Raw genomic sequence first — 72,089 nt, 5'->3', positions numbered from 1 at the left:
TAAAAACACAATTTTTTAACCTTTAAAAAAAGCCCAAGTACCCCGGGAAAATGGAAATTTTCCAACTTTTCCCCCTAAATTTTAAAATTTTACTAAAAAAAGTTTTAAAAAACCCAAAATTTTAAATTTTAAAAAAAATTTTTTCCCCCTTTTTTATTCATGTCTTTATAGTTTAACCCAATCAATAATAGAGGTTAAAGTAATAGTGATTGAAAAATTTTTCCCATGACTTTCCCCCCGTTTTTGTTTGCCAAAGTTTTTAAAAAAAATTTGTTTTAAAAAAAAACCCAAAATTTCTACCTAATGTTTCCCCTTCCTCCCATCAAAAATTTTTCCCAAAAATGTTATGTCTTGAAATTTATAGAAAAGTTAAAAAAAATGGTAGTAACTTTGTCTTTTAAATATGCACTAAAAGTACTGAAAAAATATTGCATATTAAAATTTACAAAAATTTTTCAGTTAAAAGTGCTTTTTTTTTACTAAAAACATAATTTTCTTTCTGGATTTTTTCCCTTAAAATATGTGTTCAGCATGGGTTTTGCAAAAAAATTTGGGAAAATAGGAATTTGGACGTTTTCTCCCCAAGCTTACTCTAGGTTTTCAGTATATAAATGTAATAAAATTTGAAAATTTTTTCTTAAAAAATTAAACATATGGTTTTTGTTTTATAATTTTTTGGGACCAAAACATTTGATTCCTTTTAAACAGGCCCCTTTTAAAATGTTTTTAATTTTTTTTTGCTATAATGAAACTTGAACCCAAAGTGGGGCATAGACATAAAAATTTCTGACAAACTGAATTTTTTAAACCCACATTCAATTTTATTTTCGGTATATGTTGAAACTGGAGATTGTTTTGGGGCTACTTTTTAACTTAATCACTATTTTTTTAAGAACACATTAACCAATATTTTATTTTTTGGGGGGCCTTTTGATAATGTTAAAAAAAATTTACTTTTTGGGTTTTTACTTTTGTGTTTGAATCTGAGAAGATGGGCCTTGCTATGGGAAAGGTCTCCCCCAAAAATTTAAATAGTTTTAAGTTTTGGGAAATAAAGTGTTCTAAATGTAGTGATTAAGTTTTTGGATATGTTTTGTCTTTTTGCCTTTTGTTTCTTCTAAAAAGTCTGTAATTGATTTTCACTTAAAAAAAAAGCAATATAGGCTACCAAACGGTTAAAAAATTATGACTGTGTTATACAGTTTTTTTTCAAACTAACTTCACAATTTATGTTCTGCTTAAATGTTCAAAAATGTATTAGGGTATAAAAAAAGACAAAAAAAAAACCCCAGATATGGGTTTTTAAAAAACAATAACCCTTTTCGTTTCAAATTTGTAAAAAGGGCACCCTTACTAAAAAACAAGAATAAAATTTGTACAGAAATTTGTCTCAACAAAAATTTTGTATTTTTTTGTAAATAATACACCTAAAAACCAAATAGTACATTTTTTAAAACAATTTTTTTTTTCAACACCCCAAAGGAAAATAAAAAAAAAATTTTTTTAGAAAAGATTTTAAAGTATATTGTTGAAAAGTATTATATTCCTTAAAGGAATTTTTGCTGTAAGTAGTATTTTAGGTCCCTTTGGGATTAAACGACCACCCCCAGACGGGAATCTTTATTTGACTTTTCCCTTTATGATTAAAAAGTTTAAGCTTTGGAAAAAAAAATTTCGTCAATATAAAAAGGGAATTGTCTTTTTCGAAAACCCCCCCCCCCTACCCTCAACAGGGGTCAAAGTCGAGCTGTCTTTAAAATAGCTGATTGCAGGTCTCGCCGCCCTTTTCAGCGGGGGCCGCGCTTTTTTTATACTTTGTGTTTTCCCCTTCTACATTTTCCCCAAACACAAAATTTCAAAAAAAAAAACAAAAAATTACCGAACAAAAAATTTAAATTTTTTATTAAAAAAAAACACTCCAAAACTTTTTTTTAATTCTTGATCACACTCCGCCCCCCCCAAAATGCGGGGTCCCTCCGGCCATCTGGGGTGCTGCCGCGCTAAAGTCGCCCGAAAAAAAAACATCCCTGGGAATATTTCCCTATCAGTAAAATATAAAAATTCGAGGGGGGCTTATCAAAAAATATAAATTAAAAGGAAATTGGAAAAGGCAATTAGGAAAGGGTGCAAACCCTTTGGAGGGCCGCGCCCTCCCCTTTTAAATGGGGATTCTCGGGGGAAAGATAAGATAACAGCGAAACAAAAAACCCGATCACAATCCCTGGAAATTTTTTGAAATTTTTGTAATTAAACCAGTTTTTTTTTCGTTCAAATCATGTTTGTTTTCTAAAAATTTTATATTTTTTGTTCTTAATACTGGTGTGGTCAGTAAAATTTCCTTTAAAAAAAACCGTTTTTTTAATATGTTGCCCTTTTTTTTTAATTTACTTTTAAAACTATTTTCAAAAGTAAATTTAAATTGGGGTCAAATTTTAAAAAAGATGAAAAAATTGGGGGAAATTTAAAAAATTTTAACACAAATCTTAAATTTCATTTTACTGTAGCTAAAAATTTTTGATTTTTTCTCTAAAAAGATTTATGCCTACAAAATAAATCAGTATAAAGCTGTTTTTGCCCATTTGCATTTTAAGGTTGTCATAAATCTATTAATTGTATAACACCAAAACTTTTAACATGGATTTTAGTACTCTTCTGCCTTTTTTAAAATTCAGAGGACAATTTTTTTGGGGGGTTTTACCATGGTGGCAAATAAAAAAAATCACATTTAAACAAATTTTTCCTAAAAAAAAACTGAGTAAAAACATAGGGGTATCCAGGGGGGGTTTTGGGGGGTTGTAATTTCCCCTCGTTGATATAAATTTTTCTAGGTATTTTTTAAAACCTGTTTTAAACTAAAATTAACTCATAATCATAGTTCATTTCGTTTTTAATTTTTTTTTTGATTTTTTTACTATAACAGTAAAGGGACATTTCCAACACAAAACTTGGCTTATTTATTTTTTTGGGAGTAAAGAATCCATGGTGGCCCTTAGGCTTGAGAAAGACAATAAAGCCACCCTCTTTTTGCCCCACTTCCCATGTTTTCGAGTGAGAACCCCCGGGGGGCAAAATGATAAAAGGGTTGAGTCGTTGTGCTACAACTAGTTTTTTAAAGCAAAGTTTAGTGAAACCAAATTTTAAAGTCCCCCCCAGGGCGAATCGTTTTTTATTTCCGGATAAAAAATGTACAGATCCCCGGGGTTTGAACTCATTGAAATTTTAAAAAAGTCCTAAAAGGATCTTTGCCCCTTTTTTCTGTAGTGACGGGAATTTGGGAGGGGGTAAGTTGAGGTCAATTGTACCAGCCTTTTTACGGGAAAATTTGGACAAAAGGGAAAGCACCCCCTTTTTATGCCCAAAGGTGGGGGGCGGGTAAATTTCCCCTTTAAACACTCGGGGAACCCTACAGTCATCCCCCGGCATTGGGATAAAAATCGTCGATCTTCTCTTGCTCCCCCAATATGTTGACATTTAGGGTTTTAATGATGACCCCGTTTCCTGGACATCCAGTTGTCCTTATTTTTGTGAAAACAAATTTGGTTGCCCCCAGGGGGTTTTACATTAAAAAGTATAACCAAACCCCATAAGTGAACCCTTCTGGGGGACTGTACTTTTGAATATATTGTATATTTTTTATTGCAGCAAAATATTTGGGTTGGGGGCCCCCCAAAAACACTCGGGGGCGGGAAAAATTTTGTAATTTATTTTTTTTTCCTGTCTGTCTATTGTCCCCCACAATGTTTTGGGAAAACAAAACTTACCTAAAATACTTGAAATATTACTTTAAGTATAAATTTTTAATTTAGAACATGGGCAACCATTAGGGCCCAAACAAAAAAATAAAAGAACAAAAAAAATTTGAAAACAAAAAGTGTAAAATGATATTTTGAAAAAAAAAAGAAAATAGCCCTGGGTCAAATATAAAAAAAATAAGGGGACAATATTCAAAGCAAAAAAAATTTAGGATCAAATTTTTTAAATAGAAATTATCCCCCCAGTGCCCAAAATTTTAAACTATCTAGAGTATACAAAAACTTTTTAAAACACTATTATAAAAACTCACGAAAATTGAACAAGGTTTAACGAATGTTTGCATGTTAGGTACACAAAACGGTTTTTCCCTTTGACAGTGTATGACTTTTTTTATGGGGCATAAAGGAAAAAATTGGGGGAAAATGGCAAAATAAAGCCTACTTAAAACGACCCTTTCTTTTTCTAGGGGTATAGCCCAAAAAAAACAAGAAAAACCGAAAAAATGAACTTTAAATGATTATTTAAAATTTTTTGGAATGGACATAATTACAATAATTTTGAACTCTAATCCTTATACGGGAAGAAAAAACCCACAAATGACCAAAGTAGTTTTTTTTAAGCTTTGGTATGCAATTTTTTTCTTGTTTGGGGGAAAAAAATTCAAAACAAGTACCCATTTATCTTCAAAAATATGAAGATCAAAAATAAACGCTTTCACATATAAGTTAGATTCCGAAACCTTCATATTTATACTTTTCCCCTTGATGGGTTGCAGCAAATAAATCTCACTGTAAAAACCCATAAAAAAAAAAACTAGACAAAAGTAAAAAAAAAAAAAAACAGTTTAAAATAAAATTTTCCAGAACAGTAACTTTTCACCCCTTCCCGAAGTATTTTATATTTTCTTCATTTTTAATAAAAAGGAAAAACCCAACTAGGCAGTTGAAGTTTTTTAGCCCGAAGTACAAGGGCTGGTCGGTATTAGACTTTTTGGTGACAAAGTGGGGTTTAAAAACCCCCCAACCCAACCCTCCAAATAGTCAGATCTCGCAGAAGACTAGATTATCGACTACACGGGCATCCCCAATTTTACAACAGTTGCTGTTGAATGTACTGCCCTGGATATCTTTTTGGGTTGCAAGTGACACATCGTTTTTTGTTTGAAAACCCGTGAAAGTTTTTAAAATTTTGGGATTGTTTTTAAAACCGGGTCCGAAGTGTACCTTACTGGGGGTTTTTTTTAGCTACCAATAATCCCTTTACACAAAAGGGAAAAATTAAAAAATTTATACTACTTACTTTTTGTTATTAAACTTTATTTTAATTTTTATTATTGATTATGTTTTAAAAAAACCTTCAATATATATATGCCTATTTTTGTTTTAAAAAAGGAATAAGATTCCATCTTTTTACATCAAAAATGTTTTTAACTAAGAAGGACCCCCTCTTAAAATCTGGAAAATGTTTGTGAAGATGTAGATGCTAGTAAGAATAAAATTTAATAATTAAAAAAAACAAAATTTTTTTTACATGCGGATTTAGAAGCAGCATATAAGTAAATTTGCTACGGGTGAGAAATTGAAAAAAGGTGGAAAATTTTGGGGCTGGAAAACAAAAGTAGTTCGGCTTGGTAATGAATGTCTACTGATCATAAACTGAAAGGTATTTGTAATAGTTTTAAAAACCATTCTTATCTCAATTGTTGTTGAAAATTTAGTTTTTATATTAGGGGACTTTTTTTTATTAAAAAGTGCAAACATTTATTAGTAGCAAATAAATAAAAGTACTCGTACAAGTTTTTTAAATTTTTGGTGATTGTACTTTTTAAAAAATTTTTTTAATTTTATTCCTGTTTTTGTTTATACTTCTCGAATAAGTTTGTATTTAAATTTTTAAATTCGGGGCAAAAATCTAAAGTAAGACATAAAAAATTATAAAAAACGTTTTTTTTGTAATTACCTCCCATAAAATTTTAAATTAAATTTTGATAGTGGGAAAGTTATGAAAATTTTATTTTGGGAATTTAATTTCATATAGAATGATAATAAAAACGTTCCCCAAAAACCCTTTATGTCCCCAACCAAAGGAAAGGGAAATATCGTGGTTTTTTTAAATAAAAAATGACTTGAGGTTGTACTTTTAAAAAAACCCTTTTTTATATTACACAAGAGAATATTAATTTTTTATTTTATTTTAAATTTTCCAAAAATTAAAAAAGTTATTATTTTTTAAGTTTTATTAATACAAAAAAAATATTAATTAAAAAAAAAACCTTCTATTAGCAAGTAAATGTCAAGCTCATATTAAAAATAATCTCAAGAAATCATAAAATTTGTAAATACCTGTCCCTACCTACAGATAACGCCCAAAAATGATGTGAGGGATAAATAATATTAAACTTGAAGCTTTTTTTAATTTTGAGGCAGATTTGGGAAAATTTTTAGGACTAAAGAAAGGGGAAAAAGGGAAGGGGGCCCCCACTGTGTTTTAGCGAATAGACTTTGCAAGGGGGCCCAAGGGCAAGTTTTTCAAGTCTTTAGCTCATTTTCGTTATTGAAAAAATTAATTTGAACGACAGTAAAATTCATACGGAAAATTTTTTTTTTAAATTTACCCCCGGCACACAAAGAAAAAATTGGTGGTACAATGCTCAGAAAAATTTCATGATTGGACAGCCCCATCTTTCAAACTCATTTTTTGTCTTTGTGGGAAATTTAAAGTTTTAAAAATTTTAAAAGGGTCTATAGTACAGTTTTAAACCTTTCTAAAGAATCGTGCCAATGATTTTATTCCTTTTTTTTGTTCTTTCCCAATTGAATTTATTTCATGAAAAAAATTAATAAAAGTCTACATCCCAAAAGCCACCAAAAAAAAGATTTTTTTTGGGGTGTAAAATGTAATAATAGGGTACTTTTTAAAAAAATAAATTTGGATTTTTTTAAAATTCAAATGGTGTATTAAAATTTTTTTTATAAATTTATTCGGGAAATTTTTTCCCCGGGGTTTTGGAGATTGTAGTTCCCCCAAAAAGGCAAATGAAAAATAGACTCGGTTTTAATGCTCAACCAAACCCAAGGGAAAAGGGACCATTATAAAAATCAGGGGTTTAAATCAAATAGAAATACAAAAATCATGCACTTTTGCAAGTCTTTTGGGTTTTGGGGGTTTCCTTTAAGAGAATCGTGCAGAAGACAGAAGACAGAAAAAAAATTTTGGGGTCCAGCCCCTCGAGTGATAGGTTTTTTGCTAAGCTCAGAACTAGAAAATTTTGCATTGTGCAGGGATTTTAATTTTTGGGAAAAAAAAAGAAAAAGGGCTTCCCATGATTTTTTTCCCCCCCCAAAAATTTTCCAAACCGAAATTTACAATTATTTTTAAATTTGGACTAGGGTGTTAATGTGACGAGGGGGTTTCAAGGGGGAAATTTAGATAACTAACTTGGGAAAAAAGGGTTGAGCATTGAAATAGACTCACTTTTATTTAAGAAAAATTAACATATATTTTCCCAAAAATTAAAAATTGTTTTTTTAAAAGGTTTTTCAATTATTCCTCTTTTAATTTGTTTTATATTGTATGGCCCAAAATTTACTTTTAAAGACAGTATTTTTTTTCATTTTAAAAGTTCCCCCCCTGAGATAACCCCAAAATTTCAAAAAATGTTTGGGAAATTTTAATTTTTGACCCTTGTTAACGGTTAGGGGGGGGGGTGGGGGGTAAACAAAGGGCATTTTTTTTAGAAATTTTCCCAAATGAACTTAAAAAAGTATCACACTTGGGTTTCCCCCAAAAAAACATAAAAATTTAAAAATTTTAAACCTATTTAGTTTGATTTGCACTCAATATCTTAAGAAACCACCTCCCCTTTTAAAAATATGCTACAAAGATTTTTGTGTAACATTTTGATTTAAAAAAAGTTGAAATAGGGTTTACATGATGAATATTCTTGAAGGTTTTTTTCCCCCAGCATGTTTACATTTACCTTTTTTTAAATTTTTTAAAGGGAAAAAAAAAACTCAACATAATTGATTTTCTATTTTTCTAAAAAAACACTGTATATGGTTTAAAAACTAACCCAATTTTTTATTTTTTTCACTTTGTTTTTATACAAATTTGGGAAAAAAATAATAGATGCCTCTTTAAGAAATTTTTTTTTTTTTTTTAGTTGGGTTTCCATACTGGAAAAAAGGCGGGAAAAAAGTTTGAAATTTTTTGAATCATTTTGTTTAATTTTTTACTAAAGTAGGTTGTCCCCCCATTTAAAAATTCCTGTAAATTTTTTTTGGTGTTTTTTTTTTAAAAAAAAAAAAATTTTCCCAAAGATTTGTAAAGATAATTTTGGGGGCACATTTATGCAAAAAGAAATTGCATGCTTTTTAAATTTAAATTTTTTCTTTTATACTAAATTAAAATTTTATATAAACGTCTTTTCAAAACGGCAGGCACGGGGGGCTAGGCTACAAAACCTCTGATATTGGAAAGAACCCTGCCAACCCAACAGTTTTATTTTACCGCAGTAGGCAAGGGCCTATAAATTACCCTTACCCCCACAATATCAAACTCGGGCGGTTTTGATGTCGCTCCTGGACATCCAAAGGTTGCCCCGTTTTTAAGGGGAGACATGGTTTTTGCTGTAAAACCCGTGGTAGGTTAAAATGGGAAAGGTATTAAACCATAAGTGATCCCTGCTTGGTGTCCCCTAATGCTTTGGTATAAGGCTGCGCTAAAGGGGGTTCTAAACCGGAAAATTTAAAGATAATCAAACGGATAGTTCAGGACAGTGGGAAAATAATAAGTATTTTAATTTTTTCTGGTTCGGCACGAGGGGTTATTGTTTTTTTTTATACCCCTTTTTAAGGGCATGTTACAGATTCCCGTGACAAGAGATTCTTGGGGGTTTTTCCCCTAGATCAAAATTTCTTTCTTTTACTTATTTAAATTCTTTGTTTTTTTTCTTAATTTAGTAATTTTAAGAAAAAGGGTTAAAATATCTTGTTTCGGGGTCAAAAAGTACACAAAAAAAAAAACAAAATGTAAAATTAAAACTGTTTTTTGATGGGGAAATGGGTCGTAGAGGGAACTAATAGAACTAATTCTTTTTTAAACTCAAACAAATTTAAGTGAAAATGATCAATTTTATTTACTTCAAGGCGAATTTTTTAAAATCCCTTTGGGGAGGTTCTTGCTTTTTTTTTGAGAACCAAACAAAAAATTAATAAACCTGATGTTCACTTTTTTATTTAAATTTTTAAACGAATTGGGTACTTGTGAATTGGAAACGTTTTTTAAAAACAAGGGTTTTACTTTCCCCTTAAAATAACAATGTTTTTTTCATAATTCAAATTATAGTCTTTAAAAACTGTGTGAGCTTTTATATCACAGCCCAAGGGAAAAATGAGATTTGTTTTTTATAAGGGGATAAAAAAAAAAATTAAAAAGAACCCCGTTGTTTTTTTTTATAGTTTCATTTTCATTCAGGCTTTCTTGATATTAAACTTTTTGGGCCCCGTCGAAAGTCTTCCCCTCTGAAAGGGGACAAAATTCCCGCAGGCTTATGTCAGGCCCTTTAGTGATACGTGAAAGAAAGTTTTTGAATTTAGTTGAAGTTAATAGCCTTAAATTAGAGTTTTTTTGTTTATTTGAGGAAATCTAAACATTGTAAGTACTTATATTTAAAAATTAAAATAGGGTTGATGTTTAACTTAATTTTTCGAAAACTAATCGTTAAAATTATAGGATGTGCCTGTCAGTGCGAATTTTTACTAAGCCAAATTTCCCTTTAAATTGGAAAAACTTTGTTTTTTAGAAGTTGTTCCATTTTTGATTAGATAATGTGTTCTTTTTAACCCAATCACCTGTAATTTTTTTGTACCCTCCTTTAAAGCTGTTTTCAAAATTTTGTTAAAAACCCGAAAAATTAAACTAGGTCAAAAACTAGGGCTAGGTCGCCTTGATAGAAATTTTAATTTTGGATGTCAGCCATTCAAAAAGTTGGCTTTAAACAGCTAGCCCTTTGGGGTAATCTAATAAATTTGGACAAAATATATATTGAAAAGGGATTAGGGGATATTTTTTTAAAATGTATAATTTTTTTATTTTATGTGACATTTATCATATCTTGTTTTTGGGTTTTGTGCCAAAATTCTAAATATCTCAGTTTTAGAAAAATTATTTCCTTAATTAGTTAGGCCTTTGCCCTTAATTAGTGAATTTAGATCCAAAAGATTTTTTTTTAGATGATTCAAAAAACTGGTTTTTTTTTTAAAGAGTTTAAAAAAAGGGCCCCTAAAAATTTTTTCAGTTTTTTGTAATTTGAGGGGAGTAGACTAGGAATTTAAAAAGACCCCCCTATTAAACAAAAAGGAAAAAACTGGTTTAAAAAGACCTACTTAAAATAAAATTTTAAAAAAAAATTTTATTAGTCCTAATTTAAATTATCTTTAAAAATATACCTTGGCACCTTTGCAAAGTAATCTAGAAAAAAAGTCTGGGGAAAAAAAAAGGGGTTTAGGGGGTAAAGAAATAAGGGGACTTTTGTATTGTGTTAAGGGAATTTTTCTCCCCAAAAAATATCCTTACAAACTTGGGTGAAGGGAAAGAGGGGTTTTTTTTGGGGGGAGAACCAATTAGGTAAACCCAAATTTTTTTCTGCGTGTTTTTGGGAAGGTTTTTTTCAGTTTATTTTTTTGTATTAAAAAAAAAACAAAATTTAATTTTGATTCTCTTATAGGTGGGTATGGAAATTTCAAAATGTAAATTTAAAATTGCACCCTGTGTATTTTCTTTTTTTTAACTTTTTTTATTAATTGATGTAAATTTATTTTTGGGGGGGCCGTGAGTTCAAACGTTTGTTTCTGTGCAACCTAATTTTTCAAATACAATTTTTCTATTGGTTCATTAGATTTATTTTTTTTCCCTTTTTTCCCCAAAAAGAAACCGTTTTTTTGGGGTTAGGAGATGAAGGGAAAGTAGTCGGTTTGTTTATTTTTTTTATTAGGGTTTTCATAGTTTTTCGTTAGTATTAAAGAATTTTTTTAGAACGGAAAATATTGGGAAAATCGTTGTTTTCAGTTTTTTAAAAAGGGGCTTTTACGCCCCAAAAGGTTTCTATTTGCAACAAATGTGCAGGTTGAGTATGATAAGTGAACCCGATTTTTAATATAAAAAATTTTCAAAAATATAATTTTTATTTAAAATTGACATAATAACCCATAAATAAATTTAAACCCGAACAATTAAAAGGGTAGGTTTCGTAAGGGAAAACCCTTTTTTTTTTTTATCGAAATTGGGAAAAGATATTACTTAATCTAACCCAATCGATACTGATTAAATTTTTTTTGAGCAATTAACTAAATCTGTATCAAAAACTGTAAAAAACTTTCCAAAAAATACCCGGGAAATTTTATTATTAATTTTAATATACGATTTTTGTGTATATATAACAATTAAAATTTTAAAAAGTTCAAAAATTAAAGACATAAACCCCCTAAAGAGTTGTGACCCCATAATTAATTTTTGAGTTTTTCCTGTTTGATCGATCTAGTTCTGGTTTGTTTAATTTTTTTTATTAAATTTCTTAATTGTTTAGAGTTTTTTTTTCCCCTAAAAACCCATTTTAAAATCAAAATTTTTTAAATTTTAAAAAATATGGGTTGGGTTCTTTGGGGTTATACCCCCCAAACCACCCCCCGTAGGAAGAACACAAAAAAAATAAATTTAAAAGAAAAAAAAACATGAAAAAACCCAAAAAACAACTCTTTAATTACAAAAATTACAACGATTATCTATTGTTAATGGGGTCAGAAATTTTTAAACTTTTTTCAATGAAAATTAGAAGTTATAAAACGTAGTTGGAGTAACAGAACTTAAAAATTCTAACAACCAAAAAACATTTCCAGGTTTTGTGATCGGTATGTTGCCCCTGTTATTTATCTTTCTTGAGAATCCCCCAAATTTCGGCAGGGCCGCGCGGCATCACCTGATTTTTTAAGTTTTTTTTCACGGTACATAATTTGCCTTTCCCCTTACAATTCAAATTTTTATTTCTGATTTTGCCTCTCTAGAATTTTTATATTTTACTGATAGGTACTATCTCGAGGGGTGGTTTTTTTTTTCGGGTTTACCCTCACCCCGGGGCAGCCGGGAAACCCGCGCTGGGTGGCCCCAGGGACTCGCAAAATTTGGGGTGGCGGAGTGTGAAAAGAAAAAAAAACAAAGTTTTTTGGTTTTTTTTTTTCAATAAAGAGTTTAGTTTTTGGGTTGGTAATGTTTTTTTTTTGTTAAAATTTTTGTGTTTGGAGACATGTGGGGTTTTTTAAAAAACGGAAGTACAACAAAGCGGTACCCGTGAACGGGGGGCGGGGCACTGCAATCACGTTATCTTTCTAGACGGGTCGAAATTTGGGAAAATTGTCTGAGGATGGGGAGGGGTTTTCGGAAAAAGATAATTCCTGTTTTATTTTGACGAAATATTTTTCTACGCTAATTAGTAATCAGTAGAAAACAAAAAATTTAAATAACGATTCATGATGGGGGGTTTTGGTCGGTATAATCCCAAAGTACCTTGATTGTTAAATTTAGAAATATAATAATTTTTATCAAATTTATATCTAGGGTTCGAGATGCGAAATTAGGTATCGATGTTTTATTTTTTTGATATAAAAAAAAAAAAGGGGCCGCTTATTGTTTCCCTTTAACCCCAAAAAATAAATTATTTGTAACTTTTTTATATTTTAAAAACACAAAAATTTTTTTTTTAAAAAACTTCTTTTAAATGAAAAAAGATTTTTAAAATTTAGAAAACTAAACAAAATTTCCCTTAAAAAATAATTTACGTGGGCTTTCTCAGTTTCAAGGGGGTGTTTGTTTTCCCTTGGGTTTTTTTTTTTTATTTTTTTAAATGTTTTTTTTTTCCTGTACCTGTCTTTAAATTTTTTTCGTTTAATTTTAAAGGTTTCTTTATTTTTTATGAGAAATTTCGTAATTTTTTTAAAAATTTAAAATTACCCCCCCCCCCCCCCCCCCCCATACTTGAAACCCCCTGGAAATTTAAAAGTTTTTGTTTTTAAAATACCCTTGGGTTTTTTTTTGATAGATTTTGTTTATTGATTTTAGAAAAGTATTGATGATTGTAAAAGCAAGATAAAAAAACCCGGTCGCTTTTTCGTTTCTTTTTTTCCCCCCGGTTCCCCCCTTGTTTCTGGGGGAGAAAACCCTTTTGGTGTTATAATAATTTTCTAAGAGGAAAAATAAAAGTGCCCGGGCCTTTTTTTAAAATTCGGGCGTGGGGGGCTCTTTTTATGTAACAACACCTTATAACTTGTATGATGTATTTATTTTTAATGTTTGTTTTTTTTGTTTTGTTAGCCACCAAAAACAGGGGGTTTCATTTTCAGTTTGAAATTTAAAACCCACCCGCCCCTTTAAATTTCTTTATTCCTAATTAATCAAATTGGGTAATGCATTTATTTACCAAAATAATTTTTATTGGTTTAAAATTAATTTAATTTGGGTAAAATAAAAATTTTTTACCCTACGGGGTAGGCTCGGACCTCAGCAAAAACCCAAAGGTGTTTAATATTTCCCCATTTTGTTTCAAAATTTTTATGTTTAAAACATTTTAAAATGTTTAAATTGGTTTACAAGGGTAAGGCCCTTTAAGGGAAGATCCATTGAAGCCCTTTTAGACAATGCTGCCTTTTACATGCTTACCCTGTAAAAATAATCTTGAGTAATGCACCCCCGCTCCAAATAAAGTTTTGTCTATATAATTTTAAAAAAGAAAATGGTTTTGGTGTAACAGCCAATTCCCCTCCAACCCCCCCCCCCGGGTGGACGGGTTTTTCCTAATTTTTTTTTTTAAATTTTTTCGTCTTGATCTGTTGAAGGTTATAGGATAAATTTTTTAACCCCTTTCTTTCCCATTTCAGGATTCCCGCCCCACCCGGTTTAAAAGAAATACCCGTAAGAAATGCCCTTGCAAAACAAACATATGTTTTTTTAATTTAAATGAAAAAGGCCTTTTTTAAATTTTTAATCAGCCCGTTCTTTGTTTAAAAAATATATAATGCGACAAAAAATATATTTAAATTAAAAATTTTTTTACACTTTTTTATTTTTTAAAACCAAAAGAGTTTTGGCTTTTAAGGGGAAACAAAAAATTTTGTTTAAAAAAATTTTTTGCAATCCCCAAATATAAAAAATGAATGTTTGGGTGTTTTGTCCTTTATAGCCCCCAGAAACTATTGGACCCCCCACCCCCCCCCATAGGAAATTTTATTTTTTTATGTAGAAGGTTTATACGCAAATTTCCCCCTTGAGTAAACTAACCCACCAGGCTTTTACCCGCAAAAAAATAAAAGTTAAACAAAGCGCCCCTTTCCCATTATTTAACTTGCCAATTTCAACCTTTGTTTTTATCTTTTAAAAATCCCAAAAACTATTTGAAAGGGAAAGAAATTACCCGGGCCAAAAACCCAAGAGACGCCCTGCGAACCGCGGGAAACAGTAGTTATTTTATATTTTTTAATTAAAAATTTCCTTTTTTTCTTTTACAAACAAAAATATTAGCCTTTACTATGAATAATTTTTAAAAGCCCTTTTGGGTTTAATTTAATTCCGTTCAAACAAATTTTTCTTCCAAATTAAATTTTTAAAAGGGGGGGTTTAAAGAACCCGGGGGGGTACCCAAAAAAAAAAAAACCCGGAATTAGTTTTTAAAAATTATTTTTTGATCAATTTTTTAAATACGGGAAATTATCTCCTTTAAAAATTTAAACCCCCCCCATTACAAAATAATTTTTCCAATTGTCCCCAACCCCGGTTTTTTTCCATTGATCCAAAAATTTTTTGTAGTCCATTTTAGAAAGGGGTGCAAGCCCGGGCTTTGTTTTTTTCTTCCCCTTTTCTTAAAAACAAAATTCAAAAAACCCGGGGTTCCAAAAAAAACCGTTCCCCTTTTGGACCTTTCCAAGCCCCCTTTTCATGTGTGGGAAAAAAAAAAAAAGCCAAGGAGCGAAGGTCCCCGGGGCGGTTTTTAAAGGTGCGTTTTGGGGCCCGGGAACCAGCCCGTTTTTGGCCTTAAAAAAAACCCCCTTTTGGGATGGCTGTGTGTGCCCCGGGTGTTGTCGTTGGGGGAAGAAAAACCCCGGGCTCCAGTCTGGGAAAAAATGGGGCTTTTTCTGGCCCCAAAAAACCGTTGCCCCCAAACTTTCTAAAATTTACCAAATAAAAAAGTTTGGTTTACAGTTGAAAACCCGGGGAACAAATCAGAATGAACAATGCCTTTAACATCAAAAAAGCAAATCCAAAAATGGTTTTTGATGTTTTGATTTTTATTTGCCGACTTTTTTTGGACGAGGTGAAGATGGGGCCTTCCCCCTTGGCTTTTACTGGTTTCTTCTTTTTTTCTGGGGTCAAAAACCAATTTGCCCCAAAACCCCCCTTTTTCCCATCACCCGAAATTACCTTTTCCCCGAAAAAGGGGATCATTTTTCCCCAGAAAGTTTTTCAGAAGGCCGCCCAAATTTTAAAATCCCATGTGCCTTTTGATGGGGCAGTCAGAAGTTGAGGAAAAAAAAATTTGGCAAACAACCCTTTTTTAGTCCTTTAATATTTTCCCCGTTAAAAATTTGCCCGAAAACCCCACTCCCCAATTTAACCAATTAAATCTCTGATAGTTCCTCAAATTTTGTCTGGGCGACCCCCCGGTCTGGTGAGGCCCCCCAAGTTCCGAATTTTCTCCAACTTTTTTCGTCCCCCTTTGAGAAGGGTTGATGGACGTCCCAGAAAAGAGGGTTTTTCCTTTAATCGGGCAGGGGCCTTTTTTAAATCGGCGAACCACTCGTAGACCTAGGGTTTTCCCCATAGCCCTCATCCCCTTTGGGAACGTATTTTAAAATTTAAAATAGTTTAGGGGGATTTTACCAAGTAAAAAACAAAAATTTTTCAGCTGCCGTTGTTCACTTAAAATTGCCCCTGACAAAAAAAGAAACAAGAAAAAAAACGGGGTTTGCGAAAACAGTCCACCCTAACGAAAAGAATGCACTAGGACAACGGAACTGGGGTTTTAAATGAGGCCCCAATGGTTTGCCCCCCAAACCCCCACGCCTAGCGGCCGGAATGTGTACTTCACCGGGCCCCCCTGCCAAACAATACAATTCCGGTTTTTCTTTTGGGTACCCCCCCCGCTAATCCGGGGGTTTGGGTTTTTGAGTAATGGTTTCAAGTACAAAGGCGAAGGGTTTTTTTGAAATACCTTATTAACCGGGAATTTTTGGTTCAACATTTGTGGGTTTTTATTTTCTTTATAAGTTAAGGGAAAAAGAGGGCCCCCCGGGGAACAATTTGTGTTAGGTAAGTTTTTTTTAGCTACTCCGTTTAATTAAAAATTTAAAAAACTTGGGGATGCCCTCTTTTAGTGAGTGTGTAGGTCCATTGAGTTTGGTTTAGTTGGCCCCAATGATTTTCAAATTTTTAACAATATTCCTTTACCCTCTAAAAAAATTTCTGTAAACAAAAAACAAGATGTCCGGGCCAAAATTTTAAAATTTTAAAATATTTCAAAACCAAATGTAGTTTTGCTGGTTTCTTTAAAATTTTAAAAAATTAATATATTAAAACCCCTATATGAAAAAAACTGCTATCTTTGCTTTCAATATTTATATAAATTAAATGACAAACAATACCCAATTTAAAAAAATTTTAAATTACCCTTTAACCAATTTTTAAAAGGTTTAAAAATTTTCTGCCCCCTTGTGAAAACAAAGAAAAACCCCCGTACATTTTTTACTGTTCTTTCCCCCCAATTAAATTAATAACCAAAGTAAAGATTTCACCCTTGAATTTATTTCAAAATACCCCATTGTTCTTAAATTAAATTTTTTAAAATTTTAAATTTTCAAAGTGAATTAAATTTTCTTTTAAAAATTTGGAAAAAGCTTTAAAATTTTTATAATATAAAAGAAATGTAAATTTTTTTTTAAATTATTTTAGAATAACTAAACTTTATTTAAATGCTTGGGGGCCAAACCCAGTACTTTCGATTACCCTTTAAAAAGGTAAACATTAGGTGATTGCAATTTAACAAATGCCCCGAAAGGGGCACCACCCAATTTAACCCTTTTTTTCTCATTTGATTCCCCTATAAATTTTGCCAAAAAGAACAGCAATGCAGTCACTCCCGAGGGCAAGTTTTTAAGGATTTTTTTGTAGCTTAAAAAGGATTATTGTTTGGGTTTAAATAATTGTGGATGACAAGTTTTGTACTTTGGTTTAAAATTAAAAATTGGGGATAACCTTTTTGGGTTTTTGGCCAAAAAATTTTACTTTCCAAAAAACCCGTAATATGTTTCCCTTTATTTCCCCGTTTCACAATTAATGGGATAAGTGAATCGGGATTTAGTTTTTTTCCCGGACAAATTAACCCCCTGAAACCCACCACCCCCTTCCTCCAAATTTTTTAATTTGTTACAAATTTTGTTTTTTTCCTATGTAGCCCAAACTTTTTTTGTCTTTCAACCCTTTAAAAAAATTTCTCAGTGTCTAAAAAAAACATTTGAGCCAATATGGGGCATGCAGCATTTTATTTCTACTGTAATTAGCTGCGATTAAGATAATGTAAGCATCAAACCCTGGTGAATGTGCATCTTATTATGTCAGAACTATTTACTTTCTGAAGATAGCTTTTTGTCTCGAAGTATAGCCATTGTATGTGCATTTAATGCGCCTTTTTAGATTGACCGAAAAATTGTTATGATCAGCTGAAATTTGTACAGAGCAGAGATTTGTCTTGTTATCAGATAAGGCTAGTTCTACTTGAATTTCTGTCAGAGGAAAGGGTTTGTCAAATGCAGTGAATAGACCTGTCTTGTATCCTCGAAGGGCCCTGGTTACAGGTTTATGGACAAGCCATTAAAATATCATGTAGAGCCAAGAATGTCTTCTAGTCTGTTCGTCTGTCATTTTCAATAGATTTGTTCTTATAATATCAGTTTAATGTCACCAAAAAGAAGGATCTTATCAGTTAATGTCACCAATAAGAAGGATCTTGCTTCTATGAAGCTTTGAATATTTTTCCATATACCACAGATGATTTGTATAACCATCATGTAAATAGTTCCTGTGGTGTCAATTATACACCTACTATGTAATGCTGGGACTTATTGATTTTGAACTTGCCCTTTAGAGCTACCACGAGCAGTTCTTCAAATTTTTTCTAAAGGATTTGTAGGTCACTAATCTAGAACTAGCTCTTCTTTCAGAAAATACAGCAACAACCCACACCCCCCCATAGTAATTTGGGTTTTCTCTATGGGTTTCTTCTACAGAAATCCAGCCAACGAGATTGTATCCCCAGGAAAAGAATGGTGTCTTTGAAACTTCGCTTTTTTAGACCATGTTCCTGTTAACAATTAGGAACTTAGAGAAATTGTGATTTCAGAAAGGTAATTTAGTCCTGTCTCACTTCTTATCTGATATTTTAGTGAAGTGAGGTGGGTTAATTTTGAAGATTTTAATAACGGGTACTTTGGGATTATACCGACCCACACCCAGACATGAATCGTTATTTCACAGTTCGATTATCCAAACTTGATTACTAGATTCCGCGTATGAACAATATTTTCGTCAATATAAAACAGGAATTGTCTTATCCGCCAACCCCTCCCCAATCCTCAGAACAGAGTCAGAAGTCGAGCGTCTATAGATAACGTGATTGCAGAGTCTCGTCCGCCGCCCGGTCAGCTGGTGCATTCGCTTTGTTGTACTTCCAGTGTTCTTACCTCTACAATTCTCCAAACCACAAAAATTCAACAAAAACAGAACATTTACCCAAACTAAACCTCTTTATTAAAAAAACACTAAAAACTTGTTTTAATTCTTGATCACCTTACGCCACCCAAAATGCGAGTGCCTCCGCCCATCAGGTTGCTCGCCCCGCGCTATCGTTCGACGAAAGAAAAACATCCCTCAAAAGTTGAATAGTAAACCTATCAGTAAAAATATCAAATTCTAGAGGGGCTAATAATCAAAATATAAATTGAATTGTAATGGAAAGGCAATTATGTACCGTGCAAATCACGTGATTCCAGCGCGTCTGGCCGTAGATCAGGATTCTCGAGACAGATAAGATAACACGACACAATAACGAATCACAATACCTGGAAATGCTGTGTAAGTTTGTAATTTTTGTAATTGAAAGAGTTGTTTTTCGTTCTATCAGTTTGTTTTCTATAAATTTCTTTTCTATTTTTGTTGTTCTTCATACTAGTGGTGGTCGGTATAATCCCAAAAGTACCCGATTTTAACGTTATAAATTTATTTTACAAATAAAAACTAGAATTAACAAAAATATCTTGTTATACCATTACCTTGGTTTCAAGAAATTTAAAGTGAAAATATATATTGTAAATTGCTGTTTAATGCATTATAAAATCAAAAAATCTATTTTCCTGGGAAAATTTTAACAAAAACACCATTGACTACCAATTAAAATACAAATATTTAACCCGCAGGTATCAAATTAATTTTTCATTTGCAATGAAAATCATTGACTGGGGTGCTGAAGGTAAACTACTTATATGTTCGCCAAAAAGTACTAAAACTCTCAGAAAAGAACACGTTCTTGCAGAGCAACAAAATCAAAACAAACAATCAACACAACAGATGAATCAGTAAACACAATTAATGATTAAAGAGAGTCGACCAGTTCAAAATCGATCATGTTATATTAAAACAGACCATTTAATTAATAATAGTACTCGAAAAATGTCAAACAGTATATCAGTCGAATATTTTATTGAGACTCCAAAATTACAAACTATATGTGTAATGTCTGTGCCCATCCATTGTTGTTATGCTGATGCTAGCGATGACTGGTCAATAATGACATTAGTAGTCAATAGTTTTCTCTTCCCAATATGGTCTGTTATACTTCTTTAGCGTTAAGAGCTTCCTTGCTTGGGTAAATTAAACCCTGTACAGGTTTCAAATTAACACCTGCCCTAAAACAACCACCATCAAATTGGATTCTAGAAGAAATTAAGTTGAGCATATCACGCATTTCGTCTTTCACACTCAGTGTCCATCTGTAGTATTTGGACTTATCTTGTTTTTTATTGTTTCGTCATAAAGAAACTCATTTCTCCAGTCATCCAATGTTCAGGTGACCTCTACTTGCAAAAACCTTAGGCCGAGCTACCCGAGTTCCCTGTTAGCATGATCCTGTCACGGTATGTCTGCTTCGTAAATTAGACTTCCCGAAATGCCTTTGTAAAATGGTTTCATTTGAAACCTGCATAGTTCATACACTTGCTTATATAAACTTTGCACCTCAATTGCTGATCTCTCCTCCTGAGAGATATACGATCAGTATAAAAAAAAATGGAAAAAAAACATTCCTCTGACGTTACTCCCCTCCAACCAAATCTAGCCTTCTTCTATCATCACCACCCACCATTTTTTTTTTCCAAGAATCGCTTAATCACAAATCAAGAATAATAAGGTTTGTGGAACTTTGACTGAACCTTTCCAAAATAAGAAGAGAAGAAGTGAAAATAATTAGATCAAACATGATTATAACCTCTCAAATTGTTTAGTATAATGCTGTTTTTTTATAGAACAATATAACTTTCAACTTCAAACAGCGAATATAAAAACAAAATATTTCAAATTAATATAAGTGGTTGTGGACTTTTATTTTGTTCAGGAATATATTATGAAAAATATGAAGTGCTGTTTCAATGTTAGCTGTTAATGTTATACCATTCTAAAACAAAAAATAAACTTTTGATTAACTTTTGAATAGAATAATTTGGTGAATAAGATTTGTTAAATTTTAGATCTGGTTGAACAAAGTTCTGTATGGTAATAAAAAAAAAGAACTATTACACTGATGAATGAATACAGAAACTTTTCAATAATTGTATTCAGTCACTTTAATTTTTTAACTGTCTATCACATAGTTAATGAAGTGTTCTTGAAACACAACAATTACATTGTTACAAATTTAAATTTGAAATTTTCTATATGAACAACATTGAATGGTCTACAGCTAAAAACGAATTCTATAAATTCACTAATGGGACCCCTTCAAGTAGTTATCCTGGTAAGTAATCTATAGATCTTAACTTTTTAAATCAATCGTACTTAATACTTGAGCACTATAACAATCCATTATGGCTAGATAAAAACATTAACATTTTATTTATTTTACATGTAAGATTTAAATTAAGATTGATATAATTAGCTTATATAACATTAATGCGACAATGTGCATTTGTAAATGTCCCCAAGATATATATTAAACTTATATATTCCTATATTATATTGAATCTTTTCAATAGCGTCCTATTTAACCCAAAAATAATAGAAAAATAGATTTGGGGTTTTAGAAAAATTTTTTTTATTTTAAAAGATTACAAAAAGGTAGGCCAAATATTTGTTTTTCGTGGTACTTCAACTCTTTAAGAACTAAAGGAAAATCTGTCATCTTAGCATATTTCTCTCATCCCGAAAAATTGTTGGACCGATCAGTTGGCCTTGAAGATTTTTGCAATTATACCATGTCAAACCGCCAGCATTTTTCATGAGTCCTGTGATCCTTAAATTTCTAGAAAATATTTTACAAAATAATGAATAATAAATAATATAACTGTAATACATTTAAAGACGGACTATAAATTCCAGTAATATAAAAATAAAATTCATGTCAAAAATAGTATAAAAACTTTGTTACTGTTTAGTTTAGAGTTAGTCATGTGTATACGTAACTTTTTATTTCTAACATGGAAGCTAAAATTATTATCCTAGGTCACTATTTAACAGGGAGTTGGTGATGTATTTGTATGATTATTGATTCACATATTGGTGAATCTTCTGGTGATTTTAAAGACAATATAATGATCCCTTTTTTTGGGCCTTTTCAACATCTTAAAACAGGTTTTTATTTAAAAGGATAGCCTAGCAAGGACAAGTATTTTTTGTTCAAAAACATCCGGCATTAATGAAACCAGCCAATCTTCAAGAGTTTAAATTTATTCTTTATGGTCTTACAAAATATGTTAAAAAAGTACATAACAAAAAAGTAAATAGTCGAAAGAACTATAATGAAGTAAATAGCATTTTTCATGAAATAAAATAATGAAACAATTACTTCTACTAGATAATAACATCTTTCCAGAGAACAGATGATAGATTTTACTTCTATTACAGTCTCTATACATTAATAGTAATAACTCTACCTTTTAGTGGGATTCCTAAATCACACCCTGAACCATCTAACATGATAAAATATGCATGTGCAGTTCACCGTGCTGTATACTGTTTACCGAGACTCACTGCTCGAATCACTCAATCAACCTCAAGACAATGGTTTTCCATTGATGAGGCTTGGGAGGTCCTAATTGTATTCTGGAAAAAAGCATATAAAGCCCTCAGTAAAGACATCCCAATGGGAAACATCATCCAGTCAGTGGAGCACACCAAGTTTGGTGTGGATGTGTAAAAAGGTTGTTTCATCATTTTCACCTTTTAAATACTCATCCTTTGTAAAGTTTCTAAATACATCATAGAGATGGTGGCCCCCCCTTTTACTAACCCTTTTGTTAGTCTTATAACTCACCAACACCTTTCATTTTTGGTTGCAGCTGTTTTTTGTCATCAAAACACCCATGGGTTCATCTATAGGACCCCTCACCAGCAATCTCTGTCCATTGAAGCCTCCCATGAAGCAACATACAACCATGTTATCAGTGCCAGGCCAACCCAAATTGGCCCAAGGATAAGCCGAATGCCTTGCCGAGTAGCATGCCGGATCCTGCCATCAGCCGGGCCAGGACCCGCAACTCCATCGTAGCAACCACCTCTCTCTAGTCCTATTCCGACCCCTCAGCCCCTATCTACTTTGCACCTAGTAGAGGTTACAGCAAAAACTAACCAAATCAATGGCTTAAATTGCTGATAATTTCTTCGTCAAAAAGTATTGATGACCCTAGCAGAAGTCACACCAAGTTCTGAAGGGGTGTAATATATAAAAAATACCCATTGGGTATATCCAATAATTGTTTTTCCTGAAATGTCCTGTTGGAGTTGGACTAATTTTATTAAAAATAAATTCTTCAATTTCTAAATTTAAATCAACATTTTAATTTTCCCTTAACATAAATTTTAAGCCTCTTTTATACTGTTTTAACTGGAAATTCAAATATTAAAAATTTTCAAATACAATTTTTATAATGTTTTCAATATAGATAAGATTTGGGAATGCACACTTAATCTTTTCCCATGTTTTGGGCCTTTGGATTTTTTTTTAATGAAATAGCGTTTAGGCTCTTAAACAACTTCAATTATAATTTTTGATTTACAAAAATCTATATTTTTTTACCAAGTAAGTATATGACAGATGTAAATTCAAAAATTTTTTGTTTAGGCACATATCTACTTTTACGTTTTGTAAATTATTGTAACCATTTTAAAAATAACTAATAGATATCAATATATATAAATTTTGTGTTAATAAAACACCCACAAGGTTTCCTTTTTTTTAAATTATTTTGGTTTGTATTTGCGTCTGTCCGTGTGTCCCAGTACGAATAACTTTTTCTATCCCGTGTGTCCTGTCTGTCTGTACAAAGCTCTTGATAGAAAGATCAAGCAGACTTTGAAACGTTGATGCATAGGTTCATATTGGGTTCAAAGGAAAGATCCTATTGATTATTGAATCAAACGTCTAAAAAGGGGCAGCAAAGTATATAGACAGATTGTAAAAGACTTGTTACATTTTCCTGCCAGAGTCCCTTTGAGTATTTGTTTATTTTAAGAAGGAAAAAATTATGTTTCAGTTGTAATATATAAAAAATTATAGACAGTAAGAGCATAAAACCCAAAAAAATTAATAATAATTGTAATTTAAAGTTTCCTAACAATGATAACATGGTTAATCACAACTAATTATTTTATTTGCTATCACATTTATAAAAAATTTATGGTAACCTTCTACAAAACTCAAAGTAAAGCGAAAAAAAAAAGTAAATTTTAGTTTAAATATTTTAAATCACCAAAAATAATTTTAACCCGTTGAGTTTGCCACGGGGGTTACTTTTTTCCCGAAAAGGCCCTTTAAGCCAAATTAAAGTGCCACGGGCTGGTTTTTTCTTTCGCAATTTTGTGAAAGCTTTTAGGGAAAAAAAAGCTTTGTTTTGGGAAAAAAATTAACTTTTTACCAAACAGGATTTCCCAAATCACTTTAAAATTGTTTTGGTTTTTTTTTCTTAAATTTAAATTTTTTCCAAGAATATGATACATATTTCCGGTTTACAAATTTTAAAAAATTTGTTTTAAAAAAAAAATTATAAAAATTTTTCCTGTAAAAAATTTTAAAAAGAAAAAGTTTTTTAAAACCTTTTGTATAAGAAATATTAAGTTGTCTGACCTTTTAATTGTTGGTATAATTACGGTTATTTTTAAGAAAAATTTTTTTTTTCCTTTATTTTAACCAAAAATTGATAAAGGCCCCAAAAATTAAAATTTATAAATTTTTAAAACCCAAAATTTGTGGTATTTTTTATCTTATTCAAGAATATTAATTAACATGGCAAATTAATGGTTTTAAACAAATGCTTTTTGCCCCCCCGGGTTTTAACCGGAACCAATTTTTTATAAACTGTAAACTTCATTATGTGCCCCCCCCAAGGACGTTTAGAAATTACCCTAGGGGTTAATGGAAGGTTTGGGGGAAGAGTTTTCCCCCCATAAATCCCTTTAAATAAAACCCCAAAATATTTAAAATTTTCTTGCAAACTAATAATTTATAAAATAAAAAGTTTACAATTTTAAAACCCTAAATTAAATAACCCTAATAATAATTACCACTGAAAATTTCACGGTTTTTATTTTTTTCTCGCTGGCAAAAAAACCCACAAACCCCACAAAATTCATTAGATTTAAAAATTTTTTTAGTAAAGGGAAAAAATTTACAGTAAAATTTTTTAATATATTTTAAGGGGTTTTAAACTATTTTAAAATTTTGGGTATTCCCCCCTTCAATTGCCCTTGGTTAATCGGCATAAACCTTTTTTTAAAATTCAAACAAGAAAGGGGCCCCCCGTTACCGCAACACGGTACTTAACCCCGGTCCCGGCTTACCCGTCGCGTCACTGTTAAAAGACAGAATCTTCGGGTTTAACAGGACCTTATCACCCCAAGCCCCAACCTTTAATTTTTTTGGGGAACGAAAGTTTCCTATTTCAGAGAGCAAAATAAACTTCCAATTATACACAATCCCCTTCTTCCATTAATGAACCAAAAAAGGATACTCGATGAGTCCATACTGTTCTTTAAATCTCCTAATTCGGGTCTTCCAAAAAGACACACTAAGACCTGACATATTTTTTCCAGAATTTTTAAAATGAAACTTTTGTTACTTAAAATAGTTTTTTATTTAATTGATTGTCGTAATAACTTGTACAAAAATTTCCAAAAAATTTAGGTAAAATATAAGTCAGTTGTTTTAACAAGGTTTTAATTTATTTTGTTGTCCCCATAAGGAAAACTGCGACCAAAAAAAGTGGCCTTCTTGATAAGTCCCACAAACAACAAAAATTCAAACAATTAAAAAAATAAGTGAGGAAACAAACTTTAAAAACTCGTATTTATTGATCGTTTTGGGAACCTTATTTAAAATACAGCCGTTCCTGATTATTGGCCAAAATAATCTTTACTAAAATTTAAAGAAACTAATTTTCAGAAATACAAAACGTCCCAAAAAATTGGCGACGCCTTTGGGCGAACTATATTCACTATTCGTAGCGTCACAAAAAATAAATTTTAGCGACGCTGTGCAACTCAAAAAGGGTTAAACAGTAATGATTATGTAAAGATAAATTAAATTTATAAGTAACTTAACGCATTTAATATTAAAAAATGTTATTCAATAAAACATTAACAATTATAAAATTTGATAAACTCTGTGAAATGTTGTAATCAAAATTTCTGAGTATTCTGTCCACAGCCAAATCTTCAAAGTTTCCAGACCACTACAACACAACCCTGAGGAGGACTCCTACCCGCTCATCCCAAAAGACCTTTGCTCTCTAAACCATCCAGAGCCAAGCCCCCCAAATCCCTCTAAGAGTCAGTCTTTGTACAAGACAACCTCCCCCTAAACCGTCCCTAATCACATCCCTTTTCCACCCAACTTCCACAACTGCAAGTCAATACCTTCCGTCCCCCCTGGCCAACCATCTTCCCTCAACCCAAACAGCATACCTAATCACTTTCCCACTCCGCAAGACCTCCTAACTATTCAATCTAACTCAAACCAATTCAACCTCTTGAAACCACCTAGATCTACCCCAAAGTTCCATTGCAAAACAGTCTTTAAAAAGCCAGTTTCGAAAACACAATCTCCCGTACCTTCTTCCAATAACCATTGTACGCAACATGCCAATCAGTTTAAACCTCCCACACCACTCCAGCAATGTGTCAAGTCAGGGCCCCAAAGATTACCCATTCAGACTATTCGACCTCCTTATCAGTTTCCCCCTCCCTCCCCAATTGCCTAAGCCAAAATATCTCAAAGGGTTCAGAACAAATTTTCCTCCCATCGTTCAAACAAGCTTCCCTCCACTCCTGACAAACTCTTCCAAATCATACAATGCCCCTCAGCCTCAACATCAATTCCACCTCAATCTTTCATACCAAGTATACTCCCCACCTCAAAATCAATTCCTCTCAGCCTCAAAAAACCAGGATCAATCAACCACCAAGTCATTTTTTCAAACCTCCAAAATCAAATGCCCCAATCCCAAAAATCAATTTGCCCCAAACCCAAACCAGGTCAGTACCCCTCATATCAGAGACTGCCAGGTCCCACCTCCACATTTGCAGACACACGTACCCTAACTCCACCAGCACCCCTACCCTGGCTATCCAAGCAAACCACCCAAATGCAAGCAAATACCTAATCAATTCAAATAAAGAAGATAATTCCTCAAAAGGGTGATTGCACCCATAATTAAATAATGCAAAAATCAATGTTTAAAATTTTGAAGTTTATTTTTATATTTATGATTAAATTTTTTATGTACACATTATTTATTTATACATCCCATTTATAACAAAATAAAATATAACCCGTAATAATGGGTTTTAAGCCTTCGACCAACCACTTGAACCCCTTAACTAGTTAGTAGCCCTTTACAGATAATTGTGTGATAACATACAATTGTGAGGATTGATAAAAGTAATTATGTAGACATTGTATTAGTGAAATAATCCTAGGCCCACCTGTATTTTATGCTATTGGGTATAAATATGAACTACATCTGACTCGTTAAATAACAAGACCCTGAATTGAAATAAAACTAAAATAGCTCATATAAATTTCTATATGATGATTTCATTTGCTTATGCAATTCAAATATAACTTTTTTTTTCATAATTAGTTCATTATCCAACACTTGTACAAGTAAAGAGTAATAGCTCATTAAATCAACCTGAGAAATAAATTAATCCAATATGGATTAATTATAGCTACCCAAATATTTATGTTTTTAATTTTTAAAAATTGACTAATTTTATTGAAAATATATAAATTTTTGAAAATTATTCATTCTATAAATTCCTAGAAATTTATCAAATGGGTATACAGCTTTTCCAGTTAGGGTAATTGTTTGAAAAATGTTTTTTAAACATTTTAAAAATTTTCAATTCAGAGGCTTTCCATTACTAGAATTGTATACATGCTGAGGATGGTTTTTTGTTGTAAAAGCCAAAGACAGAGAATTTTTTTTATATCTTGTAAAATAACATAATGATTAGTCCTTATGTTGGCTGCTGCCTGTCACCAACTAACTTTTTATATTACAAATAATAATACTAAATTATAATTGATCAAAACATAAATGCACATATGTTATTTCTTTTTTTATGTCTTACGAGCATTGAATATAAGAAATATATTGACAATATGGTGCGTTAAAAAATTATTTATATTAACCTCTTAAATGAAACAGTAAAATGTTTATTAGATGGTAAAATAAAAACCATTGGGCAGAAATGTATCTTAAATAGAGGCCACCTAAATCAAAATTCATGTATATAAATAATAATAAAAAAACCCAAAAATTCATTAAAATTTAAAAAACTCCTAAAATACTGAGTTACCATATTTTTCTTTATAAGAGTCTATTTCAGATCAACCTAAACTAAAGAACTAGTAAAGATGTTTTTACAATAATATGTATGAAGCTAAAATTTTAGCTCTTTAACTTATGAGCCATTATACCTACGAGAGGTTTGTGTTTATCCCCCCCATTACTCCCTTTATGTCAAATGTGTGCAGTATGGATCATCTAACTTTTTCGTATTCACTTTTCTTTTAACTTGAATTAAACAAGAAAATTCAAAACAATGGGGGAAACAGTCCATCTAAACACAATGTTCAATACTAAAACAAATACAAAGTTTAGTTCTATGCAAATGACATTTCACGAAGTTACTATGAAATGCCGTTTGGGGGAGGAGGAAAGGGATAAAATGTAGACATGTGGCAGACCAGTACACCAAAACCATCTTGGCCCCCACACTGTTATATAAGGCTATCTTTTTTTCTACATTAGGTCTCGCACCCCACTGTCCTCCTTAAAGTTGTGAAAAATTCCCATAAGAAATGTATTTCTGCAAACACATCTTATTAAATTTTGAATGAACCCTTTGTTTTAGATGATATCAAACTGTTGTATGTAAACATTTGTAATTAAGACCCACACAACTTTTTAATTTGTTTACATTTTATAGTCCTTATGAAGCAAATAGAGAGCCTTGATAGTAACAACACTTTCTATTTTCAACCCTTTTTATGTAACCCAAACTGTTTTAAGCACAAAGTTTATTCGATAATAAAAATAGAAGTTTTAAGTAAAAATTATTACAATTTTTACCCATCTCGACTAAATTTAATGAGTTAGCAGTAGGTATGATAAAGTAGTGTTTAATTAACAGATATAAAAGATCAAAATTTTAATATCTAACTTTTTGCTATAGATTTAAACACTGTTTATAAAACCCACCTTAGACTGTTTTTAGACAGAAAAATTAGTATTTCATTAAGAACTGCACATGTATATAATTTTCTTGATCGGGCAAAACAAAGCAAACTTTAAAACTGTGTGCAAACCCAAGGAAATATCTTAAACTGGAACTAAATTACAATAGGGCCCCGAAAGTAGAAGTTTAGAATGACCAAAGTAGGCTACTCAGGCATGTGTTTTGTATTAGGCCTATATATATTTTTCTTGATCAGGGAAAACACGGCAAACTCAACTTTGGGTGTCAAATTATAATTTATATTCGAACCAGAAAGTGTTTATAAACATACGAAAACCTAAAATAAGAGCCACTTAGAATTTTTTTTTATAAATTTCAATTTTTAAAAAACCATGAACACTTTTCATAAATGAACCTAAAATATGCCTTCTTCCTTTTCTGTACGACAAAGAGTAACAATCATTTATTTTACGACAAGCTAAAGGACTTTTCGATATTTTGAACTTCTCCACATTGGTCTAAAATAGTTTAAATTTTATTTACATCATTGGAGCTTATTCAATCAAATATCATGGAATATTGGAGAAAATTTTTGACAGTTATTTTCAAATTTTACTTTAGAATGGACTTCTTTTCTGATTTTCCAAGGTACCAAAGCACTGTTCTTTAAACTTAAGATCTCTTTAATTGAGCTATGCCTTATCAGGAGTGATTAGAATGAAATTTGTGAAGATTATGCCCGCTAATAATATTAAAAAATTAATCTTACCATCAAATATGTGTCCCTTTATTCTAAAGTTTTCAGAGAATAAATTTGAGAAAGCTCACATTTAAGCATGTATTAGTTTTTTTATCCTTAAACACAATATCATTTTCAAATAATCATATGCTTGAAATTGTATGTAGATTTAGTATGTACATACTTTTAAACCCTTTCACGCGTTATAATTTATTGACTTTTTCATGGTCATAACTCCCTCCTGCGTTGATTATCTAGCGGATTGTTAGGAGAGATTTTGTGTTTTGGAAATAAATAATATAAGCATATTAAACCAAGTTTATAATTATTTATATATACATCTATGTTGTTAGTGTATAAAATTAGCCAAATTTAAACAAAGGATTAACCTACTTTAGGTTAATTTCCTCCCCCTAAATAGCTAGCCTAACCTACAAACCATCCCCACTCATGTTTTATAAAACACAACAAATTGTTCCTGTCAAAACGGGCATTTCCAACTTCAAAACAATATAGTTACTCTGTAAAACTAATAATAATAACTAAACAAAGAACGTGTAAAACACAATTGTGAGTACAAAACAAAACAAAGTGGATGTCGATTTGATACATAACCATCACCTACTAACAATGACTAAAACAACAACAAAGCGTAATCTGACAAACGATCGGGCTGCACGGCAATGACGTCGTCTGAAAGCAGCCTGATTTTTCTCAATATTTTTTCTACAGGATCCGATTTTTCGAGATATCGACTGCAATTAAATCGAAAGTTTGAATCTTCTCCTATCGATTGGTATACATTTTTCATTGAAAAACATATATTCGATATTCATCTGTTACAACAGCTACAAAAATAACTCCGACTACTCCCATGACTTACTCAGTACGGCAAAACGCAATCTCAAGTAAAAGTTCAAGACGTACCTGGTACGTGCAAAACTCTTTAAGGGTTAATCTAGAAAAAAAAGTTTCTGTGAAAAAATTTAAATATTTCTAAATACAACATTTAAAATACTATGGTTTTTCTTGCTGAACGAACAATATACCAAACGTAAAACTTAAATTAATTTTATGAAAGTTGTAACAATACAATAACAAGTTGTGCAGCACAACTTCACATTGCACACTTAGTTTCCCAGTAGGACCAAAGTACATTTTAAATTTGTAAACCACAAGCCTTATGGCCCAATGTCTCTTGGCTGGTTTTTATTCAGCAAAGCAATAGACATTGTCAGTGTTAAATATAAGTCTTGAATCGTGAATATCTTATCATTAGTCAAAAACGTGTTATTTTTTCAGCCCTACAAACTCCTGGTTCATCAACAACAGCCTGAATCCCATAGATGGCTTAACACCTCAGTTGGCTGGAATGAACGGTGCAGCAAGGTTTCAACAAACTATGGGGTACAGGTACAAGTCCATTAAAATGTCGATAGAATTACATGATTTTCTTACATACAAAGCACATAAAAATATTTAAAAATGCAAAGAATCCATTTGTGCCCGTTTTAAAAATTTCCAGTGAACAGATGACTATGAAATAAAATTTTTTTTTTGCATAACTTGGTCCAATACATTAATTTTCCCCCAATCCAATACTACCGACTTATAAAAAGTCATAGTATTTGTTTTTTTGGGAAATTTTTATTGCTGAGACATCTTATCCTTTGTGTTTATTGCACTCTACATAATGCAATAAAATAATCCACTAACTTTCCCAAGAATGATGTTTTTAGAATTCAGGAAAAGAATAAAATTTGTAAGAATAGAACGCATAATGCATAAATCCGTGCATTGCCCTTTTAAATAGCTGGTTGTAGTAAACCCTTGGACGTTACCACATGAAGCAATTTTTAAATTTTCAAACAGTTCATATCCTTTAGTTTTTAAAATCATAGAATTAAGGGAAATGTTTATAGAATGATTAAAATACATCTGGAAATTCTATATGCTTTAAACTTGTGATGTTTACTTTTAAAATATTTAAGAGGTTTAAAAGTATAAAAATGTTTGGGGATATTTTCTGAATTAATAATAAAAAATAGACGAAAAATATGAAAACCATTTAGGATGGTTACTAATTATTCTTTAAATAACAACCCTCATAATAATTTTCCTACAACTGAAAATAAAATTGTAAAAGTGTTTCAATTATATATTAATAACTACTTATATATATTGGGAACGACCTGTCAAGACTGGACACATGCAACTCCTCAGACAGCTCAAATAATTACAACATGATTGTTCCATTCGCCGCTCGGATGCCCAGTGTCCCATTGTCTAACGCCAATCTCGGGACGTCAGAACTCATTCATCATGGTGGCCTTTCCCCCCCACCAACATGAAATTACTTTTATTACAACCTGCAATGTATACAAGAGAGGATTGTAATTGAAATTTAATTACAAGCCAATTATTTTTTAAAAACAATTTTTTATAATAATATATATACAGACACTAAATGGAAAATTTTAATATACTATTGGGTTTATAATTTGAAAGTGGAACTAGACTACTTATACTGAATAATTAAATAAACTTACCCCATTTTAAATATTGTAACTATTAATGCAATCACTTGTCAGACTTTGGTTTTATATTGTTATTTTTTAACTCTTAGCTTGAGTGGTAAATTTCTCAAAACACCTGTTTATTTCTAGTATTCGTTTTAAGTCAGACGGTAAAATGTAAAGAAATTTATTTTTCATTTAGTTCAATGTTTATTCATAGGTTTCAGCTACTTTACAGCCATCCCAACAAATAAAATCTTTCAAAATGGCAGAACATACTTCTTGCCATGGACACAACCATCCTTAATCGTTGAAGGGAAATTCCTAAATGTTGGACTGTCTACTTGCCCATCTGAGCAATCCAAGGACAACACAAGTGGAAAAACTAATAACATATAATATGCAGATTGACTTTTGCCCTCCGACTGGCCACACAATCGAAGATGATATACTATAAAATACTGTATCCAAATTTGGGCTGAGGGTTTTAAGGGGGGATGGTTTAAACAGTCAATTCCTACCTTTGGCAACAAATTTTTGACAAACTCAAATCCTTTAAACCCAGTATGTTTTGATAATGTAAAGAATGGCCTGATTTTCAAATGTTTTAAAAAACATTTCATTATCAACCCACAAACCCACTACAAACACTCAGTTTTTTGCAATCCACCCAAACTGCAAGCAACTCAAAATGGGATCTTAATATAATTGTAGATTGTTTAATTAACACTCATTCAGTTGCTAAAGGCAGCGGGCGGGAACCATTCCCGGTCCCAGGCCCGAGCGTCTCGGGCACCATTTCACAAGGTTCGCGCGGGACCTTCGGTCCCCGCTGGGCATTGTTTAGCTCCCGGGCACTGTTTAGTGCAGCACTCAAAGATACCCTTTCTGATAAGCGTTGAGCGTGTGGGGGGCGCCCCCGTTTTCCCGTTCTTTTGTTCTAGTGTGCAAAGTTTCTCAGGGTTTCACAGCTAACTATATTGATTTTCCAATCTAGTGGCTGTGTTTGATATTATTTTCGTGATGCCTTGGGTTAGCGAAATAAACAATGGCTGGGACATCTAGAGACCCAAAAAGTATCTTTATAATACATTAAACCATAAGATTTGGTGATGATAATAACAAGTGCCATAACAAAAGATGCAACAATAACAAAAAGTGATTTGGGTATGAATGTACATAATGTAAATATGACATGTTTAAAAACTACAAAGAAAGGGAGGGTATGGTTGTAAAATAATAAAATGATATACTAATGTGTCCCCTTTCCCATTGAAAAAATTATCTTGTCTTTAGAGAGTGCACACTTCATGTAAAAAACAACTAAGACCTGTAGCCAGGACAACACCGGGACCCATCCGGTCCCACAACATAATATCATAATTTTTAGGGGAGTCCTTGGGAACAAATGCGTAATTTTCATGTCTTTACTCATACTACCATCCAACATCAGAAGGTTACCTGGGTACACCCCTAAATATACAATAGTTTCTTGTAATAAATGTTCATTTTCAGGTTCAAGGGCATTGGTCCATGGCTGACGGGACCCATCCGGTCCCCGCATATAATGATGGTCCATAAAAAAAGTAAAATATAGGTCAAAAATAATCTTTTATGCTTTTTATTTCCTTTTCTGCAATTTATATCTTCTAATTTTAAACAAATTTAAAAAAAATTAGCACTGGGGTTTTCGCTAATACTCAAATGCTTAGGCATGGAATGTGTTAAAGTAGTTTTTTAGCCAGACTCAGCTAAAAATCTTACTAGGTTTAAGGGTACACTGTATAGTTTTAATGTTGATTTTCAATTTTCCCTTCTTCTGTTTAAACATTAATCTAATTTTTTATTTACCAAATAATTTAATTTCCACAAGCGTTTATCTTGGGAAAATTTAATAACCAGGTCTCCTCTGAGACTCAAAGTTGATATTTCCACTGCAGTAACAAACCATGAACGTGGTGTGTGACGCCTTGATATGTAATCATGTATTTTACATTTTATGTAGATACATGTAAATATTAATTGCACGATTCTTGCTCTTCTTTGGGGTTGGTTGGATCCTCGTTCCTGATTCAAATAATAAAAGCACTAATTTTTGTGATTTTGGAGGTTGATATTTAATTGATTTCTCTCATTTTAATATACAATTTTAAGGTAACACCTGTTCCATTTTGATTTCAGTTTAAAAACCTAACATAACATCTTTCCCCCAAATTAATTATAAAAGTATAATTTTTTGGTGTTAAACAACTAAATAGTAGTATTTAACTCGTTTGTGTGATATTAAGTGTTGCTATGGGTAATCCTACAGTTACAGGGATGGACACTGTAGACTTACTCAAGATATGGGAGGTGCTAACCCAAAAGGAGAAGGGTTGAACCCGCCACAGTTCGACTGCAGCAAATAACTTTACGAGGCAGGCCAAACTGTAGCCCAGAATAAGTTGGTCAACCCAACTTCAATAGTATATTTATCATGGAACCCTCAGAGCATTTGAACTGCAGCATGAACTTAAAAAACAAAACAAAAAATAAAAATAAAAAAACAAAATCAAATAAACAGTAAATTTTGCAATAAAATATCCTTTCAAAAGCTTATTGGATATTTTATTAAAAGAAACTGGAGCCCCCACCCCCCCAAAAATAATTTGCTCCCTCCCTTTTTTTTATGTATAGGTTAAGTGGTAGAAATAGTACTTGTTGGTAACTAACATAGCCTTGTAAATAAAAATTCACTTCTCAACAAGAATAGAGTGTCAATATTAACTTCAGTACATATAGCTTAGTTATATAATGTATCTTTACCATAAAGAATTGTTTTTTGTATTTTTTCATATTATGCTTGAGGTTTTTGAGTGAAGAGAGGAGCTAAGACAGACATAATGCATTTCATAGTTTTTAATTGAGATTGTGAAGTAATCTACAAATATATTGGGTACCAGTTAAAGTTTAAGCTATAAATTCTATACGGGAAAATTCATGACTAATTAATTCTAGTTTTTGTTTTGTAAAGAGAATTTTTATCGGGTCTTTGCTAATATTTTAAAAAATTTGTTATGTTTCAAATTTTTCAGATGTACGCTAACCAAAGATACCAGAGACCAAAATCATTGTTTAGATAAATCAAGACTGCCAAATTAGGTGTCCTTTTATTACCACACCCATTAAGGATTTAAATAGTAAGTTCTAAAAAACCCTTTTATATTAGTTTTGAGAATACTTACATCGAACAAATTGGTATTCCCTGGTGGAGATCAATAAAATTTATTATGTTGGGATTTTATGAGTTCTGAATAGATAATGAAAATGAAATCCTAAAAATTTTGGATATTTATGCTATCAGCATTATCAATAGAAAAGTAAAGTGTTTTTAATGTTTTCCAGTTAAAATTGAGAATAAAAGGGTTATGTTAACTCCAGACACCTAGCTAAAACTGATTTGTAGGTACTCTTTGCAATGAGGTACAGTGGAAAATGAAACCGAAACAAAAAAATGCACACAATTTTCCTTAATTTTTTCCTGGTTTTATACATTCCCACATCAAAGTTAAATGCAATTTTTTTCCCTTTGCCAGGGTTTAAAATTTAAAACTTAAAGTAAAATTTATAACCAAAAAAGACCACATTTCCTTAAAATTTTGCAAAAATTTGAAAAATTTTTGCTAACCAATTCAACAAATAATCCACACAATAAAAATCACATTTGGCTCAGCTTCATTGTTACCCAAAAGAATATTTTAGTAAACAAAGAAAATTTTCCTAGATAATTTTTTTCACATTCATAAAGACATTTAATGAAAAGAAAACAATTTAAAATGAAAGCACCAACATTATTGATATGATCTAGTTTGTGTTCAATTGTTAATTTTTTTAATTTGAATCGCAAGTGTTATGTATGGGTTTATATAGAAAATCATTTTTCCATATAATTATTTTAGCAAGTTCATTTATTCAGCTTTTAAGTTTAAACACAATAAAATACACAAGGTAATTTTCAATAAAAAAAATCAAGAAGTTATTTAAAGAAAATTCACAAAGCAAAAACTTATTTTTATTTTCAATGGTAAACACACATAAAATCAATTTGGACTTCCAAAATAACCTAAAACCCAGTTGAACTTCATCTTTATTTTTAATTTAACTATAAAACCTGGAATTTTAGTGTTAAAAAAAAAATTTTGTTTTAATTATAAGAATTTTGGTTTGATATTATGGGTGACTTCTCAAATTATAGAAGAAAGGTCTAACCTGCGAAGGACTTGTGGGGAGCAGCAGAACCAAAAAACCCTAAGGTTTTGTTTTTATGTTTTTTATTTAATTTTTATAAGGCATTCTACTTTGAAATCCCAACATTAAATTTTATAAAATTTTGTTCACTCACATTGAATTATCCGCTTACTTTTAATGTTTGAACATTTAAATGTACAATGTCAGCAATAACATAAAAATGTGTTTTTTAAACTATACACAATCTATTATGAATTAACACACATTCGCAGCTGAAAAAAATTTTTTGACCGGTCGTGAAAAAGCTAGAATTTTTTTTTTTAATTTACACCAAAATGAAGTCGAGGAGGCAAGCCAAAAAAATGTGAACAAAGGTTGTCCTGGGTAACTCCACTGCCAGATTTGGTGGACGTCATAACTGTGATAACAGTTATTGTCAGCCTGCACACTGGTGCCGTTCCCCGCTTAAAATCAGTACCGAAGAGACACTGGGTCTATTAAACCTCTGAATGGCACTGTCCACTTGGGAAGACATTGTCACTTGCAAAAATAGTGAAAAAAGCGATATGTTAAAAAAACATTTAAAGACATCCCATAAACATAAACCCCATCTTCATCAGCAGAACTCTCTGAACTTGAATCAGGAATTTCGTCCCCGGTTTATTCATAAAGTCTTCTACTAGCACACTTACATCCTCCAATTGCCTACAATTTAACAATAATAAAATATACTACAAAGTCACTTTAACCCCAAACACCATACAAACTACAAAAATAAACAATTATACAGGGCACAAACCAGCGAAACAAAAATTGCGAACCACAATAAAGGATTGCGAATAAGCAACATATAGAAACAGGCACAACCACGCGGCAAAATGGCACAATGTACCACAGCAACTGCCTAGGCTCACACTGAGGCAAAGGCGGCCAAGTCGATCAGTTTTTTTTCATTGTTTCATCCGCATGGGCGAAACCCCGTATTGCATGACAACAATTGTCCCGTCACCTGCAGCGAGTGTGTTAAGAAAAATCAACAATAAAACCAAAACCCAAAAAAAACCGTTTTAAAAAGGGGTGCCTTCCAAAAGGTACTGCCACAAAAAAAAAAGAAAATTAACATTTAATTCTTTAAATTTTTGCCCCAATTTAAAAAAGGTAGAAATAAAATTTTTTGTGGGTTATTAATTTTTTTGAAAGGTTGGTAATTTTTTATTTTAGCCTTTAACCAATAGTTTAAAAAATTTCCCCTTGCTGGGAAAAAGGGAAAAAAAAGTAGTTTTTTTAAATGATAGGCTGCCCTATAAAAAAAACGTTTTTTATAAATAATTTTTTTCATAAACGATAAAAAAAAAACCATTAAATAAAAGTAAAAGCTTTTTTGGAAAAAATTTTTGTTTCCCCTTCTTACCAAAATTTTTAAACCATTTAATATTTTAAAAACCTTCTGGAAAAGGCAGGGCAAATCCAGTTTTAACCGGGAAAATTTTTTTTCAAAACTGTGGTTTTTTTTGCTGGAAAAAAATCAAATTTACTGGAAATTTTTGGGGGGGGCCTTTCAAAAAAAAAAGGTTTTTCCAAGTTTATAAAGGGGCACCCCAAAAAATTATTTCTTGTTTGTTTTCCATTGTTTTTTTTTTGCTTTTTTAAAGCCTAATGTTTTTTTGCACTGTGGTGGTAAAATTCTGTAAAAAAGCTAAAAAAAATTTTTGTGGTAATAAAAATTTTTGAAAAAAAAAAAGGGAAAACAATAAAATAAAAAGGATCATCCGGCCTGTGAAAAAAATGCTTTGTAAAAACCACTGTGAAATTTTTTGACCAAAACACTAGTTTAAATTTTTAATTTCCTGTTTAAATTCATTTTAAAATAGTGTTTTTTTTTTAACATAGCAACCCACCCCAAATATTTTTTTTTTTTTTTTAATTATAAATTTTAAAAAGGAAAATATAACAAAAAATTTTTCTGTTTTACTGTTTTTAAATGAAAATTTTTAATTTTAATTTTTTTTATTGTTAATAAAGGTTAATCCCCCCCGGGAAAAAAAATTTATAAAAATTTTTAATTTTGAATTTCCCAAAAAAAATATAATTTCTCATTCCATTTGTACCCGTTATTGGGCGAATTTGGAAAACTTTAAACCAAAAGTGGGGGCCAAAAAATTTTGGTAGCATTTTAAATTAACCTTAATGTGGAAAAAAATTAAAATTTTTTTTATACTGCAATATTTTCCAAATTTTAAAAACAGTCCCCGGCAGAACAACCAAATGAGTGTTTTTTTTTGGGTTGGGTTTTGGGATAAATTGCCGCCATTTTTGGGGGGCCAGATAGCAAAACCCCGGGATGTGCTGAAATTAAGAATTAATTACTGACCCTTGCTGTATTGGGGTATTTAAGAGGGCCCTTGAGGCCCCGTTTACTTTATAAACCCTGAGGATTCTTTCATGGAAACACTTAACAAGGTTAAAAAAACAAAAACCCAAAGAAAATTATAAAACCCCCTTTTCTTTGGCCTTTAAAAAAAAAGGAAAGGCTGTTTTTTTGGTTTTAAAAAAACATAAATAAAATAAAAAAACCTTTCCAAAAAAACCTAAATTATTTTTTGAAAAACAAACAAAAATGCTAAACAAAAATTTTGTGTTTTTTTTTTGTGTTTGTGGCTTATTCCCCAACACACAATTGGAATTTTTTTACTTTTACCTTTTTTTTTAATTTTTTTTTAAAATTTAAATAATTTAAATTTACTTTCTTTTTATTTTATTTTTTTAAAATTTGGATAACCTTCCCCTTAACTTCCCCAAGTTACTAAAAAATGTACTTTAACTTACCCTTGGGATAATTTTTTTTGGGTAGGGCCTCCGTCCGATTTTTTGACCGGGTTTTTTTTTAAAAAACCGATTGGGTTTCAGCCCCGGTCATTTTAAAACAAAAAAACGGATTATAACAAAAATAAATTTATTTTTCAAAAATACTTTTGTTCTCGGGTTAAAAACCCAACATAAAAATTTTTAAATTTTAAAATATTATAAGTTTAAATAAAAATAAAAGAACAAAGGTTTTTGCCCCTTCCCTTAAATGTTAAAAAAATTTGGTTTGAAATAATTGGAAAACTTTAAAACACTTTTTTTAAAAACACCCATGTTAATTGGCCCCCAATTTTAAATTTGAAAGCCCAACAAATTTGTTAAGTAAATTTCCCAAAATTTTTATGAAACCATTTTTGGTTTATAAAACCCTTTAATTTAAACATTTTTTAACTTCATAAAAAAGTAAAATTATTTTTTGTTCATTTTTATGGGTTTGATTTTTTTAGAAATCAAATTTAGTTTTGTTTCCCCCAAATTTTTTTTTTTGGACTTTTCCCGGCTTGAAATTATAATAAATTTTTTCCCTTTTTGTCCAAAAATTTTTGGTTACCCTGAGGTTAAAACAGTCTCTTCCGGGAATTTTGATTTCCCCCGTCTCTTTCCAAAAGATTTTTTTCCCCTTAAATAATTAAAAAAGGTTTACATTAATTGTCAAATTTCTTAACAATTTTTCGATTGGGTCCCTTAACCTTCTTGACTTTTTGCAAAAAAAGGATTTTCTTTTTTTTTCCTCAAAAAAAAAACCCTTTAAAACTTTATTTTTCCTTTTAAAACCAACCTTCCTTCCCTTTTACCCCCTTTTCCGTGCTTTTTGGGGGGTTTTCCCTTTGTTTTTGATTTTTTTCCAAGTTATTAAATTAGGGAACCTTGGGGGTTCCCCCAAGATTAAAAAGGGTTTAAGAACCCATGTTCATTTTCCTGGAAAACTTTTCCAAACAATAAATTTTTTCTTCTTTTTTACTGGTAAGGAAAGGGCCCACTGAAAAAACCCCCAAATCTGCCCTGCCCGGCTTCCCCAAGTTTCCCTTTTTCTGGGACAATTTTTTTTTTGAAAAATGATTTTTTTCCCCGGTTGAAAATTTTGTTTTGAAATTTTCATAACAAAAATTAAATTTTGTTTTTAAAAGGGGATAACTGAAAAAAGTCCTTTCTTTAATTGGAAATTTTTGGCAAAAGACAAAGGAACCCAACTCGGGCTTTTTTTTTTTGGGGGAAAAGGAAAAAAAAACACTGAAAACCCTAAAGTCCCAAAATCAGTACTTGAACCCCTTTCCCTTTAAATTGCCTTTTTAGCAATTTAAACCAAGGTCAATTTTTCTGCATAAGTTCCTTTTTTTGTAAATAATTAAATCAAAAATCCTTTTTTTTCCTACTTTAACCACTCCTGTATGTCCTTTTCTTTCCATTAGTTTGAAGGACTTGTCAATTTGTTGCAAAGTGGTTTAAGCAAGTGTTCGATAGACCGATTTAAAACCACATTCTTTCCAGGCCCAGGTAGAAGACATCTACACATAACCATCTTTAAATGACCCTTCATGATACAATGATTCAAATTTTCAGAAATAATAGTCTGTACTAGCAGCCCCCTAGGGTCAAAAACCCCATTACACCATGTATAAATCCCTTTGCATTATCTATCGGGTTTGACCCATTTATTAATTTAACCTACCACCTTCAGTACTTCAAACCTTCCCACTTTTGTCAGAAAACTGTTCAGAATGTTTATATGTCAATTTGCTTTACACCCATCATTTTTTTCATATAGATAAATCCCGCGATCAAAACGATTTCCATCCCTTTACAGATTTTAATCTTTACTTAAAAATTTGGTGGGTATCAACTAAGACACCTATTCCCTTTTCCATAAAAAATGTATTGACCAAATTGGGGTTTAGCTATTTTTTAAACTTAAATCCCCACAGTGTACAACATCTTCCTAGTCTTGAATCCAATTACTTTTATTGTAATTTCCCAATTTTTCCCTGAAGTGTTCAATCTTTATTTTTCCCAAGTGTTGAACCTGGCCATAAAATTTTCCCAAAAACTTGTACATCGGGAACCACATCACAATCAAAGTCATCAAAACAGTCAGTTCTTTCTCTTGTGAATATGGTTTTTTGGGGGTTGAGAAATTTCACAATGGTTGGTGACAATTTTTGTTCCTGGGACACACCCTTTTGAATGAAAAAACCCGGAAAAAACTTAACCCAATTGCCGATCGATTTGTTGTTTTGGCGCGCGGTCGCTGGGCAACAATTAATTTAAACGGTCAGAGCGGCCAAACAACACCCCAAAGGGTGCCGCACATAACGGTTTTATCGCCTCTGCTCTTAGTAATACCCTAGAAAAATTCAGCTGTGATTAGGTATTCCGTTCAGATGGAACATGGGCCCTCTTGAGGTATTCCCGTGATGTAGGAACGATAACACACGAGCAAGGATTTCCGGGTGGCAGGAGAATGCACGCACAAATCATAGTCCTAATAAACTGCTCGGCACCCGAAGCTATACAGCATTCCCGGGCCCATTGTTTTCCCTAGACAAACCCGCTAACATGTACTTCCCCTGTGTGCATTTAGTTTCCTGTGTCACTAGCCTCAAAAGTATTATAAAACAACTGAGGAAAACCACCCAATCAGAAGGCGCTAAAAAGCAATAGTTAAATCATATGAATGATTTTTCAAAACTGTCGACATACAACTGGACGATCTGTAGGATATTTTTATAGACCTTTTTGAAACTCTATAACGGGTAGACCGTTGTTTAACCCTTTCAACGCGTTTTGCCGTTTACTAGGTACGTCAAGGGAGTTAGTCCGTTTATTTTTGTAGCTGTAAACAGACCGACTATCGAATGTTTTCAATAAAAATGTATACCAATCGAAAGGAACGATACAAACTTAATGATTAATTAGGAGTCCCGATATCCTCGAAAAAATCGTTCTTATAGAAAAAATATCTGAGAAATCAGTCTCATTCAAGAACACGTCATTGCCGTGCAGCCGATCGTTTGTCAGCTTTACGTATGATGTTTACAGTCAATTGTTAGTGTGATGGATAATGTTCACCTGACACTATATATTTGTGTTGAATAACGTTCCCTTGGGGTTTAGTTTTTTTTAAATATTACTTAGTTTTTAATACAAAGCTTAACTATCTCCTTTTTGTTTTTGAAAAGAAATCCCCCGGGGGTTTTTGACAGGAACAATTTGGGTTGTAGGGTTTTTAAATAAACATTAGGGGTTGGGGAATGGTTTTGGTAAAGTTAGCTAATTTTTTAGGTGAAATTAACCTAAAGTAGGTTAAATTTTTGTTTAATTTGGTAAATTTTAAACCCACTAAAACACATAGAAAGTATAATAAATTAAATAAATATATAAACTTGGGTATTATCTTGCTATAAATTTTTTTAAAAACACAAAATCTTTGAAAAAACCGCCCCAAAAAATCAACGCAGGAGGGAGTTTGAACATAAAAAAAATAACGCGTTGAAGGGTTAAACATTCTTAGTTGGCAAATGAAGACGATCGCCCAATCTATCAGACATTAATAAAACTATTTGGAGGGAAATTTAAAAGCAGACCGCTTTTGCAACCTAAGCTCGTCATCGTGCCGTTAGGCCCGGCCGCTGCGTGACGAGCTGGGCTCGTCAGTGATCCACAATGGGTTAAGCCACACACTTTTGATGTAAGTTCTAGACTTTTCTTGAAGTTAATTGTTTCAGGAACACCAGAATCAGCTAAAGCTTTGAGAAAATTCAGAACGTTAATCACAATACATTAAATTTAGTTTGACTACTTAAAACTCTTATCATACCCTCTAATTCCTTCTTTTCACAATTTTTTTTTTAATTTTCATGTGAACTTCCAGCTTCATCCATTTTTACTATGTAACTAAACTCACTTGTTTAGAAATTACTCATCAGGCGGTAGAATACGACTGACAGGGTGGCGTGTGCACTCAGTGTTGCCAATTTGTGCCTAAGAGGGAGTAATTTTCAACCTTCCTCTGCTTAAAACAGTTCCATATGTAACAACAGCGCAGATCCACACACCCGCCTAATTAAATTGCTTAATGTTATTTTATATCTTAGAATCTAAAATTTTGATTGATATACTTGTGGAGTGTTTTCATTTTAACCAAGGTTGAAATAATGATATGGCAGTCAGCACCAACCACTTATTAACTTATCATTTATTAAAATTGTCCAGCATCATTCCCTTGTATTATAAGTACCTTTTTTCTGATTGTTTTATTCATTAGGGACACATTAATTATTAGTATTAGGTTCATGCTTCAATAAAATCAAACAAAACACTTCAACTAAATTCTCTTTGATGACCAGTCAGTGGATTAGTATCATACTTAATAATAATTACTAAAATAAATAAATTAAATCAATAAGACTGGATCACTAACCTCTGCAAGTTCCCCTTTTTGTATCCCATTCTAGTTGCTGATCTATCTACTTATGTGCACTTTTCTCTTGTTCCAGCAACTCTCTGTGATCCAGTGTACAGTCATAGTGAGGTGTCGCATGTGCCGCACTTACATTAACCCATTTGTTTACTTTGTGGACAATAAAAGATGGAAGTGTAACCTCTGTTTTAGAGTTAACGAATGTGAGTAACTAGATACTTTAAAATTATTTATTCACTTAACTAACTTTTAAGTAATTTTAAAGCGTTTCTACCATTTTTAGATTTTTTAGAGCAGTTACATTAAATTTTTGTAGTGAAATGTTTTAAATAAAAGGTTATTTTGTGATAAGTGACTGATTTTAAAAATTTCATTTTAGTACCAGATGAGTTCCAGTTTGACCCAATGACAAAAACTTATGGGGACCCTTCAAGAAGACCAGAGATTAAATCAGCTACAATAGAGTTTATTGCTCCTTCCGAATACATGGTAAGTTATTATGATATTAAAAAGAAAAATAACATAAGATCATTTATACTACCTGCCTTTCAGATGATTCTGCCCGTTGGTCTATCATAATAAGCTATATAGATTGAATTACAATCTGTGTTGTCAGATATCTCTTTTAATCAAGAGGCCACTTATAAAATAGATTTATATAAATCTATCTTATACCCAGACAATTGTATAAATATATAAGTTATATTCACCATTTATTTAGGACTTCTTTGTTTTTATAGTTTTGTTTTTTTGTGGTTGCGTTTGACACTGATTATTTTTAGATATAACCACTATGTTAGATACTTACTCTTGACTGAAAAAGCTAATTATGTTGTTAAAAGTGAAAGTTCTGCGTGTTGGTAGGTGAGACCACCACAACCGGCCATCTATGTGTTTGTGTTGGATGTGTCACGGCTAGCTTGCGAGAGTGGCTACCTGGACGTTGTGTGTCGCACTTTGCTAGCTGAGCTAGACAATGTGCCGGGCGATGCTAGGACCTCTGTGGCCTTTATTACCTTTGACTCTGCCGTCCACTTCTACAGCCTTACCGAGGGCCAGGGTCAGCCCCACCAGCTGATAGTGGTGGACATTGACGGTGAGTGGTTGTAGTGAACTATTATTATTATTATATAATAATAAATTGAACCATTACATGATTGAGTGTATCAGTATAAATATGATCTTTTATTCCCTATGAAATTTCTTACATCCTAAATCTTAAAATTCATTAACAATATGTTTTGAGATGTGCTTGCAGTCAGATCTCTTTCTGAAATGGACTAACATAACACATAACTACAGTACAACAAACATGTCTGTCACAATAATATTAACACTAGTTATTTGTAAACTGAACTAATAAGTATAGATCACACTAGATCTGGTCTGTTTGCAATAACTGATCATTGACAACTTGACTAGAAGCCAATAGTAGATGAGAACCGTTACAGCAGAAACAAGGTAGAGACAAATAGGGAATGGGTGGGTTTTTTTTTATTGGTTAAAGTCACTCCACAAAGCATGGAGCTTGTGTGTCAGTGTATGTTAGCTATGTTTGAAAAGATAGCTTCTTTGCTTATTAAATGAGACCGCAGGGCCACAGCAACATGCCATGCCTCATGCCTGGACACTCGGGCCATGCATGGCTACCATTTGCTCATGGAACATGGCAGACATGTTCCAATTCACTTATGCGCAAGCGAACACATCCAATCCAAACTACAAGAACCCAACACTATAGTATAACTGATATTGTTGTTTTGAGTTCTCAAATGGGTGGTAATTTGCAACTCTTTATTTATTGATTGGATGCTCCCACTTGTTTCTTGGTATTGAATAATAAAACAACTAGTTCATCATCAAATTAAGATAAGCATACAAAAATTTAGTTTCAAACAACGAGACTACTAGAGCTGACATCTTTTCCAATAATGTAGCCGGTATATTATTGTAACAATTGGGCCCGCGTGAATTGGCACATGGCTAGCGTGGCAGGCATAGTGTACATCCAGACATGTGCAATGTGGAGTGGCTTTTTATTTTAGATGAACCTTCAAACTCACTGTGTAACTGTGCATTGATTTCTATGAACTCTACTCTGTGTAATTCTTTAGGTATCATTCTTAGTTTCATTTTCAGTATTGACAGCTTAAGCAGATTCTCTATCCATCCAGTTCTGTCCCTCATTGTCCAGTTGGTCTATTATTTAAGTTTACAATGCCTCAATTGAAAGAAAATATTCCAATATATGATGTTATCATCTTGATTCATCCATGATGATGAGGTGATCTATTTAATTTGTATAATACTAGCAGTTACCCTTGCATGCAATTTCATATTGTAAAACAGGGACACCATGGGCACATTCTTTTTAAATGACATTATAAACAATTCTGATTCAAGTGAATTATATTCCCGATGCCAATGTTGAGTCTACCTTGTTGCTAATAAAGCGTCTACTTTCGGCCTTTGTTATTTATTTCCATTCTAAGATATTTCTGATGCCACAGTTGAGTTTCCTTTATTGCCCTGATCAAGAATACATATACAAAAGCAAGCCTGAGATGCTTAATTCTGCCAAAAGACTACTAAGATGGGTTTTATAACAGTCTTTAAATTTATAGTAAAAGTTAAATAATAACTATGTCTTTGATATCTACATTTGGTACTTACCAAGCACAGCATACTTAATATTTGCTAAAACGTACATTTAATTATATATTTTTCCTAAAACAAATAATTTTAGAACAAAGTTAATTAAGAAGTTTTGTTACTAACAAGCTTATTCTTTCCTTTCAAGACTATTAATGTAAATAGATTTATAACAATAGTTAAATTAATTACACATATGGTTGTGTTGTAATAAAACAACATTTACACGGAATAGTTGATTACATATTTAACAGGCTCTTTAAATTAATAACATTTGCATGCTGTAATGCATTTCTTTTTAGATTTTCGCTACTTTGCAGACCAGTGGGGGGTAGCCCGGAGGTATTTTCAAAACAGGAATAGGCCTTTATGTTAACCAGAGACCCGAAGAATGTCCATGTATAATTTCAATACAATCGGGTCTAGTAGCTTTTATCTGATTGAGTAACACACACATGACCACTATTAGATTTTTTATATAATAGTATATACTTATGTGGTTACAGACATGTTTCTTCCAACACCTGATAACTTGCTGGTGAGTCTGAACGAATGTAGGGACCTGATTAGAGACCTGCTAACACAGTTGCCCAACAAGTACAGGGAGTCATATGACACCCACTCTGCTTTGGGTGCAGCGCTACAGGCAGCCTACAAACTTCTGGTATGTACTCAGCCTTCATAAATCTTAACATGATAGACCAGGTACACATTGTTGTCAACACGTTACAGTACGAGCGTATCAATGCAAGCCTGGTGTTGCCAGCCATAATGGAGGAATAACTATTGCTGGGATAATCGATGGAATAAAAAAATCAAGCAATCATTACTGCTCCTCTTTACTTCTTATCTATCTTCCTGAATCCTTTACCTTAACAATTTTAATAAACATGTTTACAATATGACACAAAACGTGAGGAAAAATAGTATTAAAATAAAAACTTGCAGAATAATTGAATGTCAAAGAACAAAACTTGTGTAAAAAATTAACAAAGCAAGACGTCGTCGCATCACCTTATACTGAGAATCAGCTGATATAACAATGTGGCGTTACCGCAAGGTGAGGGAGAGAGTGGGGTGTAGTAACTGCCCATACGGCCAGGCTTGCAATGATGTGTCCCATTTTATAGTTAATTTTACCTGAAAGCATATGAAGCTAACAAGTAGAAATCAGTGCAGATAACTGGCATTAAACTTTCATTTTCATTCAAAAAAAGTATATTGATCAAGTCTTTATACAATTTCCTATCTTATAGTCAAGAGCCGATTTGCACTGTATAAGAACAAACTTGAAATCTATATATAGGATTTTTTTTCCTAAAAAGGAAATCTTATTGTCAAGACACGTTAATTTTGGTGGTCAAAATGAAAGGGTGTAAAAATGTGAAATAATAGTTTTTTCACAGATTATATTTTTTCTTGCTGGATATACTTAAACCAACCACCAGATATATAAATAGTATTTATCATCATCATCAAACAATGAGACTGTAAGTTGCTATTTTTAGAGTATATATGGTTAGCTAATCCTTACTTAAGACTAATTTTTTGTCTGATGTAGGTTTTAAGTTGAAGGGCTACAACATAAACACTTTAAACCTAGATCTACAAAGCAACCGCTTATTGTTCACAACCCAAAATAATAGTTTTAGTACATACAATTTATTGGAATCTAAAAACTATTTATACAACTGTAGATATAGATTAAAGTTTTTATAATTAATATTTCATGAAAAATTATGCAATATACATTTAGAGAAATATAAAAAAGTTGCTCAATTTTGCACTGTCTTGTGCGTCTAAGAACAGTTTTCAACATTTATTTTTTCTATAATATTCTTTGACAAATATACAGCACCAAGGTTGACTTCTGTTCTTTCATTTAGTATTTCATTTAAGTTTTTTTAATTTTAAAATAATCAAATTATAATTCAATTGCAAGCCATTTGTGTTTTAGATGAATGTGTAATAACTTGTTTAGGTTACCGCACATATTCTAGTGTTTCATGGATTTCAACTGTATACTACACTGAATCTAGTAGTACTGTCCGCATCTGACTTGTTTGCGCGCGCGGGTGAGGGGGGCGAGGGTGAGGACTCCCCTCCACAGACAATACGTCACCGTTGTCCCCGGCAACGGCGCTACTAGTCACCTTCGCACATTCGCCCGCGAATACCTGCGGAGTAGAGAGTTGTGATTTCACCAGTGCACCTCAAAATTTGTATTACTACGTTTTAATGTATAACATAGTGTAAATTCATTAGGTGAAAGGAAGTTTAATTTAATATAGTGTATATTTGTGAGTTTTTTAGCTTTTCAAAATGGCTCCGGTTCGCAAGAAGGGACAGACAATTCACAGTGAGGCAAGGGATGTTATAAGGCGAGTTATTCAAAAGTGTGATGAAGAATCAAATACAGGGTACTCTCCAACATAGACTGAAGCAGAGTAATATCCGGGTAGCTAATTACGTATATCAGTGCGAAGTGTAACATCTATAAGGAAAGAAGGTTTCGAAGCCGGTAATGAAGCCTTAAGTACTCCTGGGAAAAAAAAAGACCATATTCAGAGGAAAAAAAAATTTCACATCGATGAATTTGACCAAGAGAGTGATTCGTGATACCATTAATGATTTTTACATTGTGCAAAAGAAAGTGCCAACGGTACATAAATTATTAACGGCAATTAAAGAAAAGATTAACTTTCCCTTGGGGAGTACACACTTTACGACGCTTACTTCATACCATGGGGTTTAAGTGGAAGAGATGTGGAAAAATCAGGAACGTTTTAATAGAACGGCCTGATATAGTAAACTGGCGTGGCTCGTTATTTGCGAGAGATACAAAAGTGTAGACACGAGGGTAAAGTTATTGTGTACCTAGACGAGACGTGGGGTGGACAACAATTTAACTTTTGGAAAATGTTGGAGTGGTCCTGGTGTTCCTGGCGTCTTGACAAACACGAGTTCATCTAATAGACTAATAGTGGTTAGTGCCGGCACGAAAGATGGATTTCTTCATGACTGCAATTTAATTTTCAAAGCTGGCAGAGCTACCGGTGATTTACCATGGTCAAATGAATGGCGTTAATTTTGAACGATGGGTTCACGGAAAAACTATTGCCACATCTTCCAAAAAAAACAGCGTAGTTGTCCTTGATAATGCACCATATCACTGCCTTCAAGACAATAAAACCTCCTTCTAAATATGCAGTTAAAAATGACATGGTTGAATAGTTAATTAAAATAATATAGCTTGTTCCAACGACTATGAAAAAATTTGAACTGTACGATTTAATAGTGCAACACAAACCTCCACAAAAGATTTTCCGTGTAGATTCTTTACTAAAGGCACATGGACATTTAGTAATCCGTTTACCACCTTATATGTGCGACCTAAATCCTATAGAGTTAGCCTGGGCTACCATGAAACGGGAAATTAAAAATCACAATATCAAAGGTGATTTATGTTTAACAAAACTTGAGGAAGTGACAACACATGCTATGAACTCTGTTACCAAAACAGACTGGGAAGGTTTTACAAATCACAACCCTAAAACTAGAGCAGGACTTCTGGATAAAGGATGGATTAATAGAAGACGTCATTGACCACTTCGTTATTGAACTTGGTGGCGTGGACTCCAGTGAAAGTGACGACCCTGATGACGACGACCAGAGTTCTTCTGAATCAGATCTCGCATGTCCACTTTACTAAGGTTAGAAAACAAAACGTATTTTGTGTCATATTTTTAAAAATATACGGACTTTTTATTATAATACGTATGGTTTTCAAAGTCCCAACATTTTTCAAGATAATAAGTAAAAACAACTTCATGTTGCTATGGTTTGAATAATAATTTATAATTTAAATAACTTTACAGTTTTAGGATAAGAGTAAACAATGTTATAGCTCATGTAAAAAATGTCATTATACCATAAATATAGAATTACTAAGACCTAATATATACTAAGACCTATATAGAATTATTTAGACCTAGTTAGCTTTAAGCTGTGTTAAGTGCATGTTCATTGTATTATATGTTGTATTTATTGAATTTCTACTGTTATTTGTTAAATGTTATATATTATACTTTAATTTATTAGCACTATTTATTTATGTTCGCTCTTATCAATCTTATACTTTCGTTAGCTAGTTGATTGCTTGTTCCTGTTGCACAAAAAGTTTTTATAAATGTTTTTTTCCCTTTACGTAATTATTTATTATTCTACGTTTGTTGATATCTACCTATACTTTAGTTGTTTCTTATTGTTTTTTATGTAAAGTACAATTTATTTAAATCAATTTTCTGAGTTGCTTCCATACTTGAGTAATTATTGTTGTTTGTTAATCTTTATTTTTATTTTTTGTTATGTTTTGGATATTTATAACTTGTTATATCTTTGGATACTTATTATTTATTATGAAAATTTTTGTATACCTATTTTGTTACTTTATGTAGATTTTTCATCTGATTGTATTAATTTTATTTTTCCGCTGTATTCTACCATCTATGCTTGTCTTTGTAAATTGGCTGCTGCCGTTGGAAATAAATAAATTACTTAAATACACCAATTTCCTGGCGTTATAATGTGACAAGGCAAATAACTAATAGTTTTAGGCCGGGTAGTAGTGCGGGAAGTGAAAGCTGGTCGACAGCCTCAGCCAATGGCAGGTGCATTCCTTAAGCTCGCAAACAAGTCAGATGCGGACAGTACTAGAAATATTTCTTTATTTCTATGGCAATGAAGCTTTGAATGGCATTGGTGGAAATTGATGTGTTGATGTACTGTTTCAGTCTCGAAAACAACAAATAAGTATTCTATGATATTCAGTTTAAATCTTTTAGTCAAAATGCAGGAATGAGTGTATTACTTCTATGTTGTATTTAGAAATTAAAAATATCTTCTTTCATTATTTTTGTATAGTTATTAGTTTTCTTACCTGTTGGTACATTTTGTGTACTAGTTATGTAAAAAAACATATCAGTGATATTTATATTTTACAATAAAATATTCAATAAATTTGCTTCTTGGTGCAGATATAAAATACTAACTATATATTCTTGGTTATAAAAAATACATATTAATTTTGAAAGGTCCACATTCAGAATATTGCCAGCTTTTGACAACTGTGTTCTAGTTTATATTTTGATGTTTTACTATTTAATTAGTGTCTATTTTATAACCCCTAATTAGTGTTTATATTTGTGTGGGAAAAAGTAGAAGAATTACAGTTGGACTAAAACGTTTTAGGTTGGAACTTAATCATTTTAAAGGTATATTATTAAATGAGAAATTTGGTTTTGCAGGCCCCAACAGGAGGACGAGTGACGATATTCCAAGCTTGTCTGCCCAACGTAGGGCCTGGGGCCCTGACAGCAAGAGAAGACCCAGCCCAGCGCGCTGGAGACAACCCTCCCCACCTCAACCCCTCAACAGACTTCTACAAAAAATTGGCTCTGGATTGCTCTGGCCAACAGATCGCTGTGGATCTGTTCTTAGTCAACAGTCAATACTTGGACCTAGCAACTCTCTGTAAGTTTTACTAGTTTTGATTGCCTTATTATTGTTACATTTGTTTTTAGCTCACTGAAACATATTGGGAAAAAGTACATACGTAGACATGCCCGTCTATGGATACAATTCCTCAAAAATACAAAAACCAGAATTGTGGATAAGACTTAATCATATGTTGATTAAAATATATAGCATACACATACATTACATGCATGTATGTATATATATAAGATTCTACTCTTTGTTAAGTAAAGGGCCTGGATGATATAAGAGATAAGTTCTTTAAGTGAAACTCCTGTCTGTTAGTGGATGCAATAATACTCTCTGTTGCCTTTCCTCCCAATTCCGTAAGCCAGTTCTTAAGAAGTTTCTTATAAATTCTAATTTTTATATTCTGAAAATCAGTGTAATTATCTGGGTAAATGTCCAGTCAGAATTTACATTATATAATGAGAATTAGTTAATGTGAAGCTTTTTGTTAATTTGTCTGTTAAAATATTTACAGAAACCAAGCTTTGAATTCCATACCTATGATTAGTTTGTTTAAAAATTGTGTTATTGTTCTTGTACTTATAAAAAACCAAAGTTTTTACATAAAGCTGTCTGACACCCAAAACTGTCATATCATAAAAAAAGTGCAGATGATGCATAACGGTTTCCTTTACATTAGACAGACTTAATGTCGGAACACACACATCACTGCACCGTGCCCGACACATGAGTCGGCCGAGTGTCGGTGCAGGCTCGACTCGGTTACTGTGAGGCCATACATGTCCGTACGCAGTCCGAGCGCAACAATCTTACTGTTTAGACAAGCATATTTCTTTTGGATTTCGAAGTGACAAATACTTTAAAAATATTCAGAAGATTAAGTATTGCTTGGGATAAAGAATGTTAATTCTATTGTTGTTAGTTTTATTAATCGCTGTGGTGAATGAAACATTGCAATGCTGCAGTAAAGCTTGGTAAAATAAGCTAGTATGTAAGATTTGTGAATAACATTATCTGGATTATATTTTTTATCCCTATTATTCTTTATCATAGTGTTTTCATTGCAGCGAATTTCGGTCAAATACACTATATAAACAGTATATTTGGTATTTTTTGTATTAAACCCAAGAGCTTATAGTGTGAGGCAAGAGTTTGCCATGTTACAATCCTTTTTATAATAATTTGTAAAACATAATAAATATTTTTAAATATATACTGGAGAATGTGGTCTTTTTCTTGTATGAAGATTATTAATAAAATATTTTTATTTCTACTTTATTGAAATGAAAAGAATAAAAAATAAAAATGTCATAGAAACATTCTAAATATGACCCATCCAAAATATCGGAATAAATTTATCAAGTAACTTCAGTACATCCAAGATAAATAGAATTTTGCTCAAATAAGTGCATGCTTGTTATTTTTTAATTAATGAAAACTTTTTATAGATTTTACATAATTTTAATTTAGTTTTTTAAAATCACTAAATTCAAATTTGTTATAATTTTAGCACAATAAGAAAATATGATAGTTTACTCTAAATGTAAAATATGTAATATATTTATCAATAAATATGGTTTTGTACGTAAATGCAGGATGTAGAGTTAGTAGGCCATACTAAATAATTCAATAAAATAGAATGTTTAGACTACTTAAATAATTTTAAAAAGAAGAATGCATTAGTAACCAACATAGAATTATATTTCAAAACTCTATTCAAATTTATACTTTTCCAACTCCTCATTTTCCGTACTCTTCATCCAAACATTCTCATTATACTCGGCATTCCGATATTTTACACTTGATTGATTATAAAAAACAGGGAACGTCCTTATTTCTTCAATAAGTGTTCTATATAAATGACCGATGCCGCTCGTAGACCGCACCGTGCCCGTCAAAATTCAAACTTCAACTATCGGTGGCGGTGCGGCCACGGCAGTCTGGTGTCGGTGTATTTCGCTGTATGGCGGCCGACTCACGTGTCGGGCGCGATGCGGACATGTGTGTCCCGGCCTTTAAGAATGGCTCTTTAGGCAACATTTATACCTATAAATGGTGTATGTGTGTGTGTGTGTGTGTGTGTGTGTGCGTGTGTGTGTGTGTGTGTGTGTGTGTGTGTGTGTGTGTGTGTGTGATGTTGTTGTTATGTTGTGGTTCGTGCTCTAGAACCTTTTAGAGCACGATTTCATCACTATGGATTCCTTCTTAATTTTCAATATTTATAATATGAATTTTTAGTTTGGTATCTGTAGTTTGTTTGCCCTTGTAGCAGTGTTTTGTAAAATTAAGCTACACTGAGGAAATTGCTGAAATAATAATGTGTAAATGTTTAATGTCAAGTTTTATAGTATAAATGATACCAATACACTATTATCCAACCATTGTATAAGTAAACTTGTTGAACCTTCAGGTATATGGCTCAAGTAACCGTTGTTGATATTTTTCTAGCCGGAGTGTCCAGGTTCTCGGGTGGCTGCATGCATCATGTACCTCTGTTCCGTTCAGACAAACCCTTCCTTGTAGACACATTGGAAAGAATGTTCCAGAGATATCTTACCAGGAAGATTGGCTTTGAATCAGTCATAAGGCTACGCTGTACCAGGTGCATAGCATAGCAATTTCATTTGTGTGGTAAATAAATGGGAATCACAGTAATGGGTGGGAAGATTTTAATTTTGAAATCAACTGGGTTTTGTGAAATTATCTGCATTCTCATTTCTTTGGATCCATGTTTTGTCTGTCTAATTTACAATTTATTTATAATTGATATATTAACAGATTTCAACATACCTTTGAGTATATTTTTCACAAGTGGGAAGAACAGAAGTAACAGTGAGATTATTCAACATTTTAGTTATAATAGTTATAAATTTAAAATGTTGTTATACTAAAAACCAGTAGAATAAAAAAAATGTAAAAATACAGGTATAAGTAATTCATTATATTTGTTTTGTCCAGAATAGACAAAAAATGCCACTATGCTAAACTTTATGTTCCCACATCAAGTTTGGTGAAGAAAAACATGTTTCTCCTACTCTATTAAAACTCTTGTTAAAGCAATATCATGGCATGTTACTGTTGTAATTGTTTGACCAAAACACACAATCCAATGTGGACAAAACAGATATATCTCAAGTTCGTGGAAACAGTCATATCAATAATCTGATGTACTTGATTTAATATGACAAATCTAAACACAATCTGTTCATTTCACTGTGGTAACATTGTTAGAATCGCATTACTTTTCCTGGAACTGAGGTTTTTGTAAGGAGGAACTTAATTAATCTATATTGTCTAATCTTAGTGTTTAGTGTTTCAAGTGTGTGTATTACGTTGTAAAGAGGTGTATTACATCCTACAACTGAGGACTTGTTTTGAGGGATATAATCGCAAGCAAAGCATTAGTGGTCCAGTTGGTGTCATCTTTATTATCTGATCTTGGCGTTTCTATTTGTGGGTTACTTTGTCAAAAATCACATCCTACAATAAGGACATTTTAGAGAGATATAATCACAAACAAGGTATTAGTTGTTGTCTTGTTGATGTCATCTTTATTGTCTATTAAAGTATCTGTATTGTCGTTTAAGCGTATTAGTAGTATTCTCAAGACTTTAGGATTTCACAAATGCATAGTTATAATACTAGAAAGAAGATAATTTTGGTTTTATTCACTTAACAACAAATGTAAAAGGTATTAAAGAATTTTTGTATAATTTACTTTGACAAAACCCTTGTATTCTTTAATGGAATCGTTTAATGATACCTACTTTTCATAGAAATATGGTAATGATTTCTACTACTTTTTTATTAACCCTCCGAGCGCTTTTCGTCGCGGCCGCGACTATTTAATGCCTATTATGACGACCAAAGTCGCGGGCCGCAACTATATAACAGCACTTTGTATTATATTCATATTAAAATGGCAGCAAAAGTAGTCAAATTTGGTATCATTTGAAATATAAAGATTTGTTATAGTATTATAATCGCAACAATGCATGATGTGGAGGCAGTGCATTACGTCATACTTCTTTTTGACGATACGTTACAACTGCTTACTGTTGACGGCTGACTGCGGTGTTGCTTGATTTTACAAACATGGATCGTGATACTTTGGAACATTCTAGTGAAATTTGGGATGTTTTAGATGAATATATATATATATATATATATATATAGTGAAAACGATACAAGTGACATTGAAGCTCCTGATATACCTTCAAACATTTCACTTAGTGATTTTTCAAGTGACAGTGGTGAAGAGTACGAACCGGACCCTAGTGAACTTTCAAGCTAGGTTCAAATTACGCCAGTGCACAGTGTGCTAAAGCAAAAAAAGGCCGAACCAGATTTTTGTGCCCTGCTGGCTGTAATACAGGTGTGCACTGGGAATGTTTCCACTTATTAGAACATTTCTGGAGAAACCCTTAGGCCTGAGAGAAAAAGAAAGGCATCACAAAGCAGTGACTCTGAGTAAACACGGAAAAAAACATTGGGTATATACTTGTGATTTTTTCATTTTATAGTTTGGTTTTTAGTTTATATAAACAATGTGTATATATTTGTAAAACTTATTTAAATTTGGAATAATATAGCTATTTTGAAATTGTGTTTTTGTGTACATAGTGAAATTTTGAGTAGTGGATGTTAGGACATGACAAAATTTTGAAACTTTTTTTACTTCGGAGGGCTACATACCTTAACAGACAGAGGGTAAATACATACTGTTATACTTCTTTTATTCCTTATCGTTTTGTGAATGAATACATTAATATACCTGTATAACACGAACAATTTAATTACAAAATTATATTTTATACGGTTTTTTATAAAGTGAACTGTAAAATTGCCAAAAAAGCTGTGGCACTAAGGGAGTGGGTATGTGGCACTCGGAGGGTTAATAGTGTAGAATTTCGTAATGTTATTTTTGTAGTAATGTTGTTGATGCTATTATGTACTTTATGTATTTTTTTTATAAAGATATTATTAAATAATTGATATTGAAAGGTTAACATAATTTTATTAGTAAAATTACTTGTTTTATATTTGAACCTTAAATGAGATATGTTTGAATCATTTTCACTGATTTTACAGTTTGACTTAAATACTTTATGTTACATACTGTATTGTCTCTGAATTAATTTAGGAGCTGGTTTTACATTTTAAATTCTGCTTCATAGCTTTTGTTTTAATTCGTATTCTCTTTGAAGAAGCATCTTTCATTTCTTTAATTTGGTTTACTTTTTAGTCTAAAAATAGTTGTTCACAAGCTTTAAGTAACGAAATTGTGAAAATTGTTCTATAATTTAAATAAATTCCTCTCATAGTTTAATTAAATTTTAATTATTCTAAATATCAGTGTGATATACATTTATTTCAACAATATGTTGCAAGAAATCAGTTGAAATTTAAACCACAGAATAAAATATAACTATTTGCTTTACCAGAGGGCTGTCGATACACACATTCCACGGTAACTTCTTTGTGCGATCTACGGATCTTCTGTCTCTGCCCAACGCGAACCCTGACGCTGGATTTGGAATGCAGATCACAATAGATGAGAATCTCTCAGATGTACAGAATGTTTGCTTCCAAGCTGCTTTGCTATACACATCAAGTAAAGGTAAGGTAATTAATATCAACAAATAATTCTCCTCTTAAAAATTCATAGTGTTCTTCTATATTTTGTGATTTTAACTTTGTAAACTATTATTTGATTGATAGGAGAGAGGAGGATACGAGTGCACACATTGTGCCTTCCTGTGGCTTCCAACCTAGCTGATATACTGCACGGGGCGGACCAACAGTGCATCGTAGGCCTCCTCGCCAAGATGGGTGAGTTACAATTACATCAAAATTCAGTATTTTATTTTATTCTACATTTGAATAAATAAAATTGAAAATATAAGTTTAATCAATGTAGTTAAATTGACACAGATAGAGAATAACTAAACTGTTATTGTAAACAACGGACACAATAAAGCTAACACACACAAAAGAATATTGTAACACAATATATTAAGTATTTACATATAATTCTTTTCAGTAAAGTATGAGTAATAATTATATGTATATGCTTACACAGCATACATTTACATGTTGCGTACACAGTTTTTGAGGTTGAAGAATTTACAGATGGTTGAAAGACATTGTTGATGGCTTACTGATACTAACACTAATAACATAGTTACATCACTAGTGGATCCTTTGTTAGGGCAACAGTTTAGTATACAGTGCTTTATATTTTTGCATAAGCATCAATAAATAACATACATCTCAACTGTGACATGTTTGGTGTTCCAGGCTTGTGCAAGCGTATTTTAAAAGTGACTGTGCTTGCTTACGTGTTGACAGATTTTACTAAAAGAAGTACCGTTTGAATTTTTATAAAAATTGCAAAATATTTAGTATCTTGTAAAGTTGTATAACCTATGTAAAACAGCTGATGCCTATATAAAAAAAAATATTTGCTGCTCCCGGTTTGTGTAAGCGTACCTTTAAAGTGGTCATGCTCGCTTATGGATTGACAGATTTCATTGATACAAGTACAGTTGGATTTTAATAAAACTGTTCAAATAGTTGATGTCCAGTAAAGTTTTTATAACTATACTGGTTATTTTGTTATTTTACTTTAAAAATTTTCAAGAGACGCCATTTTGTTACTATAAAAAATATAATACTATTATTTTATTGAAGTTTCCTTTAAACTATTCAAACCTGTGTTCTAAAATTTGGTTTCTTTAACTTTACTAGTTTTAGATATTATTTTTTGATAAAATATACAATATGACGGCTAGCGGCTAAATGAGACATTTCTCTACCTATGTTTATATGAAATTTTTTGTTTGAAATAATGAGTACTCTAAGCCACAGAAGTTTGTGAACACTCAGTATATACATGATTCAGGTACCATTGGAAACAATAGTTTCTGATCTGACCCTTTTGTGAACACTCAGTATATACATGATTCAGGTACCATTGGAAACAATAGTTTCTGATCTGTTTACTGACATAAATTTTGCTATACTCAAAAAGGACAAATAATGATTCAATCAGTTGTTTATAAAATTGCATTTATTTTGAACTTTGTCCAATCTGCCGTTTCTACTAGGTATTGATGCTCAGTACTTATATATATATATATATATATAATATAAAACATATATTAGTTGTAACCAATACAACTAATATATTGTTCTAGGCTACCAAACATGTAATGAAAAGCTTTGTTTTATTTCATAGTATTTCTGCCTGTTTCTAAACAATTTTCATCACATAGTCAACAATCAAATAAGTAATATTATTATTTATAAACACTAAATAACTGCAGTCTGTCATTTAAAATTAAAATGACTTTCTCTACTAGCTGATAAGGTCAAAACCAGCATAAGAGTTCACAGTGATTTTCCTAGCACTCTGTACTTGTGTCTTTACATATTGTACCCAATTATGAAAAAGGCTACTATTATATACTAACTTGTATGTTATAGCGGTGGACAGGTCCGTCCAAAGCTCACTTTCTGACGCCAGAGAAGCATTTGTCAACGTTGTGGCGGATATTCTCTCTGCATACAAACTCACTCAGTCCGGCAACACTACAGGCTGTATGCTAGCACCTGCTAGTCTCCGGCTGTTACCTCTCTACATCCTTGCTTTGCTCAAACATGTAGGTATTCTCTCCAGCTTTCATTTTACAATCAGAGTTGGTGCAGTCACATTTTTACAAGAAATCAGCATCGATGACTAAATAGAATAGAATAAATATATCTTTATTACACATAATCTTGGAGAACAAAGCAAAGGTCATGTTTCAATTTGTGTATATGTCAGTGTTTGTCAAAAGTCGTTTGTCTTCCATTCAAAAAACAGTTCTGTAGATTAGTTTGGATGGCGCAGAAGCCAATTTCTCAAGAAAGTTTTGAAGGTCTTTTCAGGTAGGGATACAGGTAAAATGTTGAAGATATGAAGGTTTCTACTTGAATAGGCTGAGATGTAGGAGGAACTTGTTCCTGTGTCTTGTATAGTAAATGTGATTATTACCAGTACTTGCTTGCACTTTTCTATTGTAAAGAGGATTGTCCTTTGAAGGCTGCTCGACATGTGTCCAGTGGTCTAGTCCTTTTAAAGCTCTAATTGTCCTCATATGCAAACAAGCACCCTTTGAAGATTTGAGATTGTCGACCTTCCCCAGACAATTAGGCCATATCTCAAGTGGGGCTCAACAAAGAGTAGTATGCTGTCATAGATTCTTCAGTGCTACTAATTTGTGTCATTATTTTACTGCTTAAAGGTTGCTGTTTAGTTTACAACAAATATACCTTTTATATCAGGGCAATGGGATTTGACAGTGACACGGCAGTAGTTGATAATGTGGGAGATGGTAATATACTGGACAGAAGTCTCATGTCTGTGCTGTAATTGTGATGTGCAGTACTATCTCTTTTAAACTTAGAATTGATGTGTGTATGTTCCTGTACCGACATGGAATTGTTTGTCTACTATCAGCATTTTATAAATAATGATTTTTACCTTAACCCTCCCATCGTCAATATTTTTGACGACTCGGACTTTCCACGACTGGCAATGTGGGCCATAATTTAGTATGTTTATAGAATTAGGATGTTTACACAATATTATTATTATTTTTCTTATGTAATAAAATCAACAACAATGAGCTAGTAATTTCATCTGTTAAACCAGATATTATTAAACAGCAGTTAAACAACATTAATAGCTTGATTTGTGTATTTAAACGAGGGATGATGCCAGTAAAACCTTATGGTATAACTTTAATATTAATAAACAATTACGTTGTTATTGTTTATCATAGCAAAATAAACTTCATGTATAAATGTTCATCTTAAAGTAACCTGTTTTATTATTCTTATAAATTTCCATAAAACCTTTTGTTTTTGAGTTATTACAGCTTTAACATTTTATATGGCTGCCATTTTAAAATCTGATGATATTTTTCTGAAACCCTTTTCTAAAGCTTGTTTGTTGAAGTAAAGTAACAGTCAAGACTGATGGTATTATTTTTTTATTGTTATAAAGATTTATGCAACATTTAGTGGGAGCTCTCCATATCGTGCAATAGAGTTGTTACTTTAGTGGTGTCATTAAAGTAATATTAAATGTCTTTTTTATCCTGATTTAGCTGTTTATTTCTCTCATTTTGTGCTAGATGGCATTCCGAGTGGGCCAAAGCACACGGCTTGATGACCGGGTCTTCGCCATGTGTCAGATGAAGAGTTTGCCACTCTCATTCCTAATACAAGCTATCTACCCTGATCTCTATCCTTTACTCAATATTGAGCAACAGGTTAGTTAATGGTGCATTGTTATTATTGTATCAATTAGACTAAATTTGTAGTAGTTTAAGAATTAATCATTTCTTGTATTTGTAACATTTTATGTTTGGAAAAAAAGTGTGAATTCTGAAAAAATCCTACCCAGATTCAGATTGATCTAATTGTTTTAGATTTTGTGGATCTAAAACAATTATGTGGATCAAAAATTGTTTTAGATCCACATAATTAGAAGCTTTGATAGCATTTATTTCAATAATAAGTATTTGCTTGTTAAGATTCAAGATTCTTTATTTGTCTTTAAACATATATAAATGCAATTGACATCGTCAGAATATTCATATAACTAGCCAATACCAAATTCCTTAATTTCTTGTATACAAAATTGTTCAATAAGCCTATAATAAAACAAATAAATAATTAAAAACTAATGTACAACTACAATAAATAAGTTCATAACATAACAACAATAAATAGAATATATAAGAAGTAATAACAGAGAATAAAACAAATAACAACTCAACAAATTTGTAACGGTGGTGTCAAAATTGAAACAGGACAAATGCTCATCAAAAGGCTTTGTCCAATGAGAAATAATAAATAAACTTTAAAAGAAACAAGAAAGATAGAAAAAGTAGACTAAAATTTTATTTCACTAGTGTCACAGGACAAATACTCGTCAATTGAATAAAAGGCTTTGTCCTTCAACCAACTACTAATAGAAGTTTTAAACTTGACAATACAAACTCTCCATGCGTTATCAGGCAAGTTGTTGTAAAGTTTAATTTCCATGCATAAATGACTTTTCTTAGTTTTTTCCAGCCTAAAATTTACCATATCTAGCTTGCCTTTGTTCCTTGTATTATAATTATGTATATTTTGTCTGAGCTGATATGTTTCTAAATTTTCTTTACATTTTAATAAACATGAATATATATACATACTTGGCAGAGTCATAATTTGCAATTCTTTGAAAAGGAGCTTGCAAGAAGTTCTGTCAGGTAAACCTTTAATAACTCTTAGCGCCTTTTTTGCCATATAAAAGCTTTTTGAGCAGCGCTACTATTTCCCCATAACAAAGTTCCATACATTAAAAGTGAATTAAAGAAGGCATAATAGGCTGTCATGAGCATATCCATGCTAACACAGAATCTTAATTTTCTAAGTAAGTAGATGACTCTTGCCAATTTTTTACACATCATTTGCACATGTACATCCCAGCTTAGCTTACTATCCAAATATATTCCTAAAAGTTTTACAGGGTTAAAATTTAAATCATCATAATTATTATTATCAAGAGAGAAACATATATTCTCTGTTTTATCACGGTTTACAACTAGAGAATTAGATCTGAACCATTCATTTGCATCATCTAGCAGCCTCCTACGATTTATCAATAACTGGTCTATTTTTTCATTGCTACTCACTAGGGTGGTGTCATCAGCATATAGTACAGAAAAACATGGTATATTGTGTGCAAAGTCATTCACAGCCACTACAAACAGAAAAGGCCCTAACACTGAACCTTGTGGTACCCCTATTGTAACATTTCTAAGATCCGATTTGTCTCTACCTTGTACTACCATTTGTTTTCTACCATTGAGATATGATGAAAAGAGCTTCAATTCCTCACCTTTTACACCGTAACCTTCTAGTTTTTTTAAGAGTAATTTTTGTGGAATACAATCAAAAGCTTTAGATAAATCTATCAAGGTAGCTGAACAAATCATTTTATTTTCAAAGCCATCTAAAACATTCGAAACCACTGACTCCACAGCTTGAATTGTATTACATCTAGGTATAAAACCAAACTGTTCTTTACAAATGTACCCCTTGTTTGGCATATAAAAATATAATTGATTCTTAATGCAGTACTCAAATACCTTGCTAAAAATTGGAACCAATGATATAGGACGATAACTAGCAGGATTAGACTTGTCACCCTTCTTATAGATAGGGGTGACTTTAACAACTTTCAAAACTCTTGGAAAAATACCTTGCTGAAGCATAATATTGTATAAGTATACTAAGGGTTTCAATATAAATAGAATTACTTCCTTTAAGATCTTATTGGAAAATCCATATATGTCTTCACAAGAAGAAGAACTCAACTCTTTTACACATTTTAAGACATCATATTCTGTAATATTGCGCCATCTAAAATTACAAGATATGTTATTATGACTAGATATAAGGTACTGATTTAAAAAATTTAAAGCTCTGGTCTCATCATTTATGACATTATTATTCAAAAGATAAGCAGCATTGGTAAAATACTCATTAAGTTGTTTTGATTCAATATTATTTGTTTCACCTCCTTTACCATTTTGACAAGTTTCAGCTTTAATAATGTTCCATGCTGCTTTACACTTGTTATTAGACTTTTCAATGTAGTTATTGTTTGCTGCTATTTTTGCCTGCTTTATTTTAAATCTATATGATCTTTTTGCCACCATATAGTCATTCTTAAACCTATTTTTCTCTAAATCACTATTGCATTTCTGAAACCTATCATACAACAACAACATCTCTCTTGATTTTTTAAGTTCAGGAGTAAACCATTTGACTTTTTGTTCTCTTTTTAAGGATGTAGACTTAATTTCTCTAACATTACAACAATAATTATAAGTATCTGATACTATTTTTATAAAATAACTAAACGCTTCATCTACATTACTAAAAGAACTTAGCTCTAACCAATCCAATAATTCAAGATGATTTTTAAATACAGCAATTGCACATGGTTTTACATTCCTAATACTACGATAAGTATCCATTTTTTTAAATATTATTATTATTGTTGGAGTAATTCAGATAGATATGTGACTGTGAAATATTTTCCTCTTGAATATATTCCTCTTACACGTGTTTCAACAATCATTACATCACCATGGCATGATTTCTGAAACACGTGTAAAAAATAAAAATTATGAAAGGGTGGTGTGTTACTTATTTCTTTAATGTATATAAAGTAAATATATAACATACATATATAAGTGAGGATTTATCATATAACAAACACATGTTTCAACGTTAATGTGTAAACACAATGACATAATTGCCATGGTCACAGCCAAGTAAACCTCAACACAATTTAACTATAAATAAATAACAATCATAACAACACATAATATGGAATGAACTGAAAATCTTTTTTGTTGAAGTCTGTTTCATTTGAGATCACTTTCTTAATTTTGAAATTAACCAAAGTATTGAAGTTTCTTATTTATGTGCGTAGTGTTTTATATATTATTAATTTTAAATATTTTATAATTTTAATAAATGTACCCTTTTTTGAAATATAATCTTTCACCTATTTTCAAAATCAGTGATTTTTGTTTTTTTTTATTTGTAATTGTGAATTTTTTAGAATATCTCAATAGTTTCAAAACGTTTTCTGAAAAAATAAATGTCTTACTTGTTTGATTATAAGGAATGTATATATGTATTTGTAAACTGAAATTTTAATTTCTCTGTTCAATGTAATTATTTTTATAACTGGAACTAATTTTATGAATCCCTATGTGTAGGGGATATACTATACTACAAGTTAATAAAATAGTCCTTGCAACACTGTTTTCTGAATGTACCTACAGAAAATTAATTATAAAACATACTGAAATATCACTTTAGCACTTATTCACACTAATTATTACCACTTAAGCATCAAGTTCAAAATTAGCATTTTGAGTGCTGGCCCCGAATGTCATTACATACCAAATTAAAACCATCAGACACATAAATAAATGTTAAATCAGCATCAGCTAACCACAAACAGACCTTTGAAGTGGTGACTTCAGTTTATATACAGTAACTGTCATTCATGTGTCTAACTGTCGGTTTGAAATGTATCAAGCTGAAAAAAATAAAATCTGAGAAAAATGTTTCTTATTTTTGACCCCTTTAATACCTTTCCATTTCATTTACCAAAATTAGCACGGCTGACAGACAATTGATGCTTTTCTTTGAAAAAATGCTTCAGACGATTTCAAGACAATCTATGCTATGTGCTTGTACATTGCAAATTGGCTCTCAGAAGCAAAGTTAAAAAATACTTGCTGATGTATAAGTGTGTATTGTGTAGCCAGAAGTGGAGGTAGGGGAACACGTGGTACCGCAGCCTCCCAGACTGCAACTGTCTGCAGAAAGGATAGACTCCCACGGGATCTTCCTCCTGGATGACGGTTCCAGTCTTCTGGTATACGTTGGCCACAATCTGGATCCTGTCGTCTGTCAGGCTGTCTTTGATGTGCCTCACTTCTCTGCCATCCCCCAAGAATTAGTAAGTGTATCTAATTATAAGCTCTTGACATATTAACAATAATCTTGTTAATATTTCATAGTACATGACATACTTTTATAAATTATATCATTATAACACAAAATTGTGAAATGGAATCTAAATTAGTATTGGAAACATACATAGGTGAAATCTTAGAAATTTATTTAAATTTTAAAATTGAAAAGTACTAAATAAACTTACCTGATACAAAAATACTTACTTTGAGTACTAAAATACAATAAAACTGCAAACAAAAAATGTAACCTAAAGAAATGTTTTAGATAATTTAATTCTTTTGACATATATCTTTTAATATGTCCCATTTGGTATAAAAATAAACTAAGCTTAATCAATTTACCTGTTTGCGCTGTTTCACATATGTATGTAACTGATGATAAATTTAAGTTTTTTGTAAATTTTGTCAAAAACACAAAAAAATTAGAATGGTTAAAAACAAAGAATAGAAAGAATTCTCTAAAACACTGATGGTAAATGTATGTTCGCCCCTAACACAAGGTGGCATAAGTGCAGAAACACAGTTTTGTAGAAGAGTAAAAACAAAATTATGCTTAATTGAGAACTTTATTTATGAGCAGCAGTTGTAGTCTTAGATAATGATACATGAACATACTTCTATTAATAAAGAATCATTACATCTTGTGGTTATTCTATTTGCAGAGGGTTTTAAGTTAATGCCTGGAAAAAAATTATTTTTAAAGTAAGGCAGTTATGCCATTTCGTATTTAGTAAAATAATTGGACAAGGCACTAGTTTATATTGTAAGCAGGGCATAATAAACCAACCACATATTCATTCCTATCCTTCTGGGAGTAAAAGTCATTATTAATTGCATTGTATTTTTTATTTTATCTTTGACTATGAAATATTCTATGAGAAGATATGTCATGCAATGTTATTGTTTGCTACTCTGAAACATTTTGGCTGCAAAAAAGGTCTAGTGGCAAACAACAGGAGCAATCAAGTATATTACAAAACAGTAATAAATATGTTTATTGATTAAACTCAGATAGAAATAAAAATTACATTGTAAGTGGATTGAATTTTTCAAAATAAGGACATTTAAGTTTAAACATTCAATTTACAACTTATTTTTCATTGTAGTTTACTCATTGCCGGACATAATTGCTTCTCACACAGTATTACTAACACAATCCTCATTTTGATGTTAGGCTTTAATTGATGTTGCCAATAATGAAATGATTCAAAATTGTACTAAACTGTTTATTGATAATTTTGTTTCAGTACTCGTTACCTGAACTGGAAAATTCAACATCTGAAGCAATTAGGTCGTTTGTCACATATCTCCAAAATGAAAAGCCTTACCCCATTCCGCTACAAGTAATAAGGTAATTTTTAAATCTGTATTTTTTTGTATTTATAAAAAGTCATGGAATTGTTAGACAATATATAATAACGATAGAGCTGCTATACTTTTGAGTTACAAGGTATTCAGCATGCGGGAAGTGCAGGAATTCTACTTAACCCTCAGACTGCCCATAGTATTTTCCTTAAACACAAAGCCGTTTTTCCAGTTTTGAAAGTTTTCTTTCTAAAATCTCAAAATAATAGTTTTTTATTGCAAACTTAACTGTATTCAGTATCATTTTGTTCACAATGAATCATGTAATACAATGATAATAAGTAACTAGAGTAAATATTTTCATTTGAATTTTTTACGATTAGTGAGGATTTCTTTTTTTCTTGTAAACGGGGGAAAGGTGTGTCTGGAAAATAGAGTTGACCCATTGCGGATCACTGACGAGCTGCGCTCATCACGCAGCTTCCGGGCCTATCGGCACTAGCTAGGCCTATCGATGACTAGCTCAGGTCGCAAAAGTGGTCTACTTTTAAGTTTCCCTCCAAATAGTTCTTTTAATGTCTGATAGATTGGGCGATCGTCTTCACTTGTCAACTAAGAATGTTTAACAACGGTCTACGTTTAGAGTTTTCAAAAGTTTTATAAATATCCTACAGATCGCAGTTGTATGTCGAAGTTGAAAAATCATTCATATGAGTTTAACTCTCTGCTTTTTAGCGCTTCTGATTGATTGTTTTCCTCAGCTGTTATTATAATAGTAAGTAGTATCGCATTTTATGGTATAATTTGCGTTTCATAATATGAGCTGATCGATATTTATTAGAGATATTTTTACAATAGTTCATAAACAATATATTGTATTTAATTATTTTGTTTTTAAGAATATAGATGGAGATATTTTTATAAACCGGAATCCAGTTCAACGTAGATATGAAGTGAGTATACAGTAGCGAGCGATACAATGTGGCGCACCATTGCTGTTCGTTCGGCCGCTGACCGTAAATTAATTTGTGCCCGCGCGTCAAAACAATACGATCCGCAATGGGTTAAGTAATTATATTTCAAATTCCAAGATAGCCTAAAGGTCACAAATTTAGTTTAGTTTCAGAAAATGTACAGTTTGGTATGAGTCCTTGGGTAAATAAATTATTTTTAGCACAAAAACTGAAAGTATTATAAGAAGCGTATGTTTTGTGATCAAAAACACATAAATTTGTAAAACTACAGGATTAGTTGTTTCATAAGTATCATTGGGATTGAAAATCTACAACAGTCTTTCATGAGCACTTAAAATTAAGGATGCAAGTTGATAAAATCCCTTGTAATATTGTTTTATTTATACATATATATTGTTTCTAAATGTAAAAATGTCTTGTTTTACAATTAAGTGTATATGAAAGTATTATTAACCTCATGTACTGAAGTACTCAAAAGTTTTAAGACAAGTGAATGTGGTAAAAACAAGTTTTACATCACATGAAATATAAGTGCCCTGCAATATTTAATTATATTTATGAGTTTCGTTTAGCCTTACTTATAAACAGTGATTTTACACCAAAACACCCTTTTATTCCTACTAGCGAAATAGTATATTTCATAACTAGTACTGAAAGTGATCTTTTCTAGAATACAATCACGTATTACATATGAGGCTTAAGCTGAGCCTAGAAATGCGATCAATGACTGCACAGTGCAAATAATAATAATAAAACAGTATAATCTATGAACGTAATGTAATGACTCAAAAGAAATACTGCTATGATTTTACAGAAGTAGTTGATCATTAGTTTTGATTATGACTTAAATAACTATTTATAATTGTTTGAGTGTGACATTTAAATCTTCATCGTATATTTGATAATATTTCACATTAATACTTGTCACTTAACAATGTCAGAAATGATGCCTACGTTTTTACGCTTAGACTGCTAACTAAATAAGTCAGAACAGCTGATTTCAAATATATAACTACAACTGTTATAAGCCATACACTATTAATAGTCAGTACTCACAGTCACTACACAAAATATTTGGTTTGGGTACAGTGTGATAGAAACTATTATTATCAAGCAGTGTTTAAATTGAGAAGTATATTCATGAAGTGATTTATTCAAAGTAAGGTAGAGTATCAAATTTTTGAAACATCATAATAGTGCTGATTAGTTGTAATGGTTTGATTAGAATATTGTTTTGTTCTGGTAAATAAAAATGTATATAAAAGATAGTATTATTCTGTGTAATGTACAGTTTTGTTAACCTGCGTGATCTTTTTACTTGAAACTTTTTTCAGGGACGACAGTCACCAGAGGATGAGGTTTTTGGAAAAATTAATTGAAGATAAGAACGAGTCCGGAACATCCTACTATGAGTTTTTACAACGAGTCAAGACTCTCATAAAGTAATTATTTCGGAACTCTGTGATCTGAAGATAACGTCTCATTTGTGTCAAGTTCCTTTTATAGTCAATGCAGTTTTATTTGTTGCCAATATTTTTATTGTACATACAAATAGTATGTTGCCAGTTTTGATAAAAATCCCTTGTAATATTGTTTTTATTTATACATGAATATTGTTGTTATATATAAATCTTATTGTATGATAAAGTGTATATAAAAGTATTGGTGACATCACGTACCGGACTGCTCAGTGTTTTAAGCAGCTCTTAGCTCAAAGTGTTGAAATTGGAATGAAACAGATTTATTGAGACTTATAGAATTAGTTATAATCTGACCATTTGGGCGCTGTATATTTAAACTTGTACAAAGGTATTCTGATTATTGTTTTAAATATTGTATCAATACATCTTGTACACTAAATAGATTATATAAAATATAGGCCAATTTATAAGTAGTTTTATTTTTCCTTTCAAACCTACTTTAACAAATTACTCATCTTGGTTGTTGTTTTGGAATTGTCCACTTATGTAGTGAATGTGATTAGTCAGAACTGTCGTATAAAACCCTAGCTTAATCAATAAAACCTTAGTAGATGTAGTAGTGAAGTATGGCTTCTATACACACGCCACTGAAAACCTGCTCTACTTAGTATGATAAGACTGACTACAGACAACTTGTGCATGCACATGAATGGGTACAGACACAATATTACTTCCATCAATGACTGTCTCACAACAAAATAAATGAAATACTACACAGTCTGACTTATCAATCCCAATTGAGGTGATAGAAGTTAAGTATATCAGTGGATACAGTCTTCTTAAATAAGGACCTACCCTAATATCCAAAAAAAAGGTATTTGGCAAATTGTTCTATATCCTCCTAGCAAAAGTTTTGTGACTTAGTATCCGGTTTTTGTCAAAGAGAGTGAAAATAGGATAAATTGGTACATGTTTACAGTTTGTTCAAATACTATATTAATTATGAGGTAGGTCAGGCGTACAAAATAAAATACATTAAATTTAGAACAAAAAGTCTAATGCAGTTTTGCGCTGCAGCCAAAATGTTATTATTTTCACTTAGTAAAGTTTTCATTCAAATAATGACTAAGCAACATCGTTAAATATTTACAGTGTCACAGTTGGTAGAAGCGAGGATTATAAGCAGTCACTAGACTCTCTCCTGACCAATATTTGCACTTTAAGGATTAAAATTATATATTTTCAAGTGAATAGTCAATAGTCAAAAGTTCTTTATTTACATCAGCATAAAGAAGTGTAATGGCGTCAAAATTTACAATGAATTAAAATCCAGGTCTCTTGCTTTACAATGTACTGTTTACAGAGTCAAAAAATTCTGTCATGGTGTAAAAGGGTCTCTCCATGAGCCAGTCTTGAAGGCTTTTCTTCAACTCATTCCCTCCAAGATTTTTCAGGTTGAGAGGTAGGGTGTTGAAGATTTTTCTTCCCATGTAGGATGGTTTCCTGCTGTACCGTGTAGTATGGTGTCCAGGAAGGAGGTAGTCAGTTGCTCTCCGGGTGTTGTGGGAGTGAGTATCCTTAGCTCTTGGTAACTCCATTTCAACTGTCTGGACAACTACAGAGTAGATGTACAGTGCTATGACAGTCATGAGTTTTAAAGCCTTAAAAGCTTCTCTGCAGCTTTCAAGTGGTCCCAGATCTGCCAATGTCCTTATTGCCTTTTTTTGGAAGAGTAAGATCTTGCTAGGATTATGGGCAGATGTTCCTCCCCATACTGATATACCATACCTTATATGGGATTCAAAAACAGCATGGTAAGTTGTCTTTGCCACTTGCAGTCCTCCTATCCACTTAATTCTTCTTACTGCGTAGATTCCAGATCCAAGCTTTTTGGTCAAACTGTTAATATGATCAGTCCAGGTAAGATCACCATCAATCACTATGCCTAATAGTTTTGATTGTTTTTCTATTGTGATGTTTTGGACGTTAGGCACTTGATCTTGTTTTCTGCTAAAATTAATTTGGGTGGTCTTTGTTGGGTTAATTGCCAGGTCATTTTTCAGGCAGTACTGCAGAGTTTTGTTTGTTGATGTGACAATGTCTGCATGCAGGCCCAGTGTGGAGTCATTTTTTATAAGAAGGGTTGTATCATCTGCATACATAATAGTTTTTACATTGTCAGTGTTGATATAATGTGAAAAATCATTAGTAAAAAGTACAAACAAAAATGGACCTAATACTGAGCCCTGTGGGACTCCTCTATTCACTGGAGCCGTTTTGGATCTGTAAGTACAGCTTTGTCCATTTGCAGTTTTCTTTACTTCAACAATATGCTTGCGTCCCTCGAGATAGCTAGCCACCCAGTCACTTGCTCTGCCTTGAATTCCTAGTGCGGACAGTTTCTTAAGAATCAGCTCATGCCCCAAGCAGTCAAAAGCCTTACTGTAGTCTAATAGGACTGCTGATACATAATTATTGTCTTCAAGTTGGTCGATGACGTATTCAGTAAGGCTTGTGATGGCACTGATTGTAGATTTTCTTCTGAGGAAGCCGTGCTGACTTTTTGTTATTAGGTCAAAGTGTTCAAGGTGGACCAGCATTCTCGAAAGTGCAATCTTCTCTATAATCTTTGAAAAGGTGGAGATCAGTGAAATTGGGCGATAGTTTTCTGCTTTGGTTGTGGAGCCTTTTTTGTGTTTAGGTTAAATTTTGGAGAGTTTCAAACCAGATGGAAATTGGCCAAGATTAAATGATTTATTTATTATGCTTACAAGTGGGGCTGCTAAATGTGTTGCACAGTGTTTTACTACTTTCGATGGAATTTCATCAACACCACAAGAGAGTTTGAATTTCAGTGACTGAATAACTCTTAATACTTCACTGGATTCAGTAGGAGTTAGATTTAGTGGTTCACCTTGATATAAGGTGAAGGCATTTCCAGTTAGGGGGAGTATGTTATTGTTGTGAATCTCGTTATGGGATTTTTCAAGTGTTGTGTCTGCAATCTGTGAGAAGTAGAGGTTTAGATGTTCGGCTATAAGATATGGATTGTTTTCTATCTTGCCATCTA

The 72,089-nt window shown here is 31.9% G+C and overlaps 1 protein-coding gene across 1 annotated transcript; it reads left to right on the top strand.

The window, feature by feature from the left end:
- Window positions 1–43,613: 43,613 nt before the first annotated feature.
- Window positions 43,614–69,484, top strand: LOC124357633 (protein transport protein Sec24B-like). Its single transcript, XM_046809600.1, has 13 exons — window positions 43,614–43,761; window positions 43,938–44,047; window positions 44,423–44,654; window positions 46,717–46,874; window positions 51,517–51,742; window positions 54,164–54,317; window positions 57,160–57,335; window positions 57,437–57,547; window positions 59,204–59,379; window positions 60,898–61,035; window positions 65,106–65,303; window positions 66,567–66,670; window positions 68,933–69,484. Exons 1-13 carry the CDS (start codon window positions 43,677–43,679, stop codon window positions 69,042–69,044), a joined length of 1,980 nt encoding a protein of 659 aa, XP_046665556.1. The 5' UTR covers window positions 43,614–43,676; the 3' UTR covers window positions 69,045–69,484.
- The last annotated feature ends 2,605 nt before the right edge of the window (window positions 69,485–72,089 follow it).

This window comes from Homalodisca vitripennis, chromosome 3, assembly GCF_021130785.1.
Source record: "Homalodisca vitripennis isolate AUS2020 chromosome 3, UT_GWSS_2.1, whole genome shotgun sequence".
Classification (NCBI taxonomy): domain Eukaryota; kingdom Metazoa; phylum Arthropoda; class Insecta; order Hemiptera; family Cicadellidae; genus Homalodisca; species Homalodisca vitripennis.
This window is presented reverse-complemented; position numbering and strand designations above follow the sequence as displayed.

What these genes read in the sequence shown, in the direction of transcription:
- LOC124357633 (XM_046809600.1), top strand. Translation starts at nt 43,677, where the DNA reads ATGTGCCGCACTTACATTAACCCATTTGTTTACTTTGTGGACAATAAA. An exon ending in TTGCTCCTTCCGAATACATG is followed by an intron (nt 44,048 to 44,422) that starts GTAAGTTATTAT and finishes GCGTGTTGGTAG; the next exon opens with GTGAGACCACCACAACCGGC. An exon ending in GCTATACACATCAAGTAAAG is followed by an intron (nt 57,336 to 57,436) that starts GTAAGGTAATTA and finishes TTTGATTGATAG; the next exon opens with GAGAGAGGAGGATACGAGTG.